The 72,089-nt window shown below is 37.8% G+C and overlaps 1 protein-coding gene across 1 annotated transcript; it reads left to right on the top strand.

Moving 5' to 3' along the window:
- The first annotated feature begins 25,861 nt into the window (after positions 1-25,861).
- On the top strand, positions 25,862-71,247 carry gpat2 (glycerol-3-phosphate acyltransferase 2, mitochondrial). The gene is made up of 22 exons (XM_026244186.1): positions 25,862-25,912; positions 29,047-29,135; positions 37,398-37,508; positions 39,504-39,577; positions 40,791-40,901; positions 42,205-42,330; positions 42,917-43,016; positions 43,997-44,130; positions 46,290-46,389; positions 48,003-48,188; positions 49,110-49,208; positions 50,170-50,252; positions 51,136-51,254; positions 51,369-51,439; positions 59,446-59,710; positions 65,498-65,640; positions 66,073-66,150; positions 67,529-67,654; positions 69,276-69,396; positions 69,527-69,595; positions 70,561-70,616; positions 70,787-71,247. Exons 2-22 carry the CDS (start codon positions 29,058-29,060, stop codon positions 70,901-70,903), a joined length of 2,367 nt encoding a protein of 788 aa, XP_026099971.1. The 5' UTR covers positions 25,862-25,912; positions 29,047-29,057; the 3' UTR covers positions 70,904-71,247.
- The last annotated feature ends 842 nt before the right edge of the window (positions 71,248-72,089 follow it).

Here is a 72,089-nt window from a genome sequence, read left to right as displayed (position 1 = left end):
GCATGAACTAACCCTTTAAAGTCCTCGCCAATCTTGGCATACCCCTATCAGAGGAGAAAACCTCTGGCATAGCACCTCCATTGAGTTTCGAGGCATCACTGTAGACTCAGTTTCCTTTCAAGCATCTCTGCCTCTCACAAAAATCCATTGGATCTCACTGCTTCTCTCCAAGTTCATACTAGCATACAGTTGCTTAAAGCAACAGCTTCTTACCCTTCTAGGCCACCTCAATTACGCCGTTAGGATAATCCCTCAAGGAAAATCATTCATGTCAAATCTTCTTTCAAAAGCCACCACCATCACGTCTCCCTAGAGCAGAGCCATGTTAGATGATGCATGCAAAATGGAAATGCGCCTCTGGCAACAATTTCTCTCATTGTGGAATGGCATCTCTTTTTTTTCTACCATGAATGGCCAATGACATTCAACTATATACCGACGCTGCACCCTCCATTGGCTTTTGGCTACTATGAAGGCTGCTGGTTCACCTCTAAATGGCCCTTTGAGTTTGATTCTCTCAGCTCACAGTCAACCACCTTTTCTTCAGCGCCTTATGAAATATACCCCGTTGTTATAGCTGCCATTCTTTGGGGGCACAAATAGTCCAGGAAATCAATACTTATCCACTCAGACAACACAGTCATTGTAGAAATGATTAAAAAAGGCAGATCTCATTCAGAAATGATCATGCCATTCATGCAAAAACTTATTTTGGCTCAACGCCAGTTCCTTATCAGAGCAACTCACATACCAGGACATCTTAACACCATAGCCAACTCACTGTCTCAGTTCCACTGTTTTCTGCAGATTAGATGTCTTTCAGACACCTCCTAAGAAGCCATTCTGAATTGTCTAGCACTGAACATGCTTTCAGCAGAATTGTTTTCAAACTTATCACACATACTATCAGCTTCCCTTTTCTTCAACCTATGTTCCATTCATCTGCAACTTCATCACCCATGCTCTATCCAAACCTACTTATCGGGAATCAACTTCTTCTTCAAACTAACATCTGGCAACAGCTGTCCATCTATCTTCCATTTGCATACTTCCATGCTCATCAAAGAACTGCACAAACAAGAACCTTCTCTTATCAATAATCAGCTTCCACATACCACCAAGCTACTCGGCATCTGCATCTTATTGCTATGCTTAGGTTACCTAAATCCCATCATTGCTTAAACCTTAAAGTCTATGTTCATGCTTGCATTCTTCGGCTTTATAAGATGCACTGAATTTCACCCCACTTCATCCACCATTTAGGAGCATCATTCCCTATCTTCATATTCCACCTAAATTCCTTTCTCATTGTTCAAACCCATTTCTGAGAATGTTCACTCAAGGCTTGCTGTTCAACCAACTGCCAAAGATTTGCTCTTCATCATGGAAATTGGGAAAATGGACACTAGATTCTGGATCAGCAAACACTTCAACCAAATTCTCAGCATCTCTGGTATACCTCCAGAACTCTACTTGAAACAGTCTTTGCGAATTGGAGCAGCAACCTCTGCCGCTAGGGAGGGCATCTCGGACGAAACAATCAGAATCCTCGGAAGCTGGTCATCACAATCCTACTGCTCTTACATTAGCAACAATCTCAAGCAAAACCTTTGACAATCCCAAGCAAACCTCAGCTCTCTCCAATCTTAGGTTGTCCAAATCACTCAGTCACACTCAAACCGAGACAATACCCCCATCCTGAGTCTCTCTGGGCCACCAACATTGGATGCACAAATCAACCTGTTATCATCCCTTACCCTTTTCTTATCCTTCCTTTCCCCATTAAAGGTCCCGTTTTACGCGCTTTTTTGAAGCTTTGATTGTGTTTACAATGTGCAATATAACATGTGTTCATGTTTCGCGTGTAAAAAAAAAACACAGTATTTTTCACACAATTCACCTATCTGTCTACTGCTGTTTTCACTGTCACAAAAACGGGCTGATGACTTCCTTGTTCTATGAAGCCTCTCCTTCAGAAATATGTAATACGTTCAGAAATACGTTCTCATTGGGCCAGCGGTACTTGTGTTGTGATTCGACAGCAGCTGAGAGCAGGTTGCCCTACTGGTAACGTGATTGGACTAGAACGCACATGCTGGAGATGTATTTATAGTCTTCAGGACCATTTTTACTGGCGAGATACGCATGAAAATCACATTCGTTTTTTTGCACAACCCTAACATCTAGTTAACAAAGCTAAACGACGTGTAATAAGTTACAGAAACTGTTAAATGCACCAACTTAAATAATAAAATACACTTACCAGTTGTGGTCCATAAACAACGCCTTCTCCAGACAAAGAGGGAACTGCTCCATCTTTCAAGAATAATCTTTGTGCGAATCCAGCATTAAACTGATAGAGATTGAGAAAGTTGTCCTCAGCAAGCTGTCCTCAGCTAAATGAGCTGCACATAGTTTTACATGTGGATTATAATTTTCGGGAACTGAGTTAAACATAAATTGTAACCATTAATCTCAAAGTACAGCGTTTCAAAAAGACAAAGTCAGAGTATATCTAAATAATCCAAGCAAGTTCTGGAAAATTATTAAAGCCTCTTTTGAAAGTATTAGCTGTAGTGAACTACCCCCTCATATTATGTTTGATTCAGGCAAGGTGACTGATAAAAAAAACAATGTTAGCTTGCTTTAATGAGGACTTTATTTCTTCACGATCCCTATTTGAATCCTTATGTCCTGCTTCTTCTGGTTCCTGTGTACAGGTTACTGTGTACAGAAAGTGATAAATGATATTGCTGAGGCATTGGATAATAGGAAAATATGTGCTGCAATATTTATAGATCTTTCGAAGGCTTTTGATATGGTTGATAAGGGCATTCTTGTGAATAGTCTAGCGAGCATTGGCTTGTCTAAGCATTCGGTAGATTGGTTTGCCAATTATTTGTCAGGTAGAACCCAAAGTGTTCGGATCGATGGTTCTGTGTCTACATTTTTGTCTATTTCCGAGGGGGTTCCTCAAGGCTCAGTATTAGGCCACATATTATTTTTGTTATTTACTGTACTGCATCATCTACTGCACAGGCCCTTGAACTTTTGCAGTCTGGATTCAATACTGTTCAGAACCCATGTTAGCAATCTAGTTTCTAAGCTTAAGATAAAGCTTGGTTATCTTTACAGATCAAAATCATGCTTATCCATTCGCGCTAGAGAATACCTGGTGATGGCTCCTTTTCTTCCCAGGTTTCTCTTGTAAAATAGTTTTAATCTCAATGAGTTTTACCTGGTTAAATAAAAGGATAAATAAAAAAGAAAAAAACTGTTTAGACTTATGTTATGTTACAAAACATTTCTTATCAATTTAAATACTGTTTTATTGGACTTTTGATTCATCAAATGTATCATGGTTTCCACAAATTTCCAAAATTGATAATAAGAAGAAATGTTGAGCAGTAAATCAGCTTATTAGAATGATTTCTGAGGGATCATATGTGACACTGAAGGCTGGAACAATGATTTCCATCACAGAATAAATTTTATTTTAAAAATAAATTAAAATAAAATACAGCTATTTTAAATAATAATTATATTATATTATATTATATTATATTATATTTTCTGTACATTTTATTCAACATGCAGCCTTGGTGATTTTAAGAAGCTTCTAAAAACCTATAAATAAATAAAATCTTACAGAGCCCAAACCTCTAAATGATAACAAAGGTTCTTAATTTATTATTTCATGCAAAGACTAAAGCCATCATGCTATGCTGGTATATATCTGTATCTAAATCGATCACATATATTATAAACATCCGTCTAGAGTGTTTCTGTGTCTACCGGGCTTCCAGCATCCCTGCGACACTACACACTGGATAAACAGGTTGAAGAATGAATGGATGTATTATAATTAACCCCTCAGTTAGTTATGTGATGCATCAAATGATCATAAACACTGAACTGGACACATAGGCATGCTAATATCACTGCTCATATACACCAACCACTGGGAATCAAAGGTTTGCTTTTGCACTTTGTTTCAGCTTATATCCATCAGAAAGCTCTGAATCGATGCAGAATCGATGCTCAGTGCTCCTCTTCCATCAGTGACTTTTTCACACTATGAGCTTTTTGATTTAAATAATGTGCCAATAACAGCAACACAACCGATATCTCAGGTAAGCATTCAAGACATGTCCCTGATATATCAATAAGGTTTAAACATAGAGATATATAGGAATATCAATACCCATTCAGTTTAGAAACACATTAGTGTCTGTATGTTGCATTTTTCAGCTGCCAGAAAATCTGATCTGTCAGGATTGGTTGCGGTGTACTGGTGGTGACTAAGCTTGTTGTGTGCGATGACTGGTTGATCCCACTCACTAAGCCCCAATTTAAACAGTGCTTACTCTGCTGTGCAACCGCATGCTTCCTGCAGTACTGAACCAGGACAGATTTTCTGGATCTCTTACAATCTGACATTTTCTCTGGCCCTCTGCATTCTTACACCCTCCCTACCTTCTCTGCACTTTTTCATCACCTTCACTCTCTCCTCTTTCTGTCTCTTTTGATCAGGATTGTTCTCACATGTTTGGCATAAGGATGAAACCGAACTGAGCTGATGATTTTCATTAAATAATAAAATATGTTGCATTATAAAAGTTACAAAAGAGTGTAAAATGATTCTTCTTCTTCTTTTATTATTATTATAATTATTGTTATGACTATGGATTTTTTTTTTTTTTTTTAATCCTGCTATCTAAAGATTTGATGCTTCATATTCCAATATATTTGTATTTTATTTCTAGGTTGCTGGTAGAAAATGCATATGAACAGTAGAAAAGTGTAACAGTTTGCCTCAACTGTTGTTGTGGAGTTGATTTTATTATTTTTCTTTATGTTTTTAAGTCGTGTTTTAGACATGGTTCAATTCCATAGGCAGACACACTACAGGTGAAATATTTAAAGCCCCCTTGCCATAATCCATTTAGGTTGGATGTTTTTTGTATAACATACACAATAGGATACCCACATTCCCTGCTGCTTTGAGGTATTACTGGCCGATCAAATGTAATAATAGAAAACTACAAGCTAAGCTTTCATTTGTCCTCAGATATTGTTTAGCTTCAGCCTCCCAGAATCTATTTAGGAAGGAAGGGTTGATGTGATTTTTTTTATGAGCTTATATTTCCCAGGCCTTCTCAGTTATATTTAAACCATTATAAATAATACTTAACATTATAAACTGAAAAAAATAATGCCATTCCAAAATGACTTATACCTATCAGTTTCATACTATCCGCTGCTGAGAGGCTGGACTCTTTTCTTGTAAGTATTTCTCAGCTGTCAATCAGACCAATTCAAAGCAAGACTGGAGACTGTCCAGAACTTAGGAAAGACCATTACCAAATGTCTATCAGCAAATGGCTAAATGCAGTCTTGAGATCTGATGTTTTGGCTCAATGATCCAGTCAATGACTGGTTGTAATAGGAGTCCTCATGAATCTTGATGTAAACAGCAGTCATTGGTTGAGTGGCTGGATGTCAGGCATGAATGTCTGTCCGCTATAGGCTCCTGTTCATGCAATTTGTGGTGAAGAGAATATTTATTTATAAGAGCAAGTATTTAACTTGTGTCCTAAAGAGTGCTTAAGGGGGCACCTGTTGTGTTTGTTAAACTACTAGACTGAGGATTACTTGCAATGCATATTGATGCTTTTAAGCACATTGGGCTTAGGGACTTCCATCACAGATTCTAACTAACCATGTCCCCATTTTTATTTCAAATAACTTTTTTCTTATTTTCATTTGAAGTTCACATTAGAAAATTAGAACTTGACCTTTTATCATGCCCATTTATTTATTGTTAACATTTATTTTTTTGTCATTTTCAAAAATGCTTTTTACAGTATTTAAAGATTTCTATGCTTTACCATTGTCCCAGACATAGACTGGACAGCGATTAAAATCCATTATTTTTAGTTTTGTATTGATTTATGAATGAATGGTGTCATTTCCAACTCAACCAATAACAGTTTTGGACACTAAGCTGGTGTACATTTTACTTAGTTGGTGTATTGGTATAGGTTTTTACATTAATTAATTAATTAATTATTTTTGATAAAACAAAATACAACCATGCCATTGAAGAGCTTGTGTGAGGGAAACAGGTCAATTTAGCTCAAAGGGAATCATTTAAGATTTTAAAGAGAATCACTGTTTCACGGCTGATCACTGAGACGCCCTGCGATTCACTGAACGAGCCGTTTAACATCAAATCTGCGCTGGATATTAATATCCAAAGTATAGTGAAAACACTATCAATTAGCACAGTAACAAGATCGGCAGTTTAAGACATTAACTTGTAAGCACAAAACACAAGATACTTCTCTTTTCAATATGAATAAGGCTTTATTAGATAAATCTAAGACATATAAACTAATCTAACACATAAACGCACACACTCAGACATTCACACAAGTTGCAGGAAGATCGAAAATTAGGGAAAGATGAGTTGGAGAGACTGAAAATGTGGAATCCCAAGTTTACAGCAATACGTTAAATTGCATAGACATGAACAGCCATCAATCACTTAATTAGCCCTCGCATTGAGTTCCTCAATGAGGTTAAAATTATATTAGATACACCATTATAGATCAGTCTGGAGGTACTACTTGCGTCTCCTGTTTAAAGGGGGTTCCCTTTGTTGTTGTTGAAAGGGGGTTTCCTGATGTCGCTGATTGACTGGAAGTTCAGTAGTCGCTGAAGCGATGTCTTGGGAAGCCCGTGGCTGGGTGTTGGCTGATGAGGCAGAGTTGTGGGCTAGTTGAAGTTGAACGGGCAGTCGAGGATAGACTCGGATACAAGGCGTTACAAAACTTAACTCAGAACACAAACTCTCAAACGGAAAAGAAAAAGAAACTAGATTAAAAAAAACAGAAGTAAAGTTTGACGAGACTAGGTGGTGTTTCTTCTCATCGTGGCTAAGTAGCAGCAGGCGTGCAGACCGAAGCACGCTGGAACCGCGCTCAAAGAACGCTAAAAGTGATGACTAAAAGCATAGCTAAAAGCAAGAGCTAGGAAACAAAGCTACGAGCTAAAAGCAAGATTTGATGGTGTCCTAAGTATTTAAACTGGCCTGTTGGCCACATCTCAAATGTTGTCTTGACCAATCAGACATTTTCTTTGCTCTGGGTATCATAAATCATATGTTATCTCATCAAGCACGTGGACTGAATCTTGGAGGGTATAATTTTGGGCATGATTCCTATAACAAGAATATAATACATTTGACAAATAACTTATGGTCAGGACTGTTTCAAGCTTACAAATTCAAACATACATGCGAAACATACATTGCATCTTGATTACTTGCCCCAAATTTGACAATCTCTTCTCCAAATTAAAATTGTCAATAATTGTTCTAGTGGTGTTAATGTTGAAAGCTGTTCTGTGAAAGAATTGGTTGGTTGGTTGGTTATCTTGCTTCTGACTCTGTGGCACGGAATGATTTACAACCTGTTGTTGCCTTTCTGAGGAATTCGACTCGTGTTTCAACCACAGTCCTGATCGACTCTTTAATTTGTCTGGTTCAGGTCAGATACGCTACACTTGAGATGAAATATGAGAATCAATAAATCTCTGGTCTTGATAGGAATTTCTTTTGTCCTTTGTCCCTATATCAACTATACAACATTCCTGTTTATTGTGCAGTCATCTTTCTTTTTTCATGGCCTCCAGGTTTAATGTTGTAATGAGCAATCTGTTGTACGGAGGCTTTGTTGTTCCTACAAAAACAGAATTCTCCCATTCCCAAGCACATTCATCATGCCCCTTTCTATCCGGTATTGGCTAATGGCAGATAATTAACTGCTTCATGATCAACAGTTCCATCCCTGGGGAATGGAACTGCAAACTCCACAGTTTGCTCTCTCAGGGTACGGATGAACTTTATTGCATGTTTAGGAAATACAGGAATGAATTATGGCTCAATTTCTTTCTGTCCTGTCAGCACTATTCCAAAATGCAGAGGACAAAACTGTTTTTTCCCCCAAGATGCTCTTGATTATGGCTTTCAGGCTCTAAAGGGGCTGTGGGAGTCATATCATGTTAAGCAGCAATATATATTAGTAGCTGATTTTATCAGTCCTGCAGCTCTTTTAATGAAAATCGTAGCAGGAAAGCCTGGATATTAATAGCAGTGTGGCATTAATTTCAGTCATTATCTCAGCATGGTAGCTAGTGTTTTTATAAAAAACAGTCGTCTTCTATCTGGATTGAAATCTTTTCATAACAAGATCTGGTCCCACTTTATATTAGGTGTCCTTAACTACTATGTACTTAAATAAAAAAAATAAGTACAATGTACTTATTGTGTTCATATTGTATTGTAAAACACTTTTGCTGCTATTGAGGTGGGATAGGGGTAAGGTCAGGGAGAGGGTTGGAGGTATGAGTAAGTTTTAGGGGTGGGTTAAGGTGTAAAGTATGGGTCAACAGTGTAATTATAAATGTAATTACAGAAATTAAATACAGATGTAATTACATGTAGTTTTTTTATATAAGTACAATGTAAAAACATGTATGTACACAATAAGTACATTGTACTAAATTATTAATTAAAATGTAAGTACATAGTAGTTAAGGCCACTTAATATAAAATGGGTCCCAAGATCTTACTGAACGCATATACAGTATAGTTTATACTATGAGTATGATATTCTCTGATAAATTAGGTTGTTTTAAAAATCAAATGGACATAAACCAGGGGTCTTCAACATTTTCAAACTAAGAACCATGTATAGAGAGATTTAGACATTCCTCATTGTATCAAATTGGGTGTTGCAAATCTAGCCAATAATGATGTTAATGTATTAACAGAAAATAATAATAATAATAATAATAATAATAATAATAATAATAATAAAGGTTTTTGTTTGTCTGTTTTACAATTCATTTAATGTGCAATGAAATGGATACAATGAAAGTTCTTTAAGTTTCTGAACTTCAGATTTGTTTGAATTTGATCCAGTGTTGGATAGAATAACCATTTTATTAATTAATTATTGTTTATTAATGAATTATTTGTTTTATGTGTTTATTCTTTTATTTTTAGCTTAGGAGTAGCACTTTCATAAAGCAGCTTTATTGTTAAAATGAAAACTGAAAAAATACAATTAAATGCTGAAGACTGAATGCTATAATCGTATATAAATATCACGGAGAGGATACTAACGTTCCAAGATATGTTTCATTTAAGTATCACATTTTTCAGTTCAATGAAAACAATAGAAAAACAAGTGAGAGTAATTTGAAGTACATTATTGAAATTCTTAAATTAGTTTATAGCTAAGATAGTTGAGGAGCTTCATTAAAAAGTACTAGATCATCAATTAGCTTCACTAGCTATGTTTTGCTACTGTAGGTTTGTCCAGCACCAAACTGGTATGGAAATCATGGTAAAGCCATTCTTTTCAGCAGGGTAAACCCAGAAGATAATGTTCTGCAATGGATAAAATTTGTAGAGTTTGGCTTAGCACCAGTGTTTACTTTCCATTTGCCTCACATGTTTACACCTTCACAGTACATTAACTGCTGTGGTTTAACTAGATGAAGGCCGTGAAAGGGCTTGAATGCATGTCAGTGTTGTTGAAGAGCAGTTTTGACTAAATGATTGTGTACGCCAATGATGCATTCGCTTCACCTCTGGAGCGAAACATTAGAAATGTGTGATGGTGTTATGTTAAGACACTTCTCTTAATTGTTTGGGACATGTTGGCTGTGTTGTTCTTTGACTGGCCTTTTATGTTTGTGACTCATGTGTTTCACAAAGTTTAGCAGTGTATGTACATTGGTCTGTTAAAATATGTTTGACTGACTGAGATGACCCAAGATATGAAGATATCTGTTAGTATGGTCCGCAAAAATCAATTAAGACGTTTGATCAACCTTGAAAAGCTACTTTAATGATCAGATAAAAGTGCAGAAGAGATTTTCTCTCCTGCTTCTTATTCTTTCTCACACTCCCTGCTCTGCTTCTCATCAATATGCGGCTCTCCAAAGAATTTGATCCATTTTACACCTGAAAGCTTTTGTTCAAGAATAAAAGCTAATTTGGCCTCTCACACATCCATTCCACTCTGACTTTGAGTATTTAGGTAAAACTTTATTCTAACCTAATGAATTTTAAAGGAGTTCATATATGTAGTTTTGTTTTATAAAAAGTGTTATTAGTCTCACAAGAGTGGTGCATGATTAATGTTACCCCACCCTTGGTCCCAAACAGACTACTTAATTGCCTGTAATGATGGCAGAATTCCACCTTATACTGCAATCTTTAAAGATGAAGGGTGCAATTTCTGTTTAAGCATAGGAAATAATGATTACTTTTGAATAGGGCCTGGACTCGATTAAAAAAATTAATCTAATTAATTAGAGGCTTTGTAATTAATTAATCGAAATTTATCGCATTTTAATCGCATATAAATATTTGACCTGAGAACAGTGAGAAGTAATTTTTTTTTCACATGGATTTATAGTATACCATTGAATAATGACTGAATACATAAGCTTAAGCAACAAAATATTGTTTATTTTTGTTCAACCAAGTCTAGCAGACCAGTGCAATTTTTGCCATGAAGTGTAGCAATAGCATATTTAGAAACAATTTAGAAATAGTACATTTCAGAAATTCAGGAAGCTTATAGGTGCTGGAACCTTCTGTAAAGAGTTTTTTAAGTAAAACACAATACTGTCAATTACATTCAGAACATTGGAAACACTGACTATTAGAAAAACATCTCTCTGTTGCTTCAGAGGCCATAACATACTAAGTCCAACTCTCAATAACCTTGGCCAAAACAATAAAGAGTTCAACATAAACTTGCACCAACAAAATAATACATAGTTCAACATAAAGTGTAAAGTCCACGCTAGCTGCTATATGTATTGCGTTGAGGTGATACTTGAGGCTCGATGTGCTGCAGTGATATCATAGACAGTTGTGATATGCGAAGCGAACGCTAGTTGGTGCTTCAGTATATTCGGTCCGCCCAAACAAATCCAGTGAGAAACGTTCCGCGGTGCAAAAATAAGTTATTAAAAATGCGGGAATTTTTTTTCCTGTAATTAATTAATCTTAGTTAACGCGTTATTTTTTGTGTAATTAATTAATCTCAATTAACGCGTTAAAGTCCCGGCCCTACTTTTGAACTAGTTTCCTAACAATGCTCCGACCTGTCATTGGTCAAACAAACAGGTAGCCCCACCTAAAACTCACGCCATTGGTTGAGCTGTTGCCATGCCAGGCTGGTCAGGTGAAAGAGCATAATGTTTTGATAAAAGATACAGCCACAGTTTTAGACTTTGTTTTGTTATTTTTTTTTCTGAACAACATATGGCTAATAGTTGTGCCATATTATACTGGAAAAGGAGAAAGTATTTCAACAAACTAGACAGAAAACTAATAACCCCTTTAAATTCTGAGTGTGATAATATAAAATGTTAGCCTGCTGTAAGGTAAATTTTGCACAACCTAATTGTGATTCGCAACTATTATACATATTTTTGCAAATTGTTGGCTAATGTGTGTGAATTTATGCATTTTCATATTATCTGCATATGCCCTATTGGCAGTGTTGGGCAAGTTACTTTTAAAAAGTAATTAGTTACAGTTACTAGTTACTTCTTCCAAAAAGTAACTAAATTAGTAACTCAGTTACAAATTTTTAAAGTAACTAGTTACTTAAGAAAGTAACTATTGCGTTACTTTCAAGTAAAATTTAATTTTAAATGCTCAAACGTGACCCCACCTCTACCCCTCTTTAAAGGAACTTAAAATACATGTGCATGTTCAATTATTTATGATAAATCTGAATATTATAATGAAATGGACACTTAATACAATACATTATTAACAGAAACATGAAACATTGTACACACATCTAAAAAAAAAAGTTGCTGTGGGACAAAGTGAAACTAGCCTCCAATCAAATGGCATGTATGTAGATATTATGTTTATATAGTGGATCAATGCAAATAACACGATAGATTTTTGGGAACTTTTGATATTTCCTTTTATTGTTTCTTTAATTTCTTGAAGGAAAAAGTAATGTATATACTTCCATTTAGAGAAGGCTACTTTTGGATTATTTGGGCTCGTCGCCATACCTGTCTCTCGTTGACTGACTGGCTTGTGTTGTTCGTTGTGTGTCCTGTCCTGTCCGATGATGGGTCGTTCGCGAATGAGCGTTAGTGATGATGGATCGACTCGTTCGCGAATGAGCTTTTGATGAGTCGTTCGCGATTCGCGAATAAGCCAGAGCCGGCTTTTTTAGTTGAACTTCGGGAGCTGGCTCGCATATCTGAAGAGCCAACTCTATTTTTTCAAATTTAGCCTATAGAAATTAAATAATTATGTAATAAAAATTGAAATATTATAGTCAAAGTCATTTAAAGAGCCGTTTGTGAGCCAAAGAGCCGGCTCTTTTCAGTGAGCTGAGTCAAAAGAGCCGAATTCCCATCACTACTATGCGTGCTTTCGAAAACCCGCCCAACTCTACCTCTGATTGGCTTACAATGAAATTTTACTCTACCTCAGCCAATCGTCAGCATTTATGCGCTTGTCTCGTGCTCTGCCCACTAACCAAGGAAGAACAGTAAAAAAAAGTATTTGCCTCTCGCTCAGAGATCTAGTTGGTCTGATGAAAAAAAAAACAGCTTCATCATCAGTTATAGTAACGCGCCGCATTTTTTGGCAGTAACGGTAACGGCGTTATTAAGATGAGAAGAGTAATCAATTAGATTACTCGTTACTGGAAAAAGTAATGCCGTTAGTAACGCCGTTATTTATAACGCCGTTATTCCCATCACTGCCTATTGGTAATTAGTTTTAGGGTTGGACCTAAGGATCATGCTTACTTTTTTCTGAAAATCAGATGTTTCCAGACATATTACATTGCACAAAATCTTACGAAACCAGCACCTCATGAGACCAGGTTGAGTTAATTCCTTAGATGTCAACTACCAAAATCAGACTTTATTATTTAACTTACTCAATATTCCAAGTTAACCCCTAAATGCATGAATGTTTCACCAACCATAAACATCCCAGACTTATATATCCAAGACAGATGGATGTCTAATTTGAGCAATAGCATAAAACTCTCCTGATAGCAATTACAAAATAATAAAATAAATTATATTTTCTTACCTTTTGAAACTTTCATTTATCATTTTCAACTTTTTCAAAATCAATATCACTGGCAGTTTATTCACCACATCCACCATCAATTAAAAGTGACTCATATTTCATTGTGTACAGAATTGCTCTGTAGTAAAAAATCCATTCAAGTCAGTTCAAGTTTTGCTGATGATAATCTTTTTGTTTTATGCCTGTGGTAATTCTGACTAAAATGGCACATCATCATTGAAGTGAAATGCACTTATTGAGTCATCAGATATTTAATTGTTCCACAAGCAAAATACCCTAACGCTATTACATAACTTGGGTGGATAGCGACCCTATATGTTACGTTCTGGAACTTTCAGTTTCCTTATTTGGTCTTCCTGTTCTTGTTTTGTTAATTGATTATTCCCCACCTGTCTCCAGTTCCCTCATTACCTCCTGTGTGATTAAATACCCGGTCTGTTCAGTTCTCCCTCGTCCGTGATTGCATTAACACTTCTGTCAATGTATACTGTGATGTTAATGCTGTTATTTGTATAGTTACCAGGTATTGTTAGTGGAGTCTATCATTAGTAAAATCTCCATTTGATCCCGATCCTCCTCTAGCACTTTGTCTTTCGTTTAGCACACACCCCCACTTGTAACACTATACACTTTTTGCAAAAATGTATTCAAAAACAGAAATTCTTTTATTATTATTATTATCATGCAGTATTTTCTTCTAAGCCTTGTAGACTGACTGCCCACCTCGCTGATAAGGCATACACTCCTGGCAAAGCAGCATTCGCGCTGCCTGTGATGGCAGTGCTGCAGGTTTTTCAAGCCATGCTCCTGCAGTTCCTTTACAGTGGTGATATGGACGCAGGCATTGTAAAGACCTACGTGCGGCAAAAGACTTTGCACTCATGTAAACTCAAGCCATTGGTCACCTTTTGTTGACCCTATCTGACCTGAAGAACTTTGACTGTAAGGTGCTCTTTGACGTGTTGATCACTTCCTCCGGAGTCTGTTGTTGAGCTTTCTCTGAGGCAAAAATACATGCAAAGGCGAAAGTCACCTAATACCCTGGCACACGTTCCACCCGCTGTCAAGATTATGCTCCTCATCTGCACCCCACTTCGCTCAAAGAATGTCTTAGCAGACCACCATGGCTTCTCGATATAAACTGGATGTTTGCCACAAGCTTTGGATGTAATCTGGGAAAAAGTGGGCCGCCCTTTGCTGCCAAGCCTTCATCTTGACAGACCTACCAAGGAAGGGGAGAGCTTGCTGGAGGCCTGGCCCCCAAGCACCGCATCCTGCTTTATGTTTCTCTGGTTCCTGCAGGTGATAAATGCAATGTTCTTGATTCTGTTTGTTCAGTAAAAACACAAACACTCTCACACAGAGCCACTGTCTGTGCCTGTTATGGTCTCCCATTATTTTCTAGGAAGCATTTCCCCACCAGCATGCTTAGCCTCACTGGGCCAAGGCACCAGTCTATGAACATCCCCAGCAATAGTGACCGGGGAGATTCAGGCACTGTTTCAGTTCCTAGATGTGTGGAGAGCTATTCCAGGTGTTTCGTGCTGGCTGCTGGGCATGATATAACACGGGTATTCTCCCCAGTTCATACACAGACCACCCCATTTCATCTGCATGGTTCTGTCACTTACATTACCTCAAAATGCCCCTGTTTTGAGACAGGACTTTCACAGCTTACTCACAAAAGGAGCAATAGAGCGAGTCCCTTCGAGCAAGCTGGAGTGCAATCTTTACAGTCACTGTTTTGTGGTGCCCAAGAGAGCTAAGGGATTCTGTCCGATCCTGGACCTGAGGCCCATCAAGAGAGCACTTCACAAGTGCACATTCAGGAAGACGAGCAAATACATCCCAGGGACTTTTTAATGAAGCACTACCAGATTTAAAAAAATTCCACATAACAAAATGTAAAAACTTCCCCTGACATATCTCTATACAGAGAAAAAAATATGCCAAGGTTCAATAATCTTTTGAAAATATTGCTGATCATTTAACCATTGTTTAGTACATTTCTGACTGAAGTATGATTTTTTCATCTTGTTTTTTAGTGTTTATTTATAATTAGAAACTTTTATTATCATTTTTTTTTTTTTACCTATTTCACAATTATTTTAATCTCCAAACTGTTTTATATTGTTCTGCTTTGCTTCTTATTCTTTTCTAAAAAAGTTTTGGATTGTGCACTGCTCTCCCCTACACACATGAAAGGACCATGAATGCAATTTCTGCGCTGAATCCCACAATGAGTTTAACAACATTACAATATTACAGTTTACAGTTCACTGGAGTGAGTCTGTTTCATATTTTTTATGGACGTTTCATATTTTAAAGTCTGACTAACTTAAATATTAGTAGTGAAATTTTACAGTTGTACTCTAAAATAAAATGCTTATTTTTCTTAAATACTTAATTTCTGTCATCAAACTTTTAGTAATGTCGAATGTTTATGCACTCTTGAGCCCACCTCTCTCAAGAGTGCAAAGCAACCATTTCATCAGCTCTTTGCCACTTTAGACCAGACCAGAATGTTCCCTTGAGGGAATTCCAGAGGCTTCTAGGACTTATGGCATCAGCCTCATCAGTTTGCCACATGGCTCTTCTACATAAGCGGGCGCTGCAGTTGTGGCTGAAAACTTGAGTCCCATGGAGAGCAAGGACCTCGGGTCATGGTCAAACTCAGCTGTGTCATTGCTCTGAGACCATGACGTGAACCCTGAAATGTTCAGCTGGGGGGTTCCCCAATGTCTGTGGTAATATCTCTGGTTATGTCATATGCCAACATGTCTGTGGTTTTGTTCATAAATCGCCAAGGTGGCGTGTGCTCCAGAGCCCTTTATCATGAGCATATCGTCATCTACTCTCCATCAGAGCGTTGCATATCCACTGTCTCCTAAACTGCGGATCTGATATGCTTACAAGGTATGGAATTCCTCATGGGGAGTGGATGCTGCAGCGTTTTCTTACTCCCTTATGATGGAGGATGCTCTGATGTTGTGCTGGCCGAGAGCCAATATGTATTCCTTCTGGTGAAGATTTTGCCTCTGGTGTTATTCAAAATCAGGGAAGAGAGAATGATGATGATCATCATTGCCCCAAACTGGCTGAAAGAAACTTGGTTTCCAGACCTAAGGGAAATGTAGGCGGCTACCCCCTCGGGCGAATTCCCCTCAGGAGGGACCTGTTGTCTCAAGCAAATGGCACTATATGGCACCCCAGCTCGGAGCGGATGAGTCTTTATGTGTAGTTACTTTAGGGGTCTTAGAGGGGCTAAGCATCCTGCCTCTTCATGCACCTTCTAATAGGTGACTGTATGCTCTTAAATGGGGAGTGTTTGTGAAATGGTGCTGTGATAGAGATATCAGCCCGGCGAGCTGTCCCATGTCTGAGGTTTTACATTTTCTGCAGCACAGGCTAGAAACACCTTTGGTGTCGCCATGGGACCTAGTGCTGGTCCTGAAATCTCTCTTTCTACCCCCATTCGAGCAAATGGCATTCACTTCTATGACGGAACTCTCTCTCAAAACTACTCTGCTTCTTGCCCTTGCTTCGGCTAAGTGCATAGGAGATTTGCATGCGTTCTCAGTGGACAGCGATTGTATTTGCTTTAGACCTAGGGGCTGTAGTTTTACTCTTCAGCTGAGGCCGGACCCCCTTTAAAGCACAGGTCATTTCTTTGCCTGCTTTGTCTTCTGAGCCATTGACCTTATGTGACACAGATGCTCAGAATGCCATTTCCCCTGTCATGGCTTTAAGGATTTATATTGACCACTCAGCTATCTTTCAACAGTCTGAACTGCTCTTTGTGTGCTTTGGTGACTGTACTAAAGCCTTTTTCACTAAAACTTGAATACTATTGCATTGACTTATGTGAGCCAGGGACAGGAATGCCATTTCAACATCAGAGTTTATTCAACAAGGGCTATTGCCTCTTCATAGGCCTGGTCTAAAGGAACGTCTACTCTAATCCGGATATGTGCTTTGCAGCTGGCTAGTCCTCACAGAATTCTTTTGCCAGGTTTAACAAGTTGGATGTGTCATCCTTGGTGTCTTGGTGCTTTCAGTGAGTGACTAACCTCACTTATTCTTCTAGTATCATTACTGTGCTGTTTCGGGGCACAGTTTGATACAGCTCATAGCTGTTGACACTGTGCAGGCCTATGTACATTTTTTGTTTGTTACATTGCACGGCACTATCACGCTTACTGTTGTTGTGTCTGCCCTGTATTCAGTGCAGCAACTTGTTTATCCTGGCCAAGTATGCTAATACTTGCATTATGACTTTCATTAGTCTGCTCCACCTATCAGCGGCAGGATTTCCTAGTGGTATCACTATTGGTTGGGAATTGTGTGTTTTTCTACCCCAGGCTTGGTGTGCTTTTAGCCTTTGGTTCAGGCTAACCTTTGACACTTTAATGGAAGGATTGTATATTACTCCCACAGCAAATGCTTTGCAATGTTGAGTGCAATGTTTTATATTTGATGGTAAAAAAAAAAGCAGAAGCTTTTCATTAACATTTAAAGTAGCATGCACCAAAACGAGTCGCTGTGAACAGAGCTGTAAAAAGGGTGTTGGGCGACCATTGAGGAATTTTAACCAAATAATGTTGTTTGACATTACATGAAGACCCTAAAGAATCATACCAACTTATGGGAAATTGGCATCTGATGTCCCCTTTAAAATTGTTATTTTGAACCAGTTTTTAAAATGGTAAAGTGAACAAACCAGTCTAACTTTAAAAAATTAGCTGGCACAGCTACTTACTTACTTTAAAAATGCTTTGCAGCTGGTTGCCTTACATCAAATCAACTTTTTCTTTTTGACAGTGCAATCTGCTTATTTCTTGCTCTTTTTCAGATAATTAATGTCACAGCTCAGACCTTTATAGATGCCCTTCTTAAACTCCTGATATCACGCTCTCTCTTGCTCTCTCCGGGAATGTAGAAAATCCAGAAAATATTTTTATCTCTTGTTTTGTTGCAGTGTTTGATGTTTGTGCCTCCAGTACATGGGACTCACATGTCTGCTGCTGGGCTGATTGTATTAGAGGATTATCAAATACTCCTTGTTTTATAGAGCCCATCACAAGACCTGGATAAAGGGAATCTTCCACTTTCCATAATATTTGAACCTTGCCTGCTGGTCAGTTGATGTTTCTGTGGAGTATGTGTAAGATTTGCATCCAAAGGGCTCATGAGATTATTTTATTACAGTTATGGCTATGCTGTCTAGGCAGTGTGGCAATGCCGTTAATGAGATGAGAGTGTGTGTGCTGATATTAAAGATTGTACTCAATGAACAGAGGATTTAAATGACTTTTATGAGGATGTTTCTTTGGCCACAAGCTCTTTTCTTGATTAAGTCTTAATCTTTCTACATAAAGAAGACACCAATGGAATCATGTGATGCCATCCAGCGAGTCAGTCTTAACTGCAGCCATTACTTGGTGAGTATGTTGTGTCCATTATTTTGTGTATAGTTTACTGAGCCTGGGTCATCATTTGGGAATGTCTTGTGCACTGAGACAATGATGTAGCCACTAAAAGTGACCTTACACTGCCACCCATCCATTTATTTTTTTGTCTTGAGCTGGTAATGTCAAGCATTGGCCCTGGTTTGAGCCATTTCACATTATGTCTATGTTTGCTTTGACATTACAAATTCTCCCTGAGCAGATCATGTACCCCCCATGTGGAGTACTTTTTATGATTGATGGATGCACTTTTTCAGACTTCAAAATCTCAACCCCCATTCTATTATAAAGCTTGGAAGAGCCAGGACACACACACACACACACACACACACACACACACACACACACATATATAAACTTCAATTGTATTCGTCTGAAAGAAGAAAGTCATGTACACCTGGCTTGGGGGTGAGTAAATCATGTTATTTTTGGGTGAGCTATCTCTTTAAACCTGGTGACCTCCTTCATCTAAACATCCTGATTTAAGCTCACACATTTGAGTGCTACTCTCTGAATTCCTTTAACTGTCTGCCTTGATGATTTGTAATCCCCTTGATTTGTTTTATCCCTTTTCCCTCTCTCTCTCTCTCTCTCTCTCCCACCGCTGCATTCTTCCTGTCTTGCCTTTGTACTATCAGAGGCCGAGATTCCCGTCTGAATGATTGGCCCTCCATATGCTGCTGATGAACTCTAGAACTCATGAACTCTTGAACTTGGACTCCTCAGATGATCCAAAATGTACTCAAAGTCCACTTTTGAGGTTCACTTTGCCTTCTTAAATATTTCAACTTTTTGGCCACTGTACTGTGTGTTAGCTCACCTTTGGGTGAATACATTAAACACATTATGCATAAATTAAAATTTGATTTATACATTTAAATAAATATTTGACAATTCATGTCCCTACAGTACATTTATCAAGTAGACTCATGCCAGTCCATGCTTTTCCATTTTTGTGTCGACTGTGAAATCTATAAAATGGATTTAAATTGATCTATTTGTAGCTGAAAGATATTTATTAAGAAACTCTTTTATCATAAGCATAACAGTATAATTGAACTGCATGAGTGGGGAACATGGACAACTAGGTGAATGCTATCAGTTAGATTCTATGGAAATATGCGTAGCTTTCTGCATAATTACTCTGGCACAGATTCATATGTAATTCACGTACAGCATACCATTAATTCAAGTGATGATAATGAATGATTATACATCACCAAGTCAAGAAAGAACACACATTTAGGAATAATGCTTGTTTAAAATGTGCTGGATTTGTCATCTGTTCTCCACGATATTCACACAGATGTTTTGTCAACCCAGAATGCTCTTTTATTGCTGTAATGACAGCTTTTAAAGATTAAGATTTTTTTTATGTTTTATTCTCCATGTTTTGTTAGTACTCTTTATAAAACAAACTCATTATTTATTAATTATTTATTTCATGTTTATTTAATTATTATTTAAATTAATTCTATTTTCAAACATAATTATATTGGACTTTATCTGTATTCCATGTGATTACTTTTTTCATGGTTTACTTCAATTCCTCAAGAAAATATATTTTTTGATAATTTATTATTACTATTATCATTATTAGAAAAGCATCTTGGTGTAAAAAAAAAAAAACCCAACAACAACAAAAAAACACTGATACTAGTACAGGTAACAGGTATCTTACCAGTAGTTAGATTCTAACGGCGCAGGCAATGCCTTGTGTTTTAGAGTTGGAAATGCCTGTAAAATTAATGTATTTTTTTGTTTGTTTGTTTGTTTTTTACAGTGGATTTACAGTGCAAATCAGACAGTATAATCCTAAATCAATACTCTTCTATATTGATACAATAAAACATAATATAGATTCATAGACTACAAAGGGTTATGCTGCCAGAATGTAAGATGAAAATGTCAAATTAAACAGAGACTCCTATTGTGCCGGTGTTCTGATAAAACCTCAGCTGAAAGTTGTCTTTATCAAATGCTGAGTGTGATATCACTGGCATGCATACATTAGCAATCAGTATGACAGCATGACGGAAAGGCAAGGCTATTTCTTTACCCTGCCTCTCATGGCTGATTGTCAAGTGTTGCACAGCTCATGCTATGTGACCAAAAGGTCACCATTCAACCTCTGCATCCACATGTGCACACCAGTGTTTTAATCAGAGCTTGAAGAAGATCAGCAGGATCGAAGAAGTTGTAAGAGGGAAGTAAATAGCTATTTAATCAATTCATTAGATAAAGTTCAATAAAGTAGGCTGCCAGTGAAGTTAAAGTCTGTATACTCTCTGTACAAAATCCACAGTGAAACAGACTTCCAAAGGTATTTCAGTTCATGTCTAAAGCTCTTTGCAAGTACTCACAAATGCACTTTGTTCACAAATCAAAGCTATTTAAAAAAAGAAAAAGAAATATACCCACAGGACAACATGACATTGCAGAGATGAGCTTTTATAGGGAAGAGGGAAAAAAAGGAAACGCATTAGTTGCAAAACCACGTCTTGTCTAGATATTTGTTAGCTTGTTTTTTTTAAACTATAACCATTAATCCTTCAAAAGGAATGTCAAAAAATTGACAGGGAAGCAGTTGTACATGAAGATGATTTGACAGGAGTAGGCTAAGATTATTTAAAATGCACAAATGGAAAGTCTCCAATGCCTTTATGTTGTGAAATCACCCAAGGAGAATCAATTGTGTGCATGCTTAATCATATTTCACGCACCAATCTCTTGCTTCTGAAATCTACGTAGCACAGATATTTTTCCACAAGGCCCCTATTTGTAGATACCAGCATTTGCAGTCACTACAGATGTCCTGTTAATTTGCGAAGCAGCATCTTGTGACAAGTTGTGACTGTGTTTCTGTGTAATGAATACATCAAACAGCCATGAGAAAAGATAAGGAAGCATTAACAATTATGGATGTGGATGTGGAATTAGTATTCATCAGATTTGTGAAAGAGTGAGAGATAAAGAGAGATTTTTGTTTTAATCTCTTCTCACCCAATGGAATCGATCAGTCAAGTCTTGTGATGTAAGCTTGCAGTGCTTTGTGTGAGCCAAGGGCTTTTCCCAAGCAAAAAAAAAAAAAAAAGAGGAAATAGTTTATGAAACAAAACAAATGTGATTTTTTATTTTATTTTTATAATTATTATTTATGACCAGTTGACACAGAAATGCATTTTGGTTGTGTGTTTCAAGAATGAGGTCTTATGTCAGCTGAGTGTGTGTAGCATATGTTCTGTTCTAAACAGTTCCTTTTTTTTCTCTTGGGAAATACCTTTGGCTCACACATGACAAGTTTGCATGTAATAAGATTGAATAGATCGATAACAGTGAAGATGGTTCAAAGATCAAATGGTGTGCATGAGGTTTATTTTCACATTTATTGAATTATTTATTTATGTTGTTATTTTATGGTGTTGTATTTTATCACAATAAAATATTTTTTAATTATCATTTAATTTTAGCTTTGACAAAAAATTGTGTTTGTCATTTCTACATTAATTTGATTAATTTATTAGTATTTATTAGTATTATTTTTTTTAAATTAATTTATTACCATGGTTATTGTTTTTTATAATATTAAAAATAATTTCCAATTATTATTATCTTGATTTTTGACTAAATTAAATCCTAAATTCATTTTGTATTTTATAAAGTCAGTAATTTTATTTTTTTGGAAAACAACAACAAAAACAACAACAACAGCACATGTTTGTATTCTGTTTCTGTATTTGTTTTATTCTTTTTTTTTTTTTACTCAGATATTACGGATATTTGTATGTTAAGTCTATGTCTATTCATTCATATAATTATAAATTTTATTAAAAATGATCACAATTGATAATTTTGTCTAAACTTTTGTCAAAATGATCCATCCTTTGGCAAAGAATGTTCTGAGAAAATGTTTCTCTGACACAAGAAACCCGCTCAACCCATCTTTAATCACTGACCATGTTTCAAAACAAAGCTGCAGTTTTTGACCCTGAGAGGAAGTTTGTTTAACAGTGTGATTATATAGTCCATGACACACTGAGAACTCTGAAAACACTACTGTAAAGCCGTTCATTACATTCTGACACACACACACACACACAGTAAAATCAGTAACCCGCTGGTCATTATCCACTCATGTCATCTGCAGTAATTAGATCCCTCTTTAAGAGTGTCCCTTTAGCAATCCCCTCCAGTTCCACGGCTTCTCTTTCCCACATTAATTACCACTGGTTTACAATTAGCAAACCCACCTCCCATACCAGTGATTCCCAATCCTAATCAATTTCTGATTCTAAGTGGTTCATCAGAGCCCACAGGAACTGTGGCTTGAGAAACGGTTAACTGGATAGTATTGAGTTTAGATGGAGTTAGTTTGCTGGTTTGGTATCAGTGGTGTCAGGAACTCTTATCTTCACACAAACATCCACAGACTCTGTTTATCATGCTTTTGTCCCCCCACGTTTGCACTGAAACTTGTTCAGTACTAATAGGGTTTCCTGGGATGCCAGGAGCACTGCTTTAACATTGATGTGTGCCGGGTAGACTTGTATGTGATTCTGTCTTCATTACAAGACAAGCCCACACTCATTAAACTCTGTCAGAAACACATCTATAGCTCTCAGAAGACTTAAGATTAGCCTTTTTATTGGTCTTACCGTGAGTATTTCATCAAACTGTAATTGGAATTGTATTCACTAGGCTGTCTGCTGTGTTTAATTCCTTGTTTTTTTATGTAACAGATTATTATGGACAAAATAGAGGGCTTGATGGATGCTGTTTAAAGTGAGTTCATCTAAAAAATGTCATAATTTAATTTGCCTTGTGTAGTTTTAACCCTATATGACTTCTTTTCTTCTGCAGAACACTAGAGAAGATATCTTGAAGAACATTGGGAACTTTAATCAATTTGTTTTCCTATTTTGTATTGTACAGAATAGATCAAGCCAGATAGTTTTGGACAACCTCAAGGTATAAGCAAAAGATGACAAAATTGTCATTTTTAATTTGAACTATTCCTTTAAAGCCCTGGCACCCTCAAATGTAAAATGTGTATCTGAGGTTCTATTAAATAATTTAGGATGAAATTGCATAGAGTATGAATAATGGTTTGTTAATTCTTCCCTTTATTTATTATTTCCTATCTGAAAAACCGTGTGTGGTATATTATTAATAATTAAATAATACAAATAAAAATGTTGCCATAATGTAGTCAACAGCACCGAAACCTAAACTAACAGTAAAACCATTGGTAAAACACACACACACACACACACACACACACACACACACACATATACTTCCTGAAAGTGTATATTTATGAATGTGGGCGATGATGAATGTTTCTGGAGAGGTTGGGACAACTGCCGAATAAAAAGTGCTTTTCTATACATGGAAAGCAAAAATCACTAAGAGGTTTAAGGTTGAGGAGGGAAAAAATCACCGGAAAAGAGACAAAAGAGAGAACGTATTGTTACTTTCAACAGACAGGGTCATATCTCATTTGAAAGCACCCACTTTTACACCTACATGATAAACACACACAGCAGTGCAGAAAAAACATCCTACATTGCGTACAAAGAGGTACTGTATAAGTATATTCACTGTGCAAAAAAAACCTCTTGGACAATGTCTGACATTGACATCATGCAATTTCCTTTCCCGATGTATTTTAATTGACAGTAGCACCTACTGTACATAAACATACAGTACATGTGGACTACAGACACTTACACAGTGTTACTCACAACACTTCAGCTGCTTCGAGGGCTCTTCAGTCGATACCTGCACTATCTGTGTAGTGCTTTAGTCTTTCCAACCACAAATGCCTTTTGCTCGGTAAGCACCATTCAAAGCACATGGCTATATAGGTTTGATTTAACTGTCCGAGTGAAGAAAAGGAGTATAAACGCATGAAAAACATGAAAGACAAACAAGATATGTATTTGAGTAACACATTCAGTGTCCTTTAGTGTGATTATTTTGCATAATAAGATACTTTCAGTGCGTTCATCTGCTTAAAATGTTTTATTTTAATCTGTCATTATTCATTTTTGACAAATCTGAATTATTTTATGATGTGTTATGTAATCCCTTTGCTGTGTGTCTTTGTTTTTATAATTGCCAGGATTCATTTAAAATGTCTATGATTCATCTAAATCCTATTTCACTTGTGTTAGTATATCGAAAGTCTTTTTGAGAAATCATTGGGTCTAATCCCTTTTTATATCAACTTATTCATGTTTTGCCTGTAATAATAAATCCACTACGATTGAGATTTGGAGTTTGTGCTTTTGGAATGAAATGAAACGGTGTTCGCTAATGCAATCAGCGAGTATCTCTTATTACCAGGCAGCTGGTGTTTTAAGTGTCAGGTGACATTATCTTATGCCAAAGGATGGCACTGTATCAAAAGAAGGAAAAGATGTGGTGATAGATGAGCCGCTTCATGGCGTGAAATCGAACATACTCTAAAACCATTCAAAATTATTTCATTTTGGCTTGTTGTGAGATGAAGTGATGGTAACCTTGCAAACATTTTCCAAGCCAGAACCAAGGTTATAAAAAATGGACACCTGCATGGGCTTCAATATGTCCTTTAAACAAACAGAGAACTTTCTACAATCTCTTGGAAAGGTAGGCAAACACTATGACTTATTCAACATGTGGACATCTGAACCAGCAAAATCCTGTTCAAATAAATAAGACAAGAGACAGGACAAATAATAAAAAAAGCCTAAAATAAATAAATGAATAAAAAATCTGGACAGAATGAAAAAGTGGACAAAACAGGAGGAAGGAGAAAAGTTTGGGGTTGTCAAAATAAGGGAAAAAGAGAATAATATAAATGCTGAATACTGAAGGTCATGTTGGACCCGAGATTTACTGGAAGAAAAGTACTAAAGATGCTGGTAAAAGCAAAAAAAAAAAAAAAAACTTTACACATTATTTTGAAACAAAATTTATTTAATCCACTAATTTCTTCATCATATATGAGCCATGTGGTGTATGATCATATATAATAATATAATATGATGATTTTATTTGATCAAATACAGTAAAAGTTATTATATTGTAAAATATTATTACAGTTTAAAGAAATATATTAAAACTGAAAAATAGCTTCAGAATGTACTGTATTTTTGATCAAATAAATGCAGCATTGCTAATTTGTGATGTCTATCATGAATGCAGATGAATTGTAAATCTTCATGTCCTCACCTGTAGGGGGCGATGAACGGATGAGCTGCACAAGTTACAGCAACTTTAATTACTGCAGGTGAGTAATGCATGTTGGTCACGCTTTCTTTACTTGATCAAAATGTTGATTTTATTTTGACGCTTTTAATATGGACATGGTGAAATATAGGTTGATTTTGCTGAATAGCAAGTAGCGCCTGATATCTAGCCTAGACTTCGTTCCATATTAATGCCGAGGCCTTTTAATAATATACAATGTGCGTGGGTCGATTGGCAAGTTATTTTTTTCTCTTAGTTAAAAATCTGCATAATGGATAACGACGCTGTAAAGGAGATCCTACCCTTGAGCTGTTCTCGTTTTGTCCGTCAAAGAAACAGACAGCTTGTGTAAGCAACGTGCTCTGAATGGTTTTCTAACAAACTTACGTTGAGCTCGCGAGTGCTGCGGGTTTGGGCAGTCGCGCCTCTTGCGTTTCAAAATATAAAACCGCGGGATATTATTGTCGTCATGCAGTACATTTTAATCTCTGTGAATACATTTATTAAGGTGAAAATCATATTACAGTCCACCACTTTCCATCCTGCTGTCTTTTGTATCCGTTTAACTGCTTCATTTCTAGTCATGACAGTCACCCAGAGCCATCAGTGCTGTCCTTTACTGAGACTCATGTCATTCTGTCATCACTCACCCTCAGGTTTTTAAAACCTTTATGAATTTCTTTTGTGAGACTTCTTCTCAGTCACAAGTCATGTTCATGTTTTGGGGAGAAAGTGAATAGTAACTGAGAGTGTCTTATTTTATGTTCCATGGGATAAAGTCAAATGAATTTGGAATATGAATAAATTACCATAGCACAACTGAAGTATTAGTGCAAAACTATACAATAATGAAGTCTCAGCAGTTATGTGCAGTGTTTTAACTTTTTTTTAACTTTTCTGTCCTGGTAAATGAAAAAAAAAAAAAAATCTACAGTTTGCATGCCCATAGAAATCATTTCTTTAAATCCAACACAGTTGTTTGGTTGATGTAGCTTTAATATTAACTGTGCGTTCACACCGCCGGCGTCGAGAGCGTCAAAAATCGCTCTTGCCGCTCTGCTCACGACGCTGCAGAAAGATTCGTGAGCGCTCAGACGCTCTGACGTAGATCGAATGCTTATTTTGAATTTAAAGCGGCCGCAAAGCAAACAGCTTGTTGATCTCGTGCAGACTAACCACAAGGAGGGTAAAGTTATAAGTTAACCTCATTAAATATTGTTGTGGACTAAATATTAAGATCCTTTACTTAAAATGAACAATCTCAGACACCTTGGTCCACGTATCACTTTTAATCTATTTTTTATGTCCCTGTACGTAAACAGGGACACATCATAGATTATTGCAAACGCGAAACAGCAATAATCAACCTGTCCTCCATTGTGATTGGGAACTAATGGTCGGAGCTGCGTTCTCTGGAATCCTCTCAAGCGGTGGACTTCTACGTTCCGATTGGTTGCTGCCCAACCGCGTCATAGATCATTACCATAAAGTTGCCCTGATTTCAACTCTCCTCTACGCTCTCAACGGCCAAGTCGCGCCGCGCCGCTCCTCGCCGCTGCTCGACGCCGGCTCACATTGAAAATGAATGACTTCCGGCCACTTTGACGCTCTCGACGCTGGCGGTGTGAACGCACAGTTAGAGTCTGGAGGTTCACGTGCAATAATCATTCTTGTCTGTAAGGTTACTAGTGTTCTTGTGAAATGTCATCAGTTGCTGCACAGATACTGACTGTTACAAATTAAAACGTTCACGTCTTGCCAAGTTTCCCAGAATGGATTTCTCAATGGCAGTAACGGTGGAGAAGACCCACATCATTTTCTAAATGCTTGACTGATGCAGATCAGTCATTTATTAAATGTCAGGCCCAGCAGCAGATTTCACACGAATTCATTCCTGGCTAAGATGTTTCTGTAATGGTAAACATGAGATGTTATTTGTTGTTAGTCTTTGGGCTCATAAATTGTTATTTGTTCCCAAGCAAATGTTTTTGGATGAGGGCAAATTTAAGTTTTTGTCACATTGACTTTAAAGGGTCAGTTCACCCGAAAAATGTTTTTTTTCCCTCAAAATCATCTGTCATCATTTACTCACCCTCATGCTATTCCAGAAGATATTTTGAAAAATGTTGGGAACCAAACCATTTTGATGACCAGTGTCTTCCATTGTTTGGAAACATTTCTCAAAGTAGCTTTCTTTTTTTTTTCCACAGAAAAACAGTCATACAGGTCAAACTGGGAAACATACAGTACCGGTCGTAAAGACCGTTTATGCTAATGGCTGTTATGGTGCCCTTTGTATTGAGTGCAGAAGTGTTTTCTGACACATTTCATAGTGTAACAATGCACCAAATTAAACATGAATGCATTTATTTCAGTATTCCAGAGGTGGATGTGGAGAAAAGGAGTGAGAAATGAAAACAGGACTAACAAGAGATACGGAGATCGTCGGACATGAAATAATTGTAGATGAACAGTGAGAGGGCCAGAATATTCTGCCTGGACACACTCCGCTTTAGAGAGAGATCAGGATAATGAGGTTTCTGAGGGTGCTAAAGAATGAGATTTTAGGCCTGGTGTTGGTTATGCTTGTACTGATATTATTAGAGAGAGGAAGCTCAGTGGATATCAGTATTAATGCACAAGCAGTGAAAGACTCTTTTATACAGCTTGAAAACTTCCAATATGTGTTCCCTCAGTTTTCTGGAAGGGTTCACTGTCATGAAAGAAATGCTGCTGCGTGAATAAAAATGAACTTGCTCTCCCCATAAATTCAGAGTTAATGTTTCTGCTGTGTTTTATGTTTGGTCATCAATACTATATAACAGCATAACTGATGCTAAACTTTCATCTTTGTCAGATCAGTTAATATTTATTCTCCCTTATCAATCCAAACCAATATGCTGTAACTTTGTTTTCCGAGGAAGACAAAATCAGACATTTCATGAAGCTCCTACTGTGACCAGCTGTGAATCAGCTTCCTGAATAAATATATATATATATAAAAAGCTAGAATGTGGGCTATTTGCATAGTTAATTTCTCATATAAAATGCATTGTCTCTTGTTGCTTTATGTTTATCTTTGTTATTGTTTCACTTGACATGCTAGAGCTTCTGAAACACACCTCCTGATAAACGGTATGCAATTTTTATAATCTATCGTGTTTATTTCTTCAGGATTACTTCTGATGGTAGAGCAGAAATTCACAAGAATCATGGACGCAGTCAGTGAAAATCCTTCCAGTTTCCAGCCCAAACGCCCTGCGGTAAGACATTTTACATGACACATCTAGCTGTTATATATTGGGTAAGAACAGAATATGTTAAAGAGATTGCTTAAAATTCAAGCCTGAGTTACTTTTAAATTATATTCAGCGAAAATCTTTGTGTACTTCATCTATCTGGAAATAGATATATATATTTTTTTCTTTAGGCCATGCTGTCACAGTGTCTGGGTTGTGTTCCCTGGGGTTCCACTAGATGTCCTCCTTTCTCACGGTGTCTGTCACCAGATCACTTCCTGTTCCCTTATATGGTCACCTTCCTCCTTGTTAAGTTAATTGATTGTTTCCCCACCTGTCTCCTGTCTCCTCATTATCCTTCTGTGTATAAATACCCAGTCTGTCTTAGTCTGTGTTACGGAGTCCTTGTTTAATGTCAGTATATTATTCATGTCCGTCATTCTTGCCTTGTCTTGCCTTGTCTTCGTGTCTTGTTTATGTGGATTGATGTTTTGGTTTCGACCCCTGCCTGGACTGTTTACCCCTCTGGATTATCCCTTAAATAAATCATACTTACCTGCAATTGGTTCTCTCGCCGTCTTTCAAGCGTCTCGTAACGTGACAGAAGGACTCCGTCACTAAGAGAACCAGCGGTATGTCATTTTTCAGCTCCCCAGCCAAGATGGCGGAGAGGCGAGCCAAATACCTGAGGTTAATCGCCCTCCGCCAAGAGGGCAATGAAGTGGGTGCCCTAGCTCAGGTGTTCTGGTCCTTGGCCGAGGGCATGGGCTACAACGATGCGGCCCTAAAGGACTATTTTAATGACGGCCTGGATGATCCAGTGTCTCAGGAGGAGATGGCGCAGTTGGAGACACTGGAATTCTGGGAATTCGTGCGCTACCTGCAGTTTCGGTGTCGGTGGGATGCCCCAGCCACTCCTGTCTCTTCCGGCAGGGTGGTCGTCAGCCCAGCACCACTGCCCAGGAAGGCCGTCAGCCCAGCGCCACAGTACAAGATGGCCGCTAACCCAGCGCCAATGCCCAAATTGGCCATCGGTCCAGCGCCACAGTACAAGATGGCCGCCAGTCCAGCGCCACAACACAAAATGGCCGCCAGCCCAGGACCACAGCACGAGATGGCCACCAGCCCAGCGCCACAGTACAAGATGGCCACTAACCCAGCGCCAATGCCCAAATTGGCCACCGGTCCAGCGCCACAGTACAAGATGGCCGCCAGCCCAGCGCCACAGTACAAGATGGCCGCTAACCCGGCGCCAATGCCCAAATTGGCCATCGGTCCAGCGCCACAGTACAAGAGGACCGCCAGCCCAGCGCCACAGCACAAGATGGCCGCCAGCCCAGCGCCACAGCACAAGATGGCCGCCAGCCCAGCGCCACAGCACAAGATGGCCGACTCAAAGCCTGAGTCTCCAGATAAGGTGCACGATGCTGTCCCGGAGGCAGAGGCGGTGCCCGATGCTGTTCCGGAGGCCGAGGCGGTTCCCGTTGCTGTTCCAGAGGCCGAGGCAGTGCCCGACGCTGTTCCAGAGGCCGAGGTGGCACCCGATGCCGACGCTGTTCCGGAGGCCGAGGTGGTGTCCGAGGTCGAGGCAGTGCCCGTTGCTGTTCCAGAGGCCGAGGCGGTGCTCGATCCTGTTCTGGAGGCCGAGGCGGTGCCCGAGGCTGTTCCCATTGCAGTTACCGAGGCGGTGCCAGAGGCTGTTCCGGAGGTCAAGGCGGTGCCCGACACTGTTCCAGAGGCCGAGGTGGCACCCGATGACGAGGTGGCGCCCGATGCCGAGTTGGTGCTCGATGCTGTTCCGGAGGCCGAGGAGGTGCCCGAGGCCGAGGCGGTGCCCGAGGCTGTTCCCAATGCAGTTGCCGAGGCGGTGCTCGTAGCCGAGGCGGTGCCCGAGACTGATCCGGAGGCCGAGGCTGTGCCTGATGCTGAGGCTGTTCCAGAGGCCGTTACCGAGGTGATGCCCGAGGCCGTTCCAGAGGCAGTGCCCGAGACCGAGGCGCCTCAGGTTTCCACAGACAGTTCAGAGTCGAGTCAGGTCCCGGTGGACTCTCCGGAATCGGGTCGGATTCCGGTGGACTCTCCGGAGTCGGGTCAGGTCACTGGGTGGTCTGCTGCTCCGTCCTGGGGGACTCCGGCCTCAACCACGGGGGCGTGTGGGTCATCTGCTCCGCCTTGGGGGGCTCTCGTCCTGACCACATGGCTGTGGTGGTCTTCCGCTTGGACCTGGGGGGTTTCCGTCCTGACCACAAAGAGGTGGTGGTCATCCGCTCCGCCCTGGGGGACTCTGACTTTGACCACAAAGCTGTGGTGGTCTTCCGCTCCGCCCTGGAGGGCTCTGGCTTTGACCACAAGGCCGTGGTGGTCTTCCACTCCGCCCTGGAGGGCTCTGACTTTGACCACAAAGCTGTGGTGGTCTTCCGCTCCGCCCTGGAGGGCTCTGACTTTGACCACAAAGCTGTGGTGGTCTTCCCCTCCGCCCTGGAGGGCTCTGACTTTGACCACAAGGCTGTGGTGGTCTTCCGCTCCACCCTGGAGGGCTCTGTCTTTGACCACAAAGCTGTGGTGGTCTTCCGCTCCGCCCTGGAGTGCTCTGGCCTTGACCACATGGCTGTGGTTGTCCTCTGCTCCGCCCTGGTGGGCGCCTCAACATGCCCTTTATGGACTTCTGTTTTGTGTATTTGAGTTCTGTGATGTTCCTGTCTGTTCCCCTTAGTTTTTCTGGCCCTCCATCCCTCCCCCTGAACCTCCTCCGTTCCTCCTCCCTCCTGGTTCTCCCTGTTTTATGTTACATTTCTGGTGTTTATTCCCCATATTTTTCTTTTCCGGCCCTCCGTCCCTCCCCCTGAGCCTCCACCTGTCCGCCTCCCTCCTGGTCTCTGTGTTGTGTCTTGTCTTGGAGCGTCTGGGAGCCGCTCCGTAGAGGGGGGGGGTACTGTCACAGTGTCTGGGTTGTGTTCCCTGGGGTTCCACTAGATGTCCTCCTTTCTCACGGTGTCTGTCACCAGATCACTTCCTGTTCCCTTATATGGTCACCTTCCTCCTTGTTAAGTTAATTGATTGTTTCCCCACCTGTCTCCTGTCTCCTCATTATCCTTCTGTGTATAAATACCCAGTCTGTCTTAGTCTGTGTTACGGAGTCCTTGTTTAATGTCAGTATATTATTCATGTCCGTCATTCTTGCCTTGTCTTGCCTTGTCTTCGTGTCTTGTTTATGTGGATTGATGTTTTGGTTTCGACCCCTGCCTGGACTGTTTACCCCTCTGGATTATCCCTTAAATAAATCATACTTACCTGCAATTGGTTCTCTCGCCGTCTTTCAAGCGTCTCGTAACGTGACACATGCCAGTAATGTTTGTACTGTAGTGTCAACACTAAGGAATATATACACATACACACACACACACACACACACTTTATGAGGTACACCTTGCTATTACCAGGTTGGACCCCCTTTCTTCAGAGAAGAAACTTTCTTCAGATATTTTGGTCCATATTGACATGATAGCTTTACGCAGTTGCTGCAGATTTGTCAGCTGCACATCGTTTCACCACATCCCAAAGCTGCTCTATTGGATTGAGATCTGGTGACTTTGGAGGCCATTTGAGTAAAGAAACCAGTCTGAGATGATTTGAGCTTTGTGACATGGTGCATTATCCCACTGGAAGTGGCCATCAGAAGATGGGTACACTGTATTCATAAAGAGATGGATATGTCAGCAACAATACTCAGGTAGGCTGTGGAGTTTAAATGATGCTTAATTGGTACTAAGGGGCCCAAAGTGTGCCAAGAAAAAATCCCCCACACCATTACACCACCAGCAGCCTGAACCTTTGAGACAAGGCAGGATGGATCCATGCTTTCATGTTCTTTATGACAAATTCTGTACCTACCATCTGAATGTCGCAACAGAAATTGAGACTCATCAGACCAAGCAAAATTTTTCCAATCCTCTATTGTCCAATTTTGGTGTGAATTGTAGCCTCCGTTTCCTGTTCTTAGCTGACAGGAGCAGCACCTGGTGTGGTCTTCTGCTGCTGTAGCACATCTGCTTCAGGGATCGACCTGTCGTGCATTCAGAGATGTATTCTGCATATCCTGCTTGTACCGACCATTCCATGTTCAAAGTCACTTAAATCCCCTTTCTTCCCAATTCTGATGCTCGGTTTGAACTTCAAGTCGTCTTCACCATATCTGCTTTCTGCCATGTGATTGGCTGATTAGCAATTTAAGTTCAAACAATTGAACAGGTGCACCTAATAAAGTGTCCGGTAAGTGTGTGTGTGTGTGTGTGTGTGTGGTGAGTATGTGTATATATATATATGTATGTGTGTGTGTGTGTCTATATATATATATACATATTCCTGTGATAGTACATTTTCAGAATTTTCATCATCATTACTTCAGTATTTAGTGTCATGTGATCCCTCAGAAATAATTATAACATGCTGATTTGGTGCTCAAGAAACATTTCTCATTAATATCAATTTTGAAAACAGTTGCTGCTTAAAGGTTAAGTTCGCCCAAAAAAGAAAATTACCCCATGATTTACTCACCCTCAAGCCATCATATTTGTATATGACTTTCTTCTTTCAGACGAATACAATCAGAGTTATATTAAAAAATAGCCATGCTCTTCCAAGCTTTATAATGGCAATGAATGGTGGTTGAGATTTTGAAGCCCAAAAATATGCATCCATCCATCATAAAAAGTGCTCCACACAACTCTGGGTGGTAATAGAATCCTTTAGTGTGAACTAGGCATTATTGGACTTCTCTTGGAGGTATAACCACCCTTTGGCTGCCATTATAAAGCTTTGAAGAGCCAGGACAGGTTTTTTTGTTTGTTTTTGTTTTGTTTTTAAATAACTCTGATTGTATTCGTCTGAAAGAAGAAAGTCATATACACCTAGTATGACTTGAGGGTGAGTAAATCATGGGGTAGTTTAACTGTCCCTTTAATGTTTTTATTTACAGTTTCTGTTACTTTTTTTTTCAAGAAGGGCAGTATTATTAGAAATTTCTGACACTTTTGATCAATTTTGATCAATGTATCCTTGCTACATAAAAGCATTAATTTCTTCCAAAATGAAAATCATACTGACCTGGATTTGAGCTGTCAGTACTGTCCAATCGTTATACAGTATATGCTATATAGACGCCATAAAAACTGTCAACAGTACATACATCTAAGGCTCAAGGACCTCTCTCGCTGTCATATTTTGACTCATCCCATCTCTCTCCAAATCCTCCTACTTTCTAGTACATAATTGAATTCATAACTCAGACCAGCTGCTGACGATTAGTCTAAACGACATGCCATCTTCCCCCAGCTGTTGTCAACCGTGTTGGTTTACCCCCTAAGAGCTGCTGACTTTCGGTTCACCTGAACAGTACTCATATGTAGATTATCTCAGTCAGTCCACTGGAGGGTTCTCGATTAGTTCTTTGATCTTCTAGTAGTCCCATTTTTCTAGAGCAGGTTGGATGCATAACAAAAATAATGAGCTCCTGTGCAATAGAGTGGAAAACGTTTGCTGATTCTCATTTCCTTATGAGAAAGGAGCATAGAAGAAGACCAAGCTTTGCTCAGGTAGGCGGAAAAACCTCTAATTTCTGTATCCAACTCAAATCTTATTAATAGTTTATGTGGTCAGCAATAAATGGCCTCGAAGTGTGCCTAAAAATATAAAATATATCATATGATTACTATGGCAACTGCTGTAGAAGTTGATGTCACTGGCAGAACGTAATGATCAGATTTCATCACTTGCAAATTGTTTGAAAAACAAGCTGAAATTGGATGCAGTGTGATAAATTCCCACAGAAGCTGCGTCCCATCAAACGCTGATGAAAATGACCTCAAATATATTCTATTTTTGATTGGTTCATTAGCGCTTCTGTATCAGATTGAAAAATGTTATCTGTGTTTGTAATGATGGTGATTATCATAATCAGATTCAAAGCACAGCACCAGGTAAGCACAAGGTAACTCTGGCTTCTGTTAATGAATGCACACACACGGCCAAAGCGCTTACACCCACACGCTGGCAGGAGTAAATCATGTAGAACCTTTGTGAGCTCATTATGTCATTTTTTTAATATAATTGACGCGAGGCATAGATGTACTAACCTGGACAGGTTGAAAATGTGTCAGATTAGATGTAGTAGTTGCTTTGTACCATGAAGTAATAACCAGATGGTGGCTTTACCCAATTATTGAATTACTTGGAAATACACATAGTTTTCTGAGAAAGGGTTCAAATGAGCCGTTTTCTTTTCTTTTTTTCCCTCAGTTTATTAGGTTGAAGAGAGCATTTTCTGCACAGAACTGACAATTCTAGGCAATGCTGAACCATGCTGACTTTTTGTACAAAACGATTCACCAGGGCAACCAAACATGAAATATTATATAGTTCTTTTCATCATGATATAATAAAGAGGAACATTATTATATCATTCAGTTTGTTTAATATCAAAACAACAGAAAAAAAGTATATATATAAAAAAAAGCAAGTAAAGAAATATATATATTTCTTTACTTGCTTTTTTTTATTAATCTTTTTTTTTTTTCAGTGAGACCTTAAAAGTCATAATGAAAAGTAATTTATATTTTCTCAGAAAACTTATGACAATGTGAAAGTTAATAATGACAACATGTTCATTTTGGGGTGGAGTATCCCTTTAACTGGCACATATTATGTTGCCAAATGCATGATGCGCGGAAAGATGGAGTTAGCACCATTACCTGTGAGCACGAAACAATAAAAACATTGGATCATGAGCTGCTTGCATGCCACACAACGCTCTAAATCCTTCAGCGCATTAGACTATGTGCTTATTTAATTAAATCGCAGCCATTTGCAATTTGATAAGCACAATAAGGCACATTGCAATTTTGATTTTAGTTCGACTGAATGATGCTTTCCCAAAACAATTGCACAAAACACTAGATTAGAGAGAATAGAGATATTTTATATTGTTATGAGAAGGGAAAATATTTTCAGTGCATTATGTCTTTATTACAGGCCTCCAGAGTCTAGGTGATTAATGGAAAATGCTGTATATGAATATATACATTTCCTACATCACCAGACAGAAAGTAGTTTGACATTTTTCATAAAAAAAAAATAAAAAAAAAAATGCTTCACCTTTAGCAAGGGCTATGGCAAAAGTTTCCCTTACAACATGGTTAAGTACTCCCTGTGGTGCCTGTTTAGAACTCCATGTCTAGGCCTTGTTCAGGTAACACACACGTTTTTACAACCACATTCACATGGTTTAAAATCTAAATGAAATTAAATATTTAATGCATCTTAGTCTGAATGAACCTTGCAAGCTTGCAGTACAAACAGAACCTTTTTATTTTAAAATATAAATTGAGCTGCTTTGAATGGTTTTATGCATAATTTGTGTTTTTATTATTAAAGAAATATATATATATTTCTCTTTTACCCCTAAAACCAGAGAATTCGATTCTCATCTGGTCTGAAATATGAGCTGTAGTGAATTTTAATAAAAACATTACAGCCTAATGCAGCTCCTCTGGACGTCACACTATATTTTCTCATGCTTTTATTACTCCTTAGACAGACACAGGGAGTCTGGGAGCCTGAGCTAATGAAACATTACCAGAAGAAATCATTTTCCGATGAAAAGGAGATTAAAATAATTAACCTGGGTGCTGGAGCCCCCCTATCCATTATGCAGTCTTATTTAATAATTGATTGCTGTAAGTGATATTTCCCACACAGATGATGATTAGAGACTTTGTAATAGCGTCCGTTGTTGAGATGGATTTGAATGATGAGAAATCAGCCCTACTGTCTCCATCCATGTCTCTTATCTGTCTGTTCTGAAATGTTATGATTAGTTTCAGTCTAAATTGATGTCATCTTCAGTAGAATTCTTTCAGGGGATGCCATTCTGTCACAAAGGCTCAAATTGATTGCGATTCAATTTGACCATCCATTGCGACACTGTTGTAGTAACCACTCATGAATTGACTTCATATTCTTCCCCTCCCTGTGCAGTTTGCATTCAAACATTGATCCATCCTGCTTTGATGTTGGAAAATGTGAAACAAATGGAGCGATAAAATTGGAACATGTCACATCCCGGCGCTGGGAACAAGACCTGTGTTATTGGCTGGAGCATTGTTTCTTATCTCAGCTTGAATTATTTGGAAAAAGTGCTGACGCTTTGAATCCTTGGTTTATTCTTTTCTTTTTGTCTCAGCAAACCCCTTTTATATGTTTATCTCTGTGTGTGTGTTTCTCTTTTGGTAGCTGTCGTGGGGTGTGAAAATCAAGAGGAAGTTGAAAAGCGCGGCTCCTTTCCTGGGCAGGTTCAGGCCGCTGGTCGGACAGTGCTGTCACCAGTGCACCCCGGAGAGTCTGGTGAGAAAACGAGAGGGATGAAAGGATTATTTCAAGATATTAAAAGGACAAAAAGCCAGAGGCAAACAGGGAAGTACACAGATTTAGGCTCACCTGAAAACCTCAGACACTGCTCTCACAAACTCATATCATGAGGGACGATCAAAGGGATTTCTGAGCGCCAGCGAACATGGTACTTATGGTAGGAATAGAATGAAAAAATGGATTAGGAGTGGAGAGAAAAATAATGAACACTCAAGAGCATAGTTCCCTCCGTGCTTATGAAGAGCTGTTTAGAAAACTGCAGATGACTAAGCTTGTTTCCAGCAGCACTGGTCCCAGTGGACACATCGTGCTGAGAGCTGGGAGAGCTGGGCTAATGGAGCAGTAATCAGAGGGTTATTGGATCGAACCCCTTCTGAACGAATCTATTAATCTCAGCCATCTCCGACCAGCCTGCCAGCCAGATAAATCATATTTGAGCCATTTGGTGTTTGTATTAAAAGTCATTTAAAATGCATGCATGGATTTTATTTAACAGCTATGTCAAATAAAAGGATCAGTACCAGGGGCGTAGCAAACACTCTTTGAGATGTCTGCATTTGCCCATCTAGTTTTACGCAGATTATTATTAAATCAGTGCCTTAAAGGAATAGTTATGTACTCACAATCATGTCGTTCGCTGGAGCTCTAAAGGAAATGATTAGGAGGATATATTCATTTTCATCTCTTTTCTTCTGCCTGGAAGTAAAAAAAAAAAAAAAGTGAGAAATTTAAGATAAGAGATTAAGTCACAATTAAGATACATTGTAATTGTGAGATGTACAGTTGCAAAATTAAAGGTTTGTGGTCAGTAAGTGTTTTGACCCCCACACCCTCATTTCTTGTTCATCAAAGCTCCATTTATTTGACCTAAAATGCAGTAAAACAAAGAAATATTATAATTTAAAATAACTGTTTAATGGTTTAATACATTTTAAAGTATAAATTATTGTTGTGATGCACAACTGTATTTTCAGCATCATTACTCCAGTCTTCATTGTCACAGGATCCTTCAGAAATCATTCTAATGTGGTGCTTTGTTGCTCAAGAATTTTTTTTTTTATTACCAATGTTGAAAGCAGTTATGCTTTTGTGATTTTAGAATTCTTTGATGAATAGAACGAGTAGCATTTATTTGAAATATTAATCGTTTTCATAAAAATGTAATTTTTTTTTCTGACCCCAAACATTTGAACAGTAGTGCAACCATTAGTTTTTTTTTTTCAAAAGAAGGAAAACAAAAAGAAAGGAAAAAGAAAACAATTTGCAGCAAATAGGGACATACATTTTATTCTGGAAAAAAAATATGATATTTTCAGGAACTAACTCTTTAATTTCAAGTACGGTAGTTTCTATACTGCTGCACAGAAAGAAAATAGTTTATTTAAAAATGAGTCTTAATTGCTGAAGTAATTAGTTTGTTTAAGAGCTTTGAAGAGGCTGATGCTGCGAGGGCTGTGATCATGTTAGTTATGGTTGACCTAAATGGCAGAACACATATGAAAAAATGCATATTATTACTCAACTCCCAAATCTTATGTTCCCAGCCCTTTCAAAAACATCTGTTCCAGACACTTTTTGGCGATTAATTGACGGAGCTGATACAGACGTTTGAAAATACCTCACGCTAACCCATATCTTGAGTGAATTTGTCACTTTCTCAATCTTGGTCAAATGCTTGCATTTTAAAATGTCTTAATTTGATCACTTTGCAACTGCATTGCATGTGAACATATTTTGAGAAGCATTTTATTTTAGAAGTATTTTGTTTAGGTATTTTGTATTTTTGTTACTTTCAGGCTGTGATTTATAGTGGAACTAATAGGGTGCTATTTTGAACAGGCAAAGGCTTCCCTAAAGTGTGTCATTATCTCAGTCTATATAGGACAGCAGAACAGACTCTCTGAACTGTGATGGAGGCTGGTTAGCACACTCTCCATCAAGTTTGATCAAATATCCCTTTGCTACTCTCAGGGTCTGAAGTTGCTGTGTAACACTCCTCCTCTGGGCTTTCAGAACCTGACGTGTGTGAATGAGACACACACCGGGTAAGTGCACATCTTTCACTATCCCTATCCCTCCCCATCCGGCCCATTAAAATAACAATGCATCTCTCAACTGCTCGAGTGTAATTACTGGTTGTGTTTCTGACTCACAAGCCTGACACATGCACTTCAGTCGGAAGTTAAAGAGCCCTAGAATAACTTTCTCTTCATTTTTTACATTGCAGACCCGCAATCGAGTGTGGTTAACACAACCCGCTATCTTTTTATGAAAGGGTACTGCAGCTTTCCAAGCACAAGATAGTCATTTAAAGTAGTTCAGCTACAGGCAAACTACTGTTTTGAAAAAGTGTGGCTTCACTACAAGCTACTAACAAAAACTTAGCAACTGGTATGAAAGGCTTGAGTGCTTTTTATCACTTTATTCATACACTGCTGTTCAAAAGTTTGAGATTAGTGAGATATATAACAGCATAAGATATTTAAAATGCATGCGATATTTAACAAACACATGCTATTCTACAGATAATGCTATTTCTATTCATTGAATAATTCAGTAGATAATCTTTTCCCCAAAAAATATTAAGTAGCAATGTTTGCTTAATCTGATATCAGTAATCACTGTTTTCTTTATATCCCAGCATAATGAAACTGACCCAATTCATCCATGTTTCAATGAAAAAAGTTTCTGTACATGTTATGTCATTCGTATTTAGATCTGGACTGACTTCTGTAGTCTGTACACGTGAACAGAATGATAATTTAGGGGATTCACCCCACATTTAAAAGCATTTGACTCTCTTGTGGTCATTGCTGATAGATCGAGACGTGAGGTAATGTGGTCACTGTTTCCTTGAAAAGACAGAAGACTGTTTCTAACTTCCTAGAAAACACTTCATTAAAGCAAATAAATGGGATTTGTCTCTCCTGCATCACAACACACACAGAGGCAGACTCTGTGAGCACCCAGTTTATCTTCTCAATCACCTCCCACTTTAGAAAGTGTCAGAAGCCAAGCGCTGCAGATCCTGCTGAAGCGTTTAATTCGGCTTGAATTAATAGTCCCGAACCAGGGCTGAGCTAATTAACATATTGGAGCCTGATTATGCTAAGAATATGATGTATTCATTCACCTATTGCTTTCATTGTCCCGAGGTGAGTGATACAATATCTCTTTACATAAGGGCTCCTTTTCATTTTGCTAATTGGGTAAACAAGAGTGGATGTACATGAGTGTATTGTGTGTGTGTGTTTTCAGGTACCGTGGCTGGTTAGTAAGGAGGGTGTGCTGTTTGCTGTTTGTATGGGGTTGTGAAGTTCACCCCAGCCCTGCTGGAGACAGACGGCACAGAGTCCACGGCAGTGAGAGGTGCGGTGTGCTTGAGCACTCTTCACTGATTAGATGACATGCCACGTGTAGAGAGAGAGATGCATTTGAGGATTGAGAGGCACTCCTGTGAGGCTCCCATTGAGATTAAATTCAAATTTCTCTCTCCTCTGTTAATATAGAAGATTGGTAGCCACTTGATCTGACATTTCATTATATTGCATGCAGAGATGTGCAAACCTACATATGTCAATGGTGACCAGTAGAGGGGTTTTCAAACGTTTGACAAATTAGATGACCATTTCAAAACAAACTAATAAACTATTTTATTTTATTTTATTTATGACTAATAGATTTGCATCACAAGCAAGAATATAATGCTTTCATACCTCTTGACTAATTAAATCAAATGTTCACACTTGACAGATGCTGAGAGTTGGAAATAATGCATAAAAAAGATTATTTAAATAAAATCAAATAGATTCCAGCAATCAGAAATAAATGTATGATTCATTTTTTGAGTGTAAAATATAAATGTAGCATAAAGACCAGCTTATACTTTTAGCAAAATAACAAATATGTTATAAATACAAGTTGTGTCCAAAGTTTATGTTCTCAGCAGATTATTTTCTCATTGCAATAAAATGAAAGCAAAGTATTATAATTATTTGTAAATATTTAATATGTAATTATAGTTAAGTAATTAAAAAGATAATTTTGTCTTTTTTCTATTCATTATTTAAAATTAATAGAAGTTCAAATGTACAACAAAACACTATGTGTACTCCCAAAACTTTGTTGATTTAGTCTTTATTCCTTACTGTTAAAAACTGTGGCTGTGAATAGAATAAACAATTGTCAGTAGAATAAAATAAAATATTCTCAGAATGACTGACCTGAAGCCCTGTGTAATTCACTAGAGTGGAACTGGATTCACCTGACCTTGAATGAGTGTGTTTCTGAGGACAGTAATCACATAAGATGCATTCTTGTGTTCAAAAACAGTTCAGCAGAGCACTGTTGACCAATTGTGACCCATCACTACTGAAATGGCATTTTATTTTTGCTGTCAACCATAAACCATAAGTGCCATGTTAACGTTTCTCTTCGCTTTTCACCTTGGATCAACCCAGTTAACATACCCTGTCCATTCACCTAACTCAATTTGGGCCCTAGCATTTAAATAACCTTTTATGTCCCCAAACAGCGTTGGTGTGTTTTTCACTCTGGAGGCATAAGTGGTTTTGGTGTGTTTGCGTGGTGTTTATGTGATGATCCTTCACACAATATCCCCTTTGTTTACTCTGTGGTCTGTTGTCCTGTGACTCTGTGTGTTTTCACCCAGAGTGAGGCAGACGTTGGTGCCAGCTTGTTCTCCAGAGATGATGGAGCTGGTGATGCCTGAGGTCAGAGGTCATTTAAGCAGACTGCTAGCCCTCACACAGACCTTCATCTCCCCCTGCCTGCTCAGGTCTGAATGCAATTCTCATTCTGAAAGCAAATCCCTTGGTCATTCTTCTAAAGTTCATTCAGCCAGAGCCGCTTAATGCTTGAGGTGGATCTTTTGTTTTGTAAACTTAAATAATATGATGATCTGCGTTCAAAGTGCAATAGAAATTTAAAATGGCCACATTGGTTTAGGATAAAAAAAAAGACCACATTGAAAATGAGAGTTAAAATCCAATTTCAACCTGAAATTGAAGTTTTAGGATTCAAGGAGATGTCAAATGGAGAAATATTTCACCTCATGCATTGCTTGGTCACTCGTACAAATGAATTCAGATGGTCAATGTCACCAGTATTTTTCACCATTTTTATCATCTGAAGCTTTTTTTTTGCAGTTCACTGAACTGACTTAAAAAAACAAAGCACAAATATTACACGTAGTCTTTCAGTTAATATGAGTTCCCAAAAGCTGCATAACTGCTTTAAATAAATACAAAGTGCTTAAAATGAAGGGCAGAATGTCAGTGCTGCTTGACGTGTCATGTCAACTGTCAATCTGCGTATAGAAATGTTATCGTTTTCACCTGATTTCTCCCCAAACCCTCTTTCAGGCTGGTGAGCTGGATGCTGCTGAAGGTCTTCAGTTTAATGTTCTGCAGTGTGCAGGTCAACAGAAACCAGCTGGCAGCTTTACATCGTGCCACACAACTGGTAAGCACACATCCAGCCTTTATCCCTTCACCCCGTTCTCTCATATCCCCTGTTTTCCTCCCTGTAGGCATCCAGAGCTTCATGCATTTAATGCTTTCATTATTCTTCACCGCTTTTCTTCTTTCCCCACAGTTTTTCTTCAAGTTTATTCTTTTTTATTTATTTGTTTTTCACATTTGCAGTGTTTCTGTCCTGAACCAAACTCAGTTATTTTCTCGATTTCGCTGTAAGATATCGGGATTTAAATATACGAAGCTGAAGGCTGCTCTCTTTATCAAAATGCTCTTTTTGTGTGTGCCTCTTTCTTTCGCCTTCTCTAAACCTATTGCTCCATTTATCCTGTTTTCACATTTATTTTTATTGCAGTCAGGTTTTTCACCTCAGGCTTTTGGTCACACATAACCCTTTATATGGAAGTAAAAGCACACTTTGAAAAGCTTTTTGTACCACTGGATTGGGCAAGTGCAATATGAAACAAACATCAGAGAACCGATTAGACCTCATCTGTTGTCTGATTTTATAACCAATTAAACATCCATCCCACATCACAACCAGAACTCGTCTCTCTGGCCTCAATCCACGCGCGTCGTTCCTGAAAATATTGAGCTCGCCTGCAGATCAGATACTCACCGCCCACCTGAAGAGCACAGATACATGTTTGCACAGCTCGTGGAACTCCACAAAAAACAGTTTGAAAGAATTCAGCATGTACAAGGCAAAAAACCTGTTCATTTTCAACACAGTTTCCTTGTTTGTCAGTAAAAAATATTAAACTAGTGTTTTTTAGCTACATACATCAGAAGATATTAGCACAGTTGGTACAAACGGTCTGGAAACACAAACTCTGTGGCATTTTCTGAAGTACAGAAACAGTTCATTTATAAGTTCATTTTCGAACGTGCACTTACCGCTGAACTCTTATTTCTAGCTGTGCTGAATTGTCCTCTCTTTTTGTCTCTGTGTGTGTGTGTGTGTTGTAGAAATCTCCACTGGTCTATGTGTGTGTTCGGCAGAGTGGCATCGATCACACTCTCATTTGTCTGACTCTTTTCTGCCACAACTTGAGGGTTCCCTACACCATTTACCCAGCCCACATCCGACAATCCTGGCTAAGGTATATACACACACACACACACAGCGAAAACACAAAAACACTCACCCTGTAGCCCCCACAGAGTTGTAGCTTGCTTAGAAACTGTCTTAATACATACATACACCCACAGTTCACTTTCTTTCCTCACATCACAGCTCTGTTTGCGTCCGCAGCACTGGTTTTGTTTAAAACAATGTTCTTGTTCATTAGTTTTGCACTAGTTTGGTGCAAACGCAGCAGTTTCTAAAGCGCAGTGCACTTATTCAGTCTGTTACACAACCAGTGGAAGCACCTGTACACATTTAACTGGGCATAATGGTTTGGTAAGTAATGAAGCATACAATTCTTTAAGAGTCATGGCACAAAGTGCTGGAAACAGCAGTCAACCGCAGAGAGGAATTGGTTGGGGTAAATAGTTTCCTCCTGCAGGTAACGGAAGACTTAGACTCCAGGACGCGGGAAGTTTGTGCTTTGTTTACAAGGCTACATCAATAATAACTTAATAGCTGTTTATACAGATGGCTGTGTCAGTAATTGTTAATGTATTTATGATATGCATCAAGCTTGTGGTGCAGTGCTTGATTGATTGTCACTGGATGTGGCGCACATATGAATGTTGTTTTGGTCCAAGTTTCAAATGTAGGAGTTATTTTCAATATTTCAGTAGGTATTTTACTGCTGTAGTTGACAACACTGCTTGTTTTTAAACTTTTCTTATTAACAGTAAGTTGGAGTTTTGATGCATTTAATTAGTGATTCTTTTTTTGTAATTTCTCAATAAGACAAATAACGGATTATAGATTTTTCCATTTCTTTTATGCATTGAGTATTGTAATAATATTAATAATTGTGTGTATATATATATATATATATATATATATATATATATATATATATATATATATATATAAAATTATTATTATTTTTTTTTTATGGTTTAAATTAAATGATCGTGATTAGTGTAATAATAGTTCATTCATCCATTCTCCAAACCTCATCCTATGTAGGGTTGTGGGTTTGCTATAGTTAGATTATGTTAATATATGAATAATAACTTATTTAAAAATGTCTACATCATCCTGTGGCCCTTTTGCACCTAGTGGGTCCCGGGCCCATTATGTCTGTCAAATTAGATCACTGTTTTAGACATTGATTATGTTTCTTGATCAGCGAATCAACATATTAGAATGATATCCAAATGATCATGTGACACTGAAGAATGGAGTAATGATGCTGACATCACAAATTCAGCTTGGCATCACAGGAATAAAATTACATTTTACAATATATTCACAGAATTTCACAAGAACTGTTACATCAGATTGCATTAATATTTCACAATATAAGTGTTCACTGCATGTTGACCCCAAACATTTGAACGGTTGTGTAATTACAAATGAAAATGTGCAGCTTTGTCCTCTTGTGACTTAAAATACTTTGTGATGATAGTGAATAGTGTTGATAGTAATATTGAAGTGAACATAGTCAGTAGCCTTGTGGATTTTTATGGTGCATTCTGTTCATTTCTAGGCAAGAAAAAAAAAAGTTAGTTCTTGAGCTATTTTGATAGTAAATTGTTCTAGAAATGGCTTAATCCCTGGGCAGTCCACTTACTACTAAACTAAAGAAACAGACTGACATACACCCGGTAAAATTCTAAGCTTGTCTCTGAATAGATAAAAAAAAGTGCTGTGAAAATGCAGTATATGGCTCTTTTAAAGGGTTAGTTCACCCCAAAAATGAAAATTGGCCCATGAATTGCTCACCCTCAAGTGATTTTAGGTGTATAGGACCTTCTTCTTTCAGACGAATCAAGTTGCAGTTGTATTAAAAAATGTAGTTTGATCTAAATCTAGTTCACCCCCGGGAGCTATGTAAGGCACTTTTTTATTATGGATGGTGGCACTTTATTTCACTTCTCTTGGACTGATGCACAGCAAAACCTGTTGACCGCCATTAAACAGCTTGGAAGATCAAAGTACATTTTTAATATACTGTAACTCCGATTTGATTCGGCTGAAAGAAGGAAATCATATATGCCTAGGATGGCTTGAGGGTGAGTAAATAATGGGCTGACTTTATCCCTTTAAGTCTCATCTATATAGTTATTTGTTGGATTTATAACCTAAAGGAATGTCCCAGTAGTCACTGTTAATTGAGGCCTTTTTTCTTCTTCTCAGGTCCATCCTTCAGAGGCTAGGTGTCATCTTGCTCCCAGAAGGCATAGAGTCAGAGCGAGACGCTGAGATGGACAGCCTCTATTCTCCAGTCATGACCTCCGTAAGCCCCCAAAAAAGTCTGAGTGTGCTGTCCTGCTTGAAATGCCAAGATTCAGCACACAATAAGACAAGTGAAACAAACTCGCTTCAAGCTCGGAGCTGCCGGACTGTACTTAAGATGTTTGCACAGACACGCTGCTTTTGAATCCCATCGATACATTTTAGTCTCAAGATGGACAGTCACCTGCATTTTCAGGGCAGGTGAGGTTTCATTAGTAACCTGCCCTTGATGTGGTTCACATGATGATGGGGCACCTGCGGACTGCAGATGTTGGGAGGTTGCATGAGTCGCTGAACCATTACTCTGCCTCACAGATGCCTGGAGGTGGATAATAAATCAAGCCGTTTATAAGAAATATTACAAGAATTTGGATGTCGTTATTGTGAGAGAGGTTTTAAACAGGATTTGGCATAATCTGCATTAGGATCTTGAATGCAAGAAGAGCTGATATTAGTATTAATATGAAAGGCTTTGATTAGATATGTGCATATGTACGACTTCTGACTGGCGTAAATGAACAGAGGAAATAATCTGTCATGCCTGGAATAGTATATGAGCTTTATCAGGCTTCTCAAGATGGATTTGGGAGTGATCTGACTCGGTGTGTGTGTGTGTGAGAGAGAGAGAGAGGGAGAAAGAGAGAATATCAAAGAGTTTACAATATTGTCATTTATTCACCCTTATATAACTTAAAAACTCATATGACATGTTTTCTTGCATTTTATATGATGAGCAGATTTTACGTTTATTCACATATAAAAATTGATCAATACACATGAATAACACATCAAATATCGTAAACAGAAGCTCAGCTGTACTTCCAGTCTCATTGGTTCTTGTGTTTAAAGCACATTTAGACATCATATTTTGGTGAAATGGGTAGAAATCTCTCAGGTTTCATAAAAAATATTTTAATTTGTGTTTCAAGGATGAACTCTTAAGGAGTTGGAACGCCATGAGAATGACTAAATGATGATTTATATATTATTACAGCCAGGTGAACATGAGTGTGACCAATGACTGACTGTGGAGTCTTACAATAGCTTTTAAATAATAGTCAGGTAACTAACACTGGTTTAAATAAGTGCAAGCGTTGTTCATCCTGTTCCTTACATACATAACACTAGGAATATAGCCCATGAGTCACATGAACCGTTTCTGAGGTGCTTTCTTGTCCTTTTTGGATAAACTTGACAGCCTGGGTCACTGCATGTAATGCTGACGAAACATTCTCCTGAATGTTTCCCTGTGCTTCATGGAAGAAAGTTAGTGAGCCGTATGGCTTTAGAACGATGCAAGCGTGAGTAAATGATGAAAGAAACATAATGATTTGTCCAAGCGTGAGAAAAAGTGCTGTTTTATTCTATAGAGATATCAACTTGCCACTTCCTCTCTTGCTATAGCACATTTTATCTGTCCCTCCTGACACACACAAATGCTTGTCTCAAACATACAGGCTTTCAATTAGATTTTTATTGGACTGATTTTACAGATATTGCTATTCATTTTTTTTCCTGCTTCATATCGCTTCCTCATCATAAAACTGTCCAGCCTCACTATTTTCCCACAAACATTTTTATCTCTCATTTCTCCTCTTTTGTTCCTCTCCACAGTTCACTGGCGAGCTGTTACGAGAGGGGGCGTCTCTCAGCGTGGGCATCTGTGCGTCCGGAGGTCAGGGCGGGCAGTGGCTGGCGCGTGTACATCAAGCCATCAGTGACGGTCTGGTGCCTGATGTTAGCATCGTGCCAGTGGGCATTTCCTACGATTGCCTCCCACGCTACTTTACACGTCCACAGGTGACGACCTCAGTATTAACCACACTCACTCCATTTCATAATGACCTCTATCAGACAATCAGGATCAGCGCACAGGGCTATTAAACAAACCAGTAAACAAATTACAAACGCGTACATTCACATTTAACTAATGCATGATAATGTGCTCCTAAGACTTTGCCTCTAACTATTCAACTTTGTCATGTAACTCTGCAGTCAGTTTTGCTACCAATATGAGTGATGCCTTAAAAGATGCAGCTTGTTTTGCAAAGGTATCAGAAAAAAGATCATTAGTAGAAAGTCATTAGTTTTAGTAAGGTCCAATTAACCACCCAGAGTACTCTAGCAACCACTCAGAACACTGTAGTGGCCACCGAGCAGCGTCCTAACAAACAACATTATGCTAGCAACTATACAAAACACCCTAGTGACCACCCAGAACACCCTAGTGACCACCTTGCAGTGTTTTAGCAAATACCGATGCATTATCCTTGCATCATTACAGAAGGGCACTACTGAGACACAGTTGTGTAGTTTTATATTTGTAATTCCTGAGGTGAGCTGAATCATTAGATAGTAATGTGCAGCAATATTTAGATAATTATAATCAGATGGTGTGTTTTTTTTTTTTTCATTTTGATTTAATGATTTTGAATATTCAGCTTGTGAGTTGTGTTTTCTAATGGTACAGACGCAGTTAGAATGTGTCAACTCACATTTGGAGAAAAAGAGAGGGCTAAAGAGAAATATCCTAAATCCTGAATAGACGGCAGTTATTAAAGTGATTACAGCCACTAATTTCTCCTCTAATGGCTCTTCAGCATTAGAGCGCTGTGGAGATTGGAATAGTTTTCTCGAATTAGATCCAAGTCATTTCATCATACAGTGTGTGAGTGGCAGCCTTTGAGTGATTATTTTTTCATTTGATTGTGTGGTCTCGAGGCCGGCGTGATGTCTGCTCTGCGGTTTGCTATCTCTCTGCTGAAGGGTGATCACAGAGGAAGTGTAAGGATCCATTTTGCCCAGGCTTTCTCTCTGAAGGTATGACTCACACACGAGCAATTACACACTTGAGCTCATCCATACACACTCTTGACAAATAAAAAAATAATAGTTTGATACATATGCAGAACCTTAGTGGTTTTCTGCTGGTGGGTGGCCGGACTTTTCTGATAGGGTCAGAGAAAGCAGGGGTAATAATAAATACAAATAATTAAATGCATCTAGCAATATAATTCTGCATATTAACAGCTATTAAACATAAAAAAGAGGAGAATAATTATTTAATATTCATATTCATCCAGTGATTGGTAATAAGGCTAACATTAGGGTTTTTGGCAATACCAAAATTTTAGGAGTTGATATCAATACCTAAAATGTATCTTGCTGTATACCAGAGCAAAATATTGTATAGAATAAAAAATATGCTAATAAGCTATTGAAAATTCATCTAATAAGATATTGAAAAATCAGTACCATTAATTACCAATTAAAATACTTGGACCACTGTTCAGATGTGTTTGGGGTTGGTAATTATTATTTTATTTTTTAAAGAATAAAATAAAGGCTGTTCCTTTGAACTTCGTTCATCATCAAAAAAATGTATTAAAAAAAATCATGAAACAATGGATAACAAAACAGTTTACAAAAAAAATATGAAGATAATAATAGTAATGGATGGATGGATGCAATTTTTTGGACTTCAAAATCTCAACCACCATTCACTGCCATTATAAAGCTTGTAAGAGCCAGGGGATTTTTCAACATAACTCTGAATGTATTTGTCTGAAAGAAAGAAGTAATATACACCTTGAATGGCTTGAGGGTGAGTAAAGCATGGTGTAATTTTCATTTTGGGGTGAACTATCCATTTAATTCAACATTTCAGTTTTTGAAGTTGTATGTATGGGCACTGTGGAAAAGTTTTTACACTCTCTCTTATTCTCTCTATCTCTCTCTCTCTCTCTCTCTCTCTCTCTCTCTCTCTCTCTCTCTCTCTCAGGAGATGTGCGAGAGTGGTAAGTGTCGTGTGGATGGAGGGCGCCCCCTACAGGACCTGCTGTTGACCGCTATACTGCAGGACAGGTCTCTTCAATCCTCTGTTCCTAGATCCTATTTGCAGCATTCAACCCTTCATCCATCTCTTCCTATTTGCCCCCGCACCATCTGTTGGCCCATATGGTCAAAGATTAAAGAGCTCACCCCTTTCACTTCAAACCATTCATTCATCATGCTTCCTTCATTGTAGATTTTCATGTCAGTCATGATAGTCTGTGGCGTTCTGGACCTCCAGTTCAGTTGTTCTCCACCTGTGTTTATCTGACATGCACAACTGGAAAGACAGAAAAAAACAAGAAAATAAAATGAAGCATAAACAGTGACAGAGGGATGCTGGGTTGAGAATGATGGATGATATCTTTCAGTCCCACTTCAGCCAGTTCAACATATTGCTTTCTTTGAGACTCCAGTCTGCTGAAGTAGACCTCCAGAGCCACATGCTTAACACATTTCTGCAGTGCACTCATTTTAAGCAAATATGATTCTTAGGTGATGTCAGTTATTCCAACTCCAGCTCGTAATGAGCTGGAATATCCTGGAATATCTACAAAGAGCTTCTCATCTCTCGTTCAGGTTCTTCCGAGAGCCTCAGGGGTTGTTATATGTTTTACAGTGGCAAATCCACAGCGGGAGGCCTTATCATGAAGACTCAGCCCTGCGGGCTCGGCATTTGCATTTTGACAGCTGGTTATAATGTATTGTTGTAAGGTCTTTTGTTATACACGTTAGGGAGCGAGAACAATGAACAGCCAGGTTACACACTCTCAGCAGGTTTGTGGAGGACTGTAATGTAAATTTAATGCTGAGATCAAGGCAGTGAGGCTGTTTCAAAGAATGAAACCACTATATGTGTATATTTATATTAAATAAAGTATGTTGTAATAAAATGAAATGTGATTTATTTCATCAGGATGGACTCCATCTTCAGCCAGAAGGATGTTTCCTGGCTCCTCCCTCCTGCTGTCATGCCTGAACTGTCTCCTGCTGCTAGACAGCAGACGATCGCACTGACTCTTCATTTGATGTACTGTGAGTCTGTTCAACACACACAAGCTCTCAAAGATCAAACTCTTGCACTTTAATAATTATTACTCTGTGTTTGAGGCTAAACCCTATGTGTGTGTGTGTGATGTTTTTTTAAAGCTTCAACTACAACTATGGCCGTCATGTCTACCAGTCTGGTGTCCTGTTTGCTGCTCCACAAGCATCGCAAGGTTCTTTTAAAAACTCCTCTATTACTAAATATTACTTTTACTATTACATATATATATATATATATATATATATATATATATATATATATATATATATATATATATATATATAAAGAAAGTATAATTTTGACTTTTGACATACCTAAAATATGATAGATTGTTTATTATGCAAATTAAGTGTTATCCATGAAAACTAATATTAATAGTTGGCCTCTATTGGTGCTCTGCAGTGATATATACCTTAATAATAATAATATACACCTGATATGTTGTTCATATTTCATATGTGATATTTAGGGCTGGGCAAAAAAAAAAAAAAACTGTTTTTCTATTAATCGTCTTTTTAAATGACTTTTTAAAAGCTTATCATGGCGGAGATACTGTTGATGAGAACCAAGAACAAAGCCATATGCGTGATTAGCAGTGCTGAGGTGAAATACTACAGGAATACTATAAATTTGCAGATGCATTTTATATCATGCATAAGGCGCCATGATATCCACATCAATCAATCAATGGCAGGGCACGCTGTTTTGTTTACTGACATACACACATACTAAAGGGCAGGCGACGCACACAGTGTTTCGAGCTTCTGTCGTCTCACTATGATGATAAGAATACACAAATATCATCTCTAGCTGCTCTGAGAGTCACTTCATTAGCCTTTTACCAATTCATTTGAGAAAACTACTGTCATATCACATACACAGCTGCTGCAAGCTCCTCACGGCAACCCATCAAAATAAAAGTATTTAAGAAATGTCAGAATATATTACTATTTAGCAGTCTTAACACTTAATGCTACTACTGCTGATACATATAATCACATTTGTTCCCTTTCAACTTCGAACTGCATCCTCTAGGTGCTGCTATGGGGAACACCTCATCGTGACCCGTGTCTGAAGTAGGGATGCACCGGTTTTTGCTTAAAATACGCGATTGGCAATCGGCCGTTTTTTCTTTTAGCCGATTTTTCCAGAAGTGCGTTCACGTGCACAGACTACATTGTAATCATTCGCTATGTCATTTGTGTGGAAGTATTTCGAAATCAGTGCACAGGACACGGGCAGCCATTCAGCAATGGAAGTGCAAAGCTACACATCTGAGGCACAGATAGCGAACAGCCTTGGTGTTCTGGCTTACAAAATAAGAGCCTTTACTGCTCGCACTGAAGCTGCGCAGGTACTGTACCTGTCCACGCTTGCACAGTGTAGACAGTGAAGGGATGTTTAGCTCAACTTCTCGCGTGTTGGATGAGAAACGAAACAGACTAAACTTTGACTAAACTAAAATGTTTTTTTTTTTTTTTTTTTTTGTATAAAGTAGAACTTGCATACACGTTTGAAAAGCCAGAAGTAAATGTCAGTTCTGTATAATATGATTATCCTTAATTTTACCTTAAAATTACATTGACTTAATTTGATTTTAAAATCACCTGCTGTAGCACACTGAAAAAAAGTTTCATTCATCCAATAAAAAAAATTTTAGGGTAATGATTCACATCTATATTTTTTAACTTAAGACAATAGTTATTTATTTTTCATTGGCTCAAGTAAAAAAATATAGATGTGAATCATTAGCCTATTTTTTTTTTTTTTTTGGATGAATAAAACACTTTGCATCTTTGTTTTATTCGCACCAACATTATTTGATTTTAACATTTTGGAATAATGTATTTTATATAGCATACTTTTATTTAGTCTCACTGATAAAGACCTTTTTTTATTTAAAACCAAATTTAAAAACTAAAACAAATACTTAATGCTGATTAAGAAACCTCTTATTGAATGTGTGTTGATTGTGTTGTTTGATTGTAGAACTATGCAGTTTTTGCCTTTAATTTCACATGGTTACAGTTAATCTTTTAATTTAAGGCCATTTCTATGTAGTTTCAGCCCAATTCAAAAACAAAAGCTAAATGCTGATGTCTGTACCATCTATGTCTGTATTAAATGTAAGCTACTTACTGTGCAGATACTGCCGTTAATTTCAGATGGTTATGGTTATTATTTTCAATGGACATTTACATTTACATTTAATCATTTAGCAGACGCTTTTATCCAAAGCGACTTACAAATGAGAACAATAGAAGCAGTCAGGTCAACAAGAGAACAACAACAGTATACAAGTGCCATGACAAGTCTCAGTTAGTCTAGTATAGAACGCATAGCCAGGTATATATAATTTTTTTTTTTTTTTTTTTTTTTTTTTTCAGTAAATGAAAAAGAAAAGTACTGCTGTTAGTAGGTTAAGTGCAGGCGAAAAAGATGAGTCTTTAGATGTTTCTTGAAAATGAGTAAAGACTCAGCTGTACGAATTGAGATTGGGAAGTCATTCCACCAGCTGGGCACAGTCCAGGAAAAGGTCCGTGAGAGTGATTTTGAATTTCTTTGGGATGGCACCACAAGGCGTTGTTCACTTGCAGAGCGCAAACTTCTGGAGGGCACATAGGATTTAACCAGTGAGTTTAGGTAAGTTGGTGCCGTGCCAGTGGTCGTCTTGTAGGCAAGCATCAGTATCTTGAATTTGATGCGAGCGGCTACTGGTAGCCAGCGTAACCTGATGAGGAGAGGAGTAACATGAGCTTTTTTTGGCTCATTGAAGACAAACTAAAACAAATACTGAATGCTGATTAAGAAACCTCTTATTGAATGTGTGTTGATTGTGTTGTTTGATTGTTGTTTGATTGGACAAAAGCCAGCTTGGCCTATTAAATACCAAATAAACATCTGGTTTATGAACACTTTTTTTCTTTCTTGTTTGTTGCTGAAAGAAAAAAAAAAAAAAGGAAATCTGTATTGGAATCGGCCATGAAAAATCATGATCGTGCATCCCTAGTCTGAAGCATACATTGAAAAAACACCAACTTGTTGGCCGGCTACAGCCTCCGACGTCACTACCGGTGCGACTATAAACAGGCACCAGGAGAACACGTCATTCTCTTCTTCGTCTTCACTGACTATTCTGTTCGAAGCGTGCATCTGAAAGAACTGGTAAGAGCGATCTTTCTCTGTATATCATGGCGACTACTAGCAAGCGTTTAGACAATGTGTGCATCGGCGTTATTTGATACCCACTGACACGCGATCTTTGCGTCATTTGTTTGGGTGAAGAGCATGCACGCAATGTCTTTGAGGAGGCAATCGGCGTGCATTGTGAGCGTTATTTCAAGGAAAAAAAGCACAGCACTGCAGGGATTTTCATGGATGTCCGGCCAGGTCACCTTGAGGGGTCTCCTGGCCACTTAGTGGTGCTGTCACATCTAGTGGGAAGTGGAGGTGGCAGTTACAGAAGTCTTCTTGTATATGCTGCCTCAGGTGATGCTCCCCTTGCCCGAGGTTTGTAAAATTGAGCTTGCCTCTCCCGTGCGATTCAGCGCCACTGCGATGTTAAGGAACCTGAAGGTACACATGCTAAGCTTTGTGTACTTTCTCAAAAACAAAAAACAAAACAAAAAAAAGTGTTAAGTGTGCATGCAAGACTGCACACTTTCTGAAAGCCTTACTGTTTTTTCCCCAGAGTGCTCCAGTATTGTTTCCATAGATCGAGTTGATGACTCTCAATACTGTTATGAGATACACCATTTCATCTATGAGCTGCTCTATTAGAGTGCCACGAGAGCCCCTCCTTAGAACAGTATTTGAAAATCCATGCTATGGTAAGTGTGCACGTGAAGTCTTTGCACACTTTCTGAAATCCACACTGTGGTGAGTTCGCACGCTAGTATTCTGCATTCTTTCTAAAATCCTATATGGTAAGGGCTTTACGCGGTTGCTTCGTGCCCTTTCTTGAGTTGGTAAAAGCACCGTTCATCTTGGGTGCCACTCCTCCTATGTATCCTCGGATACATATCTAAACAGGGTGTTGCTACTAGAGAACTGTTGAGGCAGATCTTTCAGCAAGCTTATGCGTAAGCTAGCAGTAGCCCCTGTGTGACAGGCAGGACTTGGTACAAATGCTAAGTTCTTAGACGTATCCCTTTAAAGGAATCTTTACTGATTCTAAGCCTTCAGCTCTACCCTGGGCCGAGGCCCTAACAATTAAGTTGGGTATGTAGCTTAGGCCTTTGGCTGTAAAGGGTACTGTCACAGACAGCTGTCTAAACATCCCAGGGGGAACTCCTGTGGAAAGGGTAGAGTTGGTACTTAGTGCTCGCCATGATTCTGGCCTGCACTCCCCTCAGCATGGCGGCGTGGGTATACTGTTCCCCATAGCGGATGCAGTTTGAAGTTCCCTTGAAAGGGAATGTAACCATGGTTCCCTGAGTAGGGAACGAGACACTGCGTACTCTAGGATGCAAGCTTCAGACGAAGAAGTGAATGACGTGTTCTCCCGGTGCCTGTTTATAGTCGCGCCAGTAGTGAGGTCAGACGCTGTAGCCGGCCAACAAGTTGGTGTTTTTTGTATGCTTCAGACACGGGTCACGATGAGGTGTTCCCCATAGCGGCCCCTAGAGGACGCAGTTTCTCGTTTCCTGCTCAGGGAACAATGGTTACATTCGTAACCTGAGACGTTTTCTTTTTTAATTTCAACAGTAAACTTCTGTTGTGCAGCACTTTGTTTGCCAAAAAATGAAAGGGTTTAATTTTCATCTGATTAGGATAAATTAATGATTTATGCATCTGATTGCCAGAAAAAAAAAAGAAGAACATTTTATAGGGCCCAGTTTTTGTTCAAAAAGGTACCCTATACAAAAAAAGAACAGGTTTAAAATACAGGCCTGTGGTTCTTAATTTGTTTTTTATTAATTTACCATCTGTAAACTGATGTTCACTGCTTTTTTTTGAAATATCAAAAGCATTTGTATTAAAAATATATTCACTGAATGTAATAAAAAATAATAATTGAATCAAGAGCTTGAGAATCAGAATCGAATGAGGACATCTGAATCGATATCCAGCCCTAATGATATTCATAGTATAGTAATATTATGAATACGTAATAATAATTAACAACAAGGCCCAGGCTAAGCAGTTCTGCTGCTAATTATTTAACACACTGGGGTGTGAGGGAACTGCAGGGACTTTGAGTTATCGAAAGCTAATATTTACTGGTGCATCTCAATAAATTAGAATGTCATGGAAAGATTTATTTCAGTAATTCAACTCAAATAGTGAAACTTGTGTATTAAATAAATTCAATGTGCACAGACTGCAGTATTTTAAGTCTTTGGTTCTTTTAATTCTGATCATTTTGGCTCAAATTATACAAAAACCCAACAAATCTCAACAAATTAGAATATGGTGACATGCCGCAGCTTTTTGAGGGTTGTGAACTTTACAAGGAATGCACTGAGGCTGAGGTCAAGGCATCAAGAGCCACAACACACAGACGTGCCAAGGAATTTGGCTACAGTTGTCGTATTCCTCTTGTTAAGCCACTCCTGAACCACAGACAACATCAGAGGCATCTTACCTGAGCTAAGGAGAATAAGAACTGGACTGTTGTCCAGTCTGCTTGAGACTGCTTGAGACTGGCTGCTTGAAGTCCAGTGTTAAGTTTCCAGTCTGTGATGATTTGGGGTGCGATGTCATCTCCTGGTGTTGGTCCATTGTGTTTTTTGAAAACCAAAGTCACTGCACACGTTTACCAGAAATTTTGGAGCACTTCATGCTTCCTTCTGCTGACCAGCTTTTGAAGATGCTGATTTCATTTTCCAGCAGGAATTGGCACCTGCCTACACTGCCAAAAGCACCAAAAGTTGGTTAAATGACCATGGTGTTGGTGTGCTTGACTGACCAGCAAACTCACCAGACCTGAACCCCAGAGAGAGTCTATGGGCTATTGTCAAGAGGAAAATTAGAAAAAAGCGACCAAACAATGCAGATGAGCTGAATGTCACTGTCAAAGAAACCTGGGCTTCCAGACCACCTCAGCAGTGCCACAAACTGATCACCTCCATGCCACGCCAAATTGAGGCAGTAATTAAAGCAAAAGGAGCCCCTACCAAGTTTTGACTACATGTACAGTAAATGAACATACTTTCCAGAAGGCCAACAAGTCACTAATGTTTTTTTTTTTTTTTTTTTTTTTTTTTTTTGGGTCTATTGAAGTATTCTAATTGGTTGAATTGGTGGGCTTTTGTTAAATGTGAGCCAAAGTCATCACTATTAAAAGAACCAAAGACTTAAACTACTTCAGTCTGTGTGCATTGAATGTGAATACAGAGTTTCACAATTTGAGTTGAATTACTGAAATAAAGTAAATATTTTAGGGAAATGTGACTTTGTATGAATGTTTGTGAATCCCTGATTTAACAGATATGTTAATTATCACAATACAAATCTGTTTTTGCCATCTTTATGTGCTCTTTATATTAAGTTTTTTCTTGATTGCTTAAACACATTTCTTGAAACTATGCCTCATATTTTCAAAACAGTAAACCCAATTTCATAAAGTCTCACCCAATTCCCCATTTTCCCCCCACCCAAGCATCCCATTTTCAGGTCAAAATGAAGCTCTACACTCAAAACCATGCACTCTTGCTGTAAAAAACAAACTTTGCCCCCAGACATAACACACAAGCCCTCAAAAACACACACACTACAACATAGCCTTACACACTGCCTTACAAAAACCAGTAATAAGTTGTTGCGTGTGGTTCTCCCCCTCAAGGAACTTTTCACATGATGAACATGTGTATACATTTGCACATTTTCTATTCCTATGCTTTCTATGGAAGCAGACAGAAACTGTTTGTAAGGCAATTTAATGCATGTGTTGTAACAGAGTGCAGGTCTCAAAAGTTCCAGTAGAGTACACTGAGATACACCTACCTGAAGGTTCTTACGATCAAGGTCATGATAAATAAACTTAAGTTTGGCTGAACTCATTTCCCAGCCTCCCTCATAGTCATACCATGGACAAGGACATGGTCAACTAGTGGCATGAATTTCATCTGAGACTCCTTGTCTCTTTGCCCCTCATTCTCATCCTCTTCCTTCACCTCTTCCTCCACTCCTTACTAATCTTCCTCATCCCCTTACTCTTCCTCCTCCTCACTGGTGTCCTCAACCTTTTCAGTCACGTCTCTCTGGATCCATTGTTCCAAAACTGAATGAACTGACTGGGGCTCTTTTATCTATCTATTCAAGGTTCTGATTGGTGTGTGATAAATTTTGACTCTCAGTGTTTCCACGTGGGTATCTGTGTGCTAATTGAGCTCAAACTGTGCAGACTCGAGTGAACAATATTCAATGCTAGTGCTTTCTAAATGACCACATGGTGTAAGCACTGCGAAATGAAGTTATTTGAGTGTAGAGTTTTGCAGTAACAGTTCATCCAAAACTGACTCATGTGGTAAAGCAGGGGAATAGTTTTTATAGTTCAGCAAAATGGGTGTGCTTTTTCAAAAATGGCATTATGGTTTTAAAAATGTTGGTTCAAAACATTGAACCTGGTTATAGTATAAACCTGGTTACATTGTTTTAGCAATCAAGAAAAACTGTAAACAAAGTTACATTAAATCGTGTCTACACTGTTGTGTCAATAAAAGCCTTAAATTAAATCTGTTCATTGTATAAAGTGAATTATGCCTCTTCAGAAAAAAAGCTTGATTCATACATATTACATTTATGATTTCTTGTTATGCTTTTGAAGTTTAAAAATGTTAAGTAGACTTTTAATGGATGAACAAAAATTATATTACCAATAGTAAAAAAATCTTACTTGTATTCCAAAGATGAAGTATATAATGTTCATCTATGCAACACAAGATATTTTAATAAAAAATGTTATATTTGTAATTGCATATATATATATATATATATATATATATATATATATATATAGTATATTTTTATTTGTATGTACAAATAAAAATAATTTATTACAAGCCAGTACAAACTCTAGCAACCAATTAACATCATTGACTGGATCTCTTTTATAATAGCTCATTAATTGGTTTATTTACCTTCCACTGGTTGTAGATGATTCATACAAATATCAAACATGATTCTGCTTGCTGTAATGATGGTGCTAATGACTGTAACGATCTCTCTTCTCAGGGTGTGCGTTTGTCAGTGCTGTGCAGGGACATCTGTTGGCTGCTGGAGGAGGTGTTGTTCAGAAACACAGACGTGGGTTACGGTGGCTCTCTGGTTGGGTTGGTGCTTCACGCGCTGTCTCTGCTCCGCCCATATCTGCTGCTGGCTGCTGCTCCGCCCACAGGAGAACCTATCATCGCACCCCGGCCCGATCCAGACTCTCTGCTCATACTGAGCCAACACTGCGATTTACTCACGCACGTCTTCATACACGAGGCTGTAGGAGGTGGGCAAAGTGTGTTGTAGATTTGGGTGGAGGCAAGGAAACTTGCTGTTGATATAGATTAAATGTTATTAATGTTCTATTAACTGATTTAGTATTAGTCGTTATTGATCTATTTAAGGGGTCATATGATGTTGCTAAAAAGAACACTATTTTGTGTTTCTGGCATATTTATTGTTTATTGTTAATTTGGATCCCCATTAGCTTCCACAAAGTGGTTGCTAATCTTCCTGGGGTCCACAGAGTTGCACAATACAAAAAAATCATTCAAACAAATAAAATAATAACAAAAATACAATTGCTAATCCAGTCACATCACAAAACTATACCCATACATATTAATAGTAGCAGCACAAGCAGAAGTACATCTATACCTTTAACAACATGTTTACACAATTTCTTTTAAACACATGTGTTGAATTACTTTTACGTATATTTATAGGAACAACATTCCAAGCAGCAGAGCCACGATAAAATACAGTCTTTTTCAGCAAATTTGATTGTGGACATGGTAAAAACAGTTGAGACTTACTCACTTGACGTGTTTTATGATCGTGTCTAAAACCAACATATACAAGCTTTTCAAAGAAAAAACATGGTGTGTGATACTTGATTACCTTATAAAAATATACCAACACTCGTAAATGTAATTTGTCCTTCACTAAAAGCCATGATAATTTTCTATGCATATCAGCAACACTGGCCTGAAATTGATAATGGAGCACCAACCTAGCTGCTCTATTCTGAACAATCTGAAGTTTTTTTAAGTGCTTTTCTGATGCACTTGACCATATTATAGGGCAGTACTCAAGATGCGATAAAACTATTGACTGCACCACATCTTTTAAAACCAAAGACGAAATAAATGCAGAACATTTCCTGGCTACTGCTATACCTTTACCCATGCTGCTTACTATATGATCTATATGTTTGGACCAGGACAATGTATTGTCAAGTATCACGCCCAACAAAGTAACATCTGTTACTTGTTCCACTGGCGTCCCATCAATAAATAAATTCAAATCTGCAGCCCTAGAAATATTGTATTTTTGGCTAAAAATTATGCATTTAGTTTTTTCTATATTTAAAATTAATTTGTTAATTTGAACCCATTTAGAAATTGTTAAAAGCTCATCACTCAAATTTTTCTTTAGTTCAGCTGAAGAATGTGCTGCAGAAAACATTGTAGAGTCATCTGCATACATAACTATATTAGCATTATTAACAACATATGGTAAATCATTTATAAAAATAGAAAACAATAAAGGACCTAAGCAACTTCCTTGTGGAACACCACAATAAGTATTTTTAGCATCTGAAAAAGATCCATTATAAAACACTCTCTGTTTTCTATTAGAAAGATAGCTTCCCATCCAATTAAGGGCTGTCAATGAAAAACCATAACATTTTAGTTTAGCCATAAGAATATCATGGTCAATGACATCAAAGGCTGCTGTAAAATCAATTAAAACAGCACCAACCAGTTTCTTATTATCTAGACATGCTAACCATTCATCTGTCATATGTATAAGAGCAGTACTTGTGGAGTGTCCTGGTCGATAGGCATGTTGAGCATTGGCAAGTAATCCATTTGTACTAAAATATTGTAAAATTTGCTTGAAGGTAATCTTCTCTAAAAGCTTACTCAAAATTGGAAGTATGCTAATTGGTCTGCAATTAGAACCTAAAAAGTCTTTTTTTCCCTTTTTAAGTAATGGAATAATTTTAGATTCTTTCCAAAGATTTGGATATTTGCCACCAATCAAACACCTATTATAAATATGACAGATCGGTTGAGAAAGCTGTCTAGCTACCATTTTTAGCAATTTTCCATCTAACTGATCAGCTCCACAAGGTTTATCATCTGGAATTGAAAGCGACATCTCTTCTACAGTAGTTTGATCAACAGACCTAAAATTAAAACTGCATAATTTATTTTTCACTATTTTAGAAATAGGACTACAGGCTGATTGAACATCATTGCCATACATGCTAGATCTTAAATTATTCACCTTATCGTTAAAAAAGGTGTTAAAATAATTAGCTATCTCTAATGGTTTAGTAATAAACTGACCTTCATTTTCCACACACCCTTGATAATTATTTGTCTTCCTACACATTATTTCATTCAGTGTTTTCCATATTTTCTTGGAATCACCAGCTGCAGACCTAATTTTTTGCTTATAATATTCCCTTTTTTTAATATGATTTAATTTAGAAACCCTATTTCTTAACTTACAATAGAATTTTTTATTGTAGTCACTTCCTAATTTCTGTACTACCTCCTTTGCCTTGTCTCTTTGCAGCATTAAGCACTTCAGCTCATCATCGAGCCAAGGAGCATTTTTAGTTTTTACTGATCTTTTTCTAAGTGGGGCGTATTTATCAATTATCTTATTTATTATATCCATAAAAATATTTAAGGCTTTATTAACATCTTTTTCTTGACACACTTCAGTCCACTGCACACTCTGAACTTCATTAATAAACAGATCTTGATTGAATCTTTTATATGACCTAGATAATAAAATCCTGGCTCCTGATTTGGGAATTTTTGTCTTTTTAGTTAATGCGATCAAATTGTGATCACTACAGCCAACTGCCACTGATACTGCCTTTGAACACAATTCCTGGACATTGGTAAATATAAGGTCAATGCAGCTAGAAGTACTAACCTTGTTTGCCTTCATAACAATTCTTGTTGGTTGGATAATCATTTGTGTGAGATTACAAGTATCAGCCATAGATTTTAACTTTTTTGTTAATGAGCAGTTTTTAGCCATCCAATCAATATTAAAATCGCCCAATAAAAATATGGCCTTATTTTCATCTGTGACCCTGTTCATACTTTCACATATTCTATCCAAATACTGCACATTAGCACTAGGAGGCCGATAACAACAACCAGCTAAAATTGGTTTACAGTGTGGAACAGAAATCTCTACCCATATGTCTTCAATATAACTGTTCATTAAGTCTTCCCTTAACAACACACCAAAATGTTCTCTAATATAAAAGGCTACTCCACCACCATATTTATCCCGGTCTTTCCTATACAATTTAAAACCATTAATCATAAGCTCAGAATTACTCATAGCCATATCTAAATGTGTTTCTGACAATGCTAAAACTTGAATATTATCTTCAGTGCATATTCTCATCACCTCATGAATTTTGTTCTTGAGGCTACATATATTTAAATGTGCAATAATTAATCCTTTCTTTGACAATTTTGTTAAAAGAGATGCCATAAACTTGTCTTGCTTCCTAACAAAACAGCAAACAAAAATGTAAGATAATAATTACACAATCATTCTAAAAATGCATTGCAATTATGTTTGAGTATTTCCAGTTCTAGACAAGATGACTAACTTGTCATATTTCAGGAAGGCTCTTTCACCTCTGTCCCGGGCAGCTCTTAATTTTGGAAGGAGTTCCCTCCTTCTCAACTGAAGAGCCTCAGAAAAGTCTTCATTTATAAAAATGTTTGTGCCTTTTAACCTCTTGGCTGATGACATGATAGTCTGTTTATCTTTCAAACGTAGAAGTTTAACAACAACTTTTCTGGGCTTACCCCCTTCTTGATACTGTCCGATCCTGTGAGCTCGCTCGATTTCCATTTCGGAGTCATCTAGCCCCAATTTACTTGAAAGGATATCACGAACTTTCACCTCTGATTTCATCCAGCTTTCATCTTTTTCATCAGAGATCCCATCCACAATGATGTTTGTCCTCTTCATCTGATTTTCCACATAATCCAGTTTGACAAAGAATCCGTCTAGTTCCTCCTTTGACTTGACAATATCCTTTTCAAACTGCTTTATTTTTATTTCAACATCCTTATAACCAGTCATCAATCCATCCACTTTATGTTGTGTGAATTCCAAACTAGTTTTTATATCTTGAACATCTCTGATCACTCCATCCAATCTTTTGTTTGTTCCATCTACTACCAACTGAACAAAGCTCTTGAAGTTGTCTTGTTGTTGATGAAGCATCTCTCTGTAAAATTCTCTCTGTTGATCCATTAATTGAGAAAGTACACTCATTGTAACGACAGAATCATCCTCAGAAGGTGCAGTCTTAGATTGTTTGGGAGGCATGATTTCTTACCACGATGTATCCGGAAATAGAGCAGGGAGAGGTTCAAGTGATGTGTTTGTTGAAGGCCCAAGCCTACCGGGCCTACTCCAAAGTTGAAAGTCACACTAACTTAATAATGCATAATGCAATGTGTTTATGCGGTTTAAAAAAAAAACCTTCCTGTATTTTCTACATAATGTTAATTATAGTTTCTCCTCTATGCCCTGCTTTTCTTGAATTGCGTCGATTTTTGCAAAGCTCATAATACTGAAAAGCGAGGTGTGCTATGATTGGCTAATTATCCAGTGCATTGTGATTGGCTGAATACCTCAAGCGTGTGACGGAAATGTTACGCCCCTTAAAATACTGTGATGTCAAGTGTCCCGGCATGAGGACGCAAAACCAGTAAATCCCATTATAAACGAGGCATTTGTTGCATCCAGTGGGGACATAATTACTGATTATAATGACAATACTTTGTTTGTATGCATTGCGATGGGTATCGCGCTGCGTAAACATAAAACCATGTCTGCATTTGTGGTTGGAGATATGACAAACAACAATCGCTACTCTAAACTGCTCAAAACTCACGTTTGAATCATCAGTGGCATATAAAAAGATCAAGAGAGAGATAAAGACATCAATACTGGTATATCGCAACACAAAAAAAACAGTTTATTTTATTATTTGTGTGGCATGTTCGTTTATTGCAATATTTTTGGTTTGCAAGCAGATTTCCAGATTTCAATCTGATTCTTTTATACATATTTCAGTTATAAAGTCCATTTCTTATATATGTAGTCCTGTTGAAAAGTTTGGGCTAAGTAAGATATAATTTTGAAAGACCTCTTTTATGCTCATCAAGACTGCATTTATTTGATAAAAAATACAGTAATATTTTGAAAAAACAAAACAGTTAAAGTAAAATGGTCAAATATTATTACTATATTTTTTGAATATTATTATTATAAATATTATTACAAAATTTGTCATTTATTATTATTATTATAAGTGCTATTTGAATCCTTATTTATTTATCCCTAATTTAATCATGTGGTTAATCAAAACTGAATTTTCAGCATCATTACACCAGTCTTCAGTGTCTTCAAAAAAATCATTCTAATATGGTGATATGCTGCTCAAGAAACATTTCTTATTATCATTACAATACAATTTATGCATCATTGTGGATTAAAAGTGATTTCTTTAAAAAAATCTATCTTAAAATCATTTTGTGATAATAAGAATCAATACTGAGATTGTTCAAATGAAGATCACACAAAGTAACACATACACACACACATATATATATATTTACACATACACACCCATATTTTTTATGTTTTTAATATTAATGGGTAAATTTTCAGTTTAAAGATCTGCAGAAGATTCAGATTGATGTGACTCAACAATTTTCATGAATCAATGATTGTTTTAGAAGAACACTTTATTTACCAACAATAATTGTTCAACTATTTCTTTAACAAAAAACAAAAAAAACACTTGGCTCAATAATCTGAGGGGGCACGTGTCCAGTTTGAATGTGTTGATGTTGATGTGTTTTTGGCTGAGTCAAGTTTGCACCACAGCAGGGTTTATTGACAGTGCTAATCCTGAAGATGCGTGTGTGTGTGTGTGTGTGTGTGTGTGTGTGTGTGTGTGTGTGTGTGTGTGTGTGTGTGTGTGTGTGTGTGTGTGTGTGTGAAGCGTGTGCTGTCTCCGCCATGCTGAGTGAGGTTATAGGCTGTGGAGGTGGTGGAGACCCGGAGTTTAATGTTGTTCTGGGCCAGGAAGAACTTACAGAGAAAAGCCTTCAACTCACACATCTACTGTCACCCGGCTTCATACCGGTGAGTCTCACTAAACACACACAAGGGCATCTCACTATGACGTCTAGAATCACACTGACGCTAGTAGTGAATCAGACAGCCGTCTCTCTCTTCAGTCAGTCAGAAAAATGGCTCATTTATTTTTCATACATTCTCCAAATATCACTCTCACACTTCCAATCCATCAGCCGCTTCCCATCTGTTCCCTTTATTACTCTCTCTTGGTGTCTCTTAAATTTAGTTTCCCGTTCAAGGGTTCTTCAGCGGCGGAAATAGCATGTGTAATTATTGCCAGGACATTTTACACTTGCATCAGCAAATAAACACTTGTAAAGGCTGTGAAATGTCAACAGGAACAAAAACACTACACAACTAATTATCTGTCCTCCTGTCGATCTGCTCGTATCTGTCTGTCTGTCTGTCCCTCCATCTGTTTGTCTGTCTCTCTCTCAGCCATGTCAAACCGCTCATGGCTTTGCTCTTGATGTGGTGGACAGCATGGTGCGTTGTGGGGTTCTTGTTATGGAGGAGGTAAGACACCTGCCTTAACAAACAAACACAGCCATCCTCTGATCACAGTTAGTCTTCACACACACATGTGGCGTTCTCAAAATCCTCATCACTGGTCAGTCCAAATTATTTTTTTCGATGGCTGATCCTAATATTTTAGAAAATAGTATAGCTGTCAAATACTACCATTTATTTATATAACACAAATATATCATAATTATAATATTATATGATATGTATATAATAATATATTATTTGGGGATTGTTTTATATATATTTTATACGATTTTATTAGATATTTATATTTATAGTTACTGATGAAACATTACTAAACAAAAACCAAGACAGGTTGACTGAATATGTTAAATCTGAAAAGAACATTTGGCACAGGACTATGACTAAATAAAAAAAAAAACAGCAGACAAAATTAACATTACTTTAGTAATCACACTTTAAAATAAGATAATAGAGTTTATACGTGATTCTTTAAAAGAGAGACTACATTTATAAGATCAGGTGTTATATTATTTTCCTTACGAAGTGAAATAAAGCATGACATGAAATGACAGGTCATGATTATTTTTAGTATCATTGATAGTTGGTAGTTTTTTGGCACTGGCACAATGGCAAAAGCTTCTGTGCCACTGAGCCAAAGCAGGCACACTTATCAGCTGATACCAGTAATCTTAGAATAGAATAAATAATCTTTCCATTAATATTAGGTCGAGATAAAACCATTTGAAAATCTGAAATCTGGGGGAGTGAAAAATCTAAGAAAATCTCCTTAAAAGTTCTTAGCAATGCATATTACTAATCAAAAATTTAGTTTTTATGTATTTATGGTAAGAAATGTACAAAATATTTTCATGGAACATGATCTTTACTTAATATACTAATGATTTTTGGCAGAAAAGAAAAATGAATGTTTTTTTTTTAGGTATTGCTACAATTATATCTCGGCGACTTAAGACTGGTTTTGTGCTCCAGGGTCACATATTATATAAATATAAATAAATAAATGCAGAGATTATTATACAGCCTGGTCAGTTTACAGTATCACACCAGATCAGATATGTACATCAGATATGTCGTTTTTCCTAAAGTTTTCCATTTGAGAATTCACAGACGTGGCCAAAAATACAGTTTTCCCTCCAGTGCCCAAACATCTAGTGAGCTCTCAGACTCAATCTAATCTCTGACCTGCTGACCGGTTGGTCTCTGCCCATTTATTTTCAAGTGCCACAAGAGTTTTCAGCAGACTGATTTACGAACACCCACAGAGGTGAAAGCTATTTTTGTTTGTCTGTGGTTAAAGGTCATTTCCACCCTAAACTGATCCCTTTTCAGCTTGTTTGTGTGTGTCTTTAGATGTGAACTGCTTGTTTGTGTGTGGATGTAGGTTCAGAAGGATACACCGGTGTGTGACTTCATGAAGAGGCAGGGTGTGTTGTCATGGGCTGTTTCAGACAACCCTGACCAGAGCAGCGATTCAGACTGTGAGGAACCAGACGCACGCTCTTATAAGGTACACAAACCCACAGACCGCAAAGTTTAGAGCATACAGAGTGTGTTGGATCTGAATATATTTGTGCTTATAATCATATATTCAGATTCACAGTACTCTCAGTCTGTGGACACTTAGGATTCAGAGTTTGAGCGAGTTGAAATCCACTCACAAACACTAAAACGCAAACATCAGACACACACAGACAGACAAAACAGACTTAAAACTAAGACAGACAGTTGAGAGATGCTGCTCTTGAAGTCTGATGTGTGTGTGTGTGTGTTGCTCAGTATCTCAGTAGCTGTGCGATGAATTCCAAATGAAGAGAAGACCAGGAAGGGAATGTCTTTGGCGAGAGCTTGCAGAAGACAAGCTGCTGTGGATTGTGAATTCTGTTGCATCAGAACCTCAAGCAAAACATTTTGAACACTATTTTTTTTCGTCTATGGAACACTGTATTATGATTAATTTATTAGCTTATAATATGTATGAATTTTATGTTTTTATTACATTGAAAATTAAATAATAGATATTATAAATACTTTTAAAATAGTAAATATAAAGAACAGGTTTTTGTTTAATAGCAATCTTAATTTGATTATATAAAAAAAAAAAACAAAAAAAAAATCATTATTTGAAAATGAGCATGTATGCACATTCATAAGACATTCTGTACTAAATATACCATTGCAAACTTTGGGGTCAGTAAAATATAGATTTCTTGGAGTATTTTTTATAGAAGTCTCTTATGCTCACCAAGGCTGCATCCATTTAATCGAAAACATGTTGTAAAATATTATTAAAATGTACAATAATTTTCTATTTTAATATAATTAAAATTTAATTTATTCCTTTGATGCAAAGCTACATTTTCAACATCATTACTCCAGGCTTCAGTGTCACATGATCCTTCAAAAATCATTCTAATATCATGATTTACTGCTCAAGAAACATTTATTATTATCAAGGTTGAAAACAGTTGTGCTGTAATATTTTAGATTTAAAGGGATAGTTCACCCATAAATGACTTTGTTTCTACAGTAGAACATTTAACTGAAACTGTAGCAGTCTGTCAGTCTTATAATGTAAGTGGATGGAATCACAACTAAAACATACAATAAAACTAACAAAAACATACACAAGCAAAACCAAATTAAATCCTGCGGCTCGTCATTATCCATTGATGTGTAAAGACACAAAACTGAACAGTATTTATAAAGATTAGACCTCTGATTCATGCAATGTCCGAACTGTTTGAGCTCTTCTGAGTGCGTCATCTTGTGCGCGTTCTCAGGAGCCGGCGCGTGAGGTGTCGTCGTTGTCTTGCTTTACAGTGGATGCAGACTTATATAAGTACATTACCGCCACCTGGTGGTAAGCAGATAAACATTTTTGGGTGAACTTTCCCTTTAACCACAACACATTAGTGGTTTTTCTCTGAAGCTACTTACTAATGAGGACAATAAAAGCAATCAAACCAACAAAGATTTTTTTGGATGAATATTTTATGATTCCATTTTTTTCTTTCTTGAAGTCTATAAATAAGCCCCAGACATAAGTTACCTAACTAAGAATAACCTTTGCATGTTTTCTCATTGTCGTCTACCTTTCTGCTCTTTTTCCTCTCTCTCTGTATTTCTAGTTGAGTCAGCCGTCTCAGTGCCCAGAGCTGCTGTTCTTCCTCTGTAGTTTACTGAGTGTCCGGCTGAGAGCTCTGTGCTGGGCGCTAGAAAGCCTCCATTACCTCCCCTCACCTATCACAGGTTAGTACACGCACACAAACTCTGACCTCTGGCCAAACAGTGCTGGTGCCATGTGTGATGAGTAACTGTGCTTTGGCAGCATCAGTGTGAGCAACAATGTGTTTATAACCTAAAAAATGGTTTCTCTTAGAAAGAGACTGTGTGAGCCAACTACACACTCACTTGAAGAACCGAGCTCAGCTGGACAAAGCGCACTACGGTAGGAAACAAAAACATGCTTTTTTTTCCACTCACCTCCATGAAGCGAAAGGATTTGCCATTTGAGTTTACATCTTCGGTCCACACTGAGATCTGTTTTAAACAGAGGTCATCCATCTCAACTGATCCAATCACAAGTGCTCAGCATAGACAATAAAAACAGATCAGATAGATAAGCACATCTGGTCCCCCAACAATGCCTCTCAAACCTAAAACTGAATCCAGTAATGATGTTTTCCTCTTTGCTTTTGCAACACGGCGTTCCTCAAAGGAAGTGGTTGAAAATACACAATGGAAGCTGGTTGGTTTTCTTTACCAAAACACTTGATTTCATCATCAGACTCTGCTTTCAAAATCAGAATGTTTTTTTTATTCCTTCTTTAATTGGCTGTGCAATGACAATAGAAATAATGTTGTTTTGGAATGTAATTACTCATTTACATCCGTAGAATGAAATTGAAATTCCATTTCCCCCCAAAACATTCTTCTTCTACTGACTACTAAAATAAACATTAATAGAACTGTTAAGAAACCAAACTGGCGAAGAGGAATGATTAAATTCTTTAGGATTCCCATACCTACCTACCAATCCCTTCAGAAATGGTCCCAGAAAATGCATTTGAGACACGTTACCACTTCATATAAAGCACTTGTGATCAGATCACCAAACAGATGCCTAGTAGCTACTTTTATATGCATACAAATAATGAATCCTTTATTAATTTGATTGATGGCACAGTCTGACTGAAAAGCCTTCATGTCAACACCTGAATCGATCCAAGTGATTTTGAGTTCTCTGTTGCTGGGTAATCTCGCTCTGCTGAAGACTAGAGCCTTGATGTTTTATAAGAGTTGCCCCACATCAGATTGTATTCCAGCGTTATTAAATAACACTTACAGAAGTCCTGGTGTAATGTGATCGCCCTGGTGCTGTATATTTGATCTCTTTGTGTGAATCTTCTGTAGAGAGCTCATCTATTGACTTGGCGAGATTGGTGCTTCGTACCTTCATTGATCTTGGGGTAAGTGATTCTATACAAGAAGCCCCTACAGAAGCTGTAAATAAAAGCGCGAGGCCAGATAAACTGAGGCCAGTAAAAGTGTAACACATGTAGCAGGTGCTGTAATAAAGGAAAGTGAATTTGGCCTCCCTCTGGGGACTAAACAGCGTTTCTCTGTTCCTGTGCTTTAGGTGTTGACTGAAGACAGGCAGAGAGGAGATGTGTATCTAGACGTCAGTCCTCTCTTCTCTCAGTGCGCTCACAAAGCCAAACTCTTGCAGTTTTTCAAACAGTTCATCTACAACTGAAAGAGAAAAAGTTTAAAGAGAAGAGAAGTCGGTCTCGGCTGGGAATGGTAACCGTAAGCACTTCTGAAATTCGGTTCTTCAGTGTTGTGTAAAGCATTAATTATGAATGGGTTTGGTTTGGTTTGTTTTGCCTAGAACACTGACTTTTTGTAATATATGTGATGCTGAGGTCGCTTTTTTTTGTTGAAATTCTCATCATCAGTTATTTGTTACGTTATTTGTTAGATAATGACTATTCAGATGGTTAGATAAAGTTCTTTGTTTATATAGAGGAGATAAATTGCATTTAGTTTCACTAGATTGTGTTGTTTTCCTGTAATGAATATATAAAGGGCTTGGTTCAGTACACGTTTCTGATAATTGACCCAGCTGCAGTGTTTCTGTCATGGTTTGATTTATAGTTTAGCCACACAGAGCTGCATATGAATGTTCATTAGTATGCAAACATTCCACATTCCCTAAACTGTTAAGATGAATTATCATGCGTTACCTTCCTATACATATTTTGCTTCCTTTAGTACAAACACTGAATGCCAAAGCAGCAGTTCACTGATTGAGACATGGGACTAAACAGCTCTTACTTTTACTTGTACTTTTAAAAATAGCAAGTTTTACTTTTAAAAATAACAAGGTTGTACTTTAAGATAATCACTTATATATCATTCACTGTAAATGAAATAATAAAAAAAATTATAAAAAAAAAACATCAATACATAATGCACATTATAAAATTCAGAAAAAAATATATATTATAAAATAAAAAATCTATATTAAAACAATATTAAAATTGTCTAATTTCTTTGAAAATATTTTAAAGAAATATAAAAAAAAATGAAAAAGAACAAAGTAATACACATAAAAATATATCAATATATAATATAGAAATATGCCATATCCTGATAGAGGGAAATGTTCATAAAAAATCCATGTAATTTTCAACGTTTCAGAGCCACGTTCATACTTTGTCTGCGCTATAAGAAAAAAAAAATCAAATCAGAATATTTAAAAAGCAATGTCAAATTCACCATCTTTCTTTGGCAGTTTATTTCCTGCTGTTTATCGTCACACGCTCAAGTCAGATTAAAGGTTTTTTTTTTTTTTTTACATTGTAACTGGTGAGAGGAAATGTCAACTCCATTAAAACATCTGACAATCACATAAACACCCATCCATGCAACATGAGAAC

Source organism: Carassius auratus, unplaced genomic scaffold (assembly GCF_003368295.1).
Source record: "Carassius auratus strain Wakin unplaced genomic scaffold, ASM336829v1 scaf_tig00005214, whole genome shotgun sequence".
NCBI classification, from domain to species: Eukaryota; Metazoa; Chordata; class Actinopteri; order Cypriniformes; family Cyprinidae; genus Carassius; species Carassius auratus.
The sequence above is the reverse complement of the archived record's forward strand: the minus strand, read 5'-3'. Positions and strand labels throughout refer to the sequence as shown.

Excerpts from the sequence above, each read along its gene's own strand:
- gpat2 (XM_026244186.1), top strand. The coding sequence starts at position 29,058 with ATGGTAGAGCAGAAATTCACAAGAATCATGGACGCAGTCAGTGAAAAT. Across the intron at positions 39,578-40,790 it reads GTGAATGAGACACACACCGG|GTACCGTGGCTGGTTAGTAA; the intron begins GTAAGTGCACAT and ends GTGTGTTTTCAG. Across the intron at positions 69,596-70,560 it reads GCTGGACAAAGCGCACTACG|AGAGCTCATCTATTGACTTG; the intron begins GTAGGAAACAAA and ends AATCTTCTGTAG.